A 72,089-nucleotide genomic window follows, 5' to 3' on the forward strand; every position below is an offset into this window, starting at 1 on the left:
CTCGGACAGCTCCATGTATTCGGACTTTGACGTATTTCATTGTACGTGTTGCAATTTATGGATGCGTCCGATTGGTTGGAGTTTCAGGTTAATGATGGCTGCTCGGCTCCTGCCAAAATAATCACGCATATGTGGGAGATATCTGGACACATACTATCTCATGGGATATAAATTAGAAAATAAATACAAGTATTGACTTAGCTTTGGACATCGCCCGTTAGCTGTTTGTACATGTATATGCACACACGCATGCAGGCTAATTTATCAGCACGTGCATGCTTTGTAGATCGTCCAGTCCTCGTTTGCTTGCATGCATGTAGATTTGCTTCCATGAAGATTTCTGCTGCACGTTGTGTCCGATTCGAATTGGAGTAGGACTCCCATGCGGATGCGGCCTGGAATATGAACGCCACATAGTAGCGTCGCCGAGGCCTCGGCGGGTCGGCGAAGTCGGAGAAGACACCGATGGCGAGGTTGTGTGCATGCGGCTGTAGGCCATGCGTCCTTCGATGGTTGCATGTATCATCTGATAGCACAGCGCTGCTTTGCATGCAGTCTTGTTGAAATCCATAGGCTTGCACGTGGTGCTGTTGGTCGCTGCACGGATGTAGTGTGTGTCGTGCTGGGATCATGTCGTGGTGGTGCAGTTGGATGCGCCGACGCTCGTAGATGATTGAAGAAGGACGCCGCGATCCGCCAAGTTCCGATGTCCGTTTATGTGAAGAAAATTCTCGTGCAAAAACCAAAGGTGAAGGTTGATTTCGCCGAGAACATTATGTCGAGGTTGAGATCCATCCAGTTCGCTATGGGATCAGCATGCACAGACCCCTAAAGGGGACCCCTACCTGGCACGCCACTATCGACGAAATATGGTCGGCAGTCCACCGAGGGGGGTGCCCGTGGTGGTAGATTGTCGGTAGACGGTGCGTGTAATCAGGAACCAGATGGTGACACAAGGCGCAGAGACAGCGATTTAGACAGGTTCAGGCCGTCTGGTCGACGTAATACCCTACATTCTATGTCTTTGGTGTATTGTATTGAGATGTATACAATTAACCTATCCTCTAGGAGACCCTTGTCTCTCCTTATATACTCCGAAGAGACAAGGTTACAAGTAAAGTATCCAATTTGGTACTATTACAATATCTAGTACAACTTGTAATCTTGATGTGTACGCCTTGATCTCACGGGCCGGGCCACCTCGGATGGTGCGGCCCATGTACCATCTTGTGGTACCCGGGGGTATATCCCCCATAGTAAGTAATAACTAATCATTGATCACTCAGAGTACTCCTTTCTATGGCATTAGCATGGCTAAGTAGAATATTAGAGGAATAATTCCTAAGTCATTCTTAATTATAAGTCAAAGCATACATTGATTAGTGCAATTACACTTAGTAATCATGGTTAAGATCAACTTCATATCTACACATAAGGGATATTAGCAAGGAAGATTAAGAACAGAGCTTGTCTTCCTTCGTAACTAGATCCTACTTGTCCTATATTCGGGGAGTGGACTACAAAGGACTCAACGGGAGTGTCACATCCGTGATCTACCATATGACCCAGAATATATGGTGTATCCATAGGTAAACAACTTATAAGCACCACGCTTACACAATGTCGACCACTCACCCCTGGACCAAAGAGTGAGCGTTATACTAACTTATTCATGAACATGACAATAATCTAACTATACTAAGCATATAATCAAAGTAGACAATGAACATGATAACTAGGAACATGATTAATACGAAGAACAATATCATAACAATTGTAGCAAACATATAAAAGTAATGAGAGATACAAAAGAGAGGGGGTACAAATGTTATACCAAGCCACTTTCTTGACACGATTAGGAATCCAGGTGAAGCTTGCCTCCCTCTAGACCTAGCCTAGCTAACTATACCCTAGAATATGGTGGAGCTCGGAGGATGATTAGGGTTTCTGTCTTCTCAACTGACTTGATCAGGATTTGATGACTTAGGGAGTGACAGGGGCTGGTATATATAGGCTAGAGCGTCAATCCTGAGCCCTCGGATCAAACTGACTTGAATGGATGGCGTAGATGCAACCTAGGAGGCGGTGGAGAACCGACATTCGAAGGACGGGCTAACAGGTCGGGCCCATAGGCCGGCCGCCCTATAGGTGGGGCCGGCCGACCCCGCCTGGCGGCGTCTCGCCCTCCGCTTCGGTGTGGTCTCCTCTTGAGTCTTCTAGAACCTTCTAGAATTATTTTCACCGTGAATAAGTGCGATTAATTCTGACATCTAGGTCCACCTTGATGGTTTTCTGGATAAACCATGCAAAAAATACAAATTCACCAAAACTCATTGAATTTGTTAGTTTAAACCCATAAACATTTGTTGGTGATTACTTTCATGCCCTTATACATGTTATATTGATAGTTTATAATGTTTGTTAACTACCGTCAACATCTATTTATTTATTTTATTGGGCAGTGCTTTGAAAAGGTTCACCGAGAAACACCATTATGGTCAATGGAAAGTGCCTCTGAATGTAGTCCAATACCCAGTAAGTACTAGCTAGGTCACCGCATCTTTATTTAGTTCAATTCATTATTACCATGCTTCATTGATTGATGATGAATCTTTTTCTCGTAAAGTGGTGTCTGCAGTAGGGATCGGGGAACAACTTATGTGGATACTATATCTGCGAGTTCCTCATGGAGTACTCAAGGAGAACAAGTTAAGAGATCCTCGAAGTACGTAAAAATATACATAATTTATTTATTACCATTGTGTTGATATATATAATCATATATATATTCATACTTTTTCTTTCATTCGAATTGAAGATTGAATGGAGGAAGCAGAAGGTTCTACGATATGACCAGATCAAAGCAATTCAAGAGGCATTGTCAAGATTTCTTATGGATGAGGTCAATACCTAGTAGCCATACGAATGAAGATTAGGGTTGAATGAAATCCAAATGACATGAGTACAAGGTTTTTGTGACTTTATTATGTACATATTCCATGCATGTATAACCTCTTGAAATATTTGTATATATGTAGTTTCATATATTTTAGTGTGTTATTTATGTATAATGGTCGAACAGAACCTTATACTTAGACGTATATTAGCAACGTAGAATTCGTGTGCCAAAATCTAATCGAAACCCAAAAAAAATTGAATTGAAAAGAAACCATAAAATGAAAAGGAATGAAATGGAAAAAAAAACTTTAGTACCGGTTGGAAACACCAATCAGGACTAAACGTGCCAGCCCCGGTGCAATGTCTAGGGAGCCATTTAGTCCCGGTTGGTAATAGCAACCGGGACTAAAGGAGGATGATCTTTAGTCCCGGATTCGCAATCCCGGTTGAAAAACCGGGACTAAAAGGGGTTTTCCAACTGGGACTGATGTTCAGTCCTGCACTAGTGTTAGATACCTAAATTAAACTTTAGTCGAACTAAACTCTAATTCTAGGTGGGTTTGGTTTGGACTACTTTGCTCTATCAACACCATCTTGGATTCACCAACTACGTCATGAAGCACCTTCACTCCAGAGTTGCCCTTCCACTACGTCATGAAACAACTTCACTCTAGAGTAGCCCTTACACTATGGAGCAGGTGCACATGTTTAGCTTGTAGCTCTTCTCTAGCTTCCGTGATTGAAGGTTTTTGTGAAAACGGTCATTTATGCCCTTATGATATTATATATGTTTAGTTGTTTTAATATGCTTAGCTTTTATATGAGTGATTCTTATTATTTTAAAAATCATTTGCAACGTTTTGGTACAACAGAAATGATCTCTTGGTCTGTATGCAAGACAAAAATGCCTTGTAAAATATGTCGTCACTTCAAAACTTTACAATCACCACTGTCAAATGGGCAGTTGTAATGCGGCACACCGATCATTATATAGAAAGAAAGATTGAAGAACCATAAGGTTGTTCTCAGTTCATACATTCATCTCCCATGTGGGATGCCTTTCTTCTTGTATTTCACCACTGTCATCAGCAACATTGATGGGCATGTTCTTGTTTCTTTTTTTTTTCCAATTGCCCAAAGCATATCTAGAGAAGTAACAAGGTAACTACATATATATAATCTGTATCTACACTTTTATCCTGAGAAGTAAGTGGGACGGAGCTAGAGTAAATTCGAAAGGAGTGCCCTCGGCTTATGGGTGCAAGGATTTTCAATATGTGGGTGTATATATGGTAAAATTTTGGTTCTAACTACCGTTTTTTATTTTTATGAGGGTGTGGCTGCACCCCCTAAAATGAATATGGAACCACCCTTGGAAGTAACAGCCATTAGTTTGAATGCCAAATTGAAGATGCCAAAATGAATATGGAACCACCCTTGGAAGTAACTACCGTTCGGCTTGTTGAAACTTGGCTGAAGCTGGCTGAAAAACACTGTTCTGGCTGAATTATTGTGAGAGAAAAACACTGGTTGAAAAAAAATAAGCTGAATAGTGCGGATTATAAGGTAAGCCGAACGAGGCGTAAAGGTTAACAAATGTACTGAAGCAACAAAGCAATGCAATTTAAAATTCAGAACTGATGGTGTAAAAGTTAACAAATTGACATACTTGTTTAAGTCGTGTTGTATAGGTTGACAAAAATATGGTCAGGTTCTTATTTTCGCAAAAATCAGAACAGAATGTCTGAAACATGGAATCACTGATTTGTCAACTCCATGTTTATTCCAAGTCTTTTTTTTTTTTGAACTTAAACTATCAATATCTATACAATACAATATTTTAAATATAGGAATATATTATGAAAGCATGTTGTAACCATACATATCTAGCAATTTCGACATGTGTTGTTAATGTACATAAAATTTAAGATGATGGTCAAAGTTAATTAAAAAGCATAAGATATAACAAATCTAGATGGTCTTCACAAATAGTATTTGGATATGATTTCATGGCATTTTGCAACTCCAAATAAGTCGCAGCTCACCATTTGTACGAGGTTTTATAGTTTTTTTTCTTTATCAAGAAATAAATGCATCTAATGAGGAGCTCACCAGTCAAGATTTGTGTCTAAATCCTTTCTTTTCTCTGTTTTTTCTCCTTTCACCCAGTACACAAACATCTGAGAACTCATCGTTTTGCCCCTGTATGCACATTTCAAATGGGTGTATACGCGCATTTCTCGAGATATTTTCTCCAAAAGAATACGCCAACCCATTCAAGGCATCGCAATTCACATGGCAACACATTACACATCAATTACCAAAACAGAACACCCTACCAAAGCACCCAATGACGGTCAGAATCTGCCTCAACGCATTGCAATCATTCCGTAACAATATCTGCAAAGCCTGCCTCCTTCCACATGCGGAACCAGAAGCATGACTAGTAGTAGTAAACAACGCGAATAATTTATACAAGCTTCCGCACGCTCATATAAATCAATTTCCAATATAAACCAAATAATGTGCCGTTTATACCACTAGAGAGCAGCTTTTGGAGAAGTTTTCCTTGGCCCAAGAGCCGCTTGGCCCAGACATAGTTAATCAGTCTTCCCTTCCTGTGCTCCAACCACCTGCAGGTAGTGCTCTGCATCCAAAGCAGCCATGCAACCTGAACCATCCAAGCGGTTACCATTAGAAAGTTTTCTTAATCGAGTTGCTCATGTTATAATATTACTACCAAGAAACACTGTCAATGGGGACTGCATCGCATTTTGAAACTGACACTGTTTCAGGATGGGATAACAGACTGGAACAATGCATGTAGCTCTTCGAAATTCCACGTAGCTTAAATTATAAATTAAATCTTGGAATGGATTTTTCATTAAGGAATAAATGATATTGATGCAAATTACTTCTCAGTTACTCAATTAATAAAGAGAAAAGGATAATCAAAACAGAGAACTCAATGATTCAGAACAAAAGAGACCATAGCAATCCTCTAACCATAAACATAGTTCCTTAAAAGTTGTTTCACAGTTACTCTACTCCCAGCATATGACAATTGACCTTTGGTGGGTATATCTGTCCTAATTGCCCAACTAGAACATTAGCATCAAGTAATTAAAAATATTGCAAGGAATAAGCTTATAGTATTTGACTACTAATTTACTGCTGGTGTGTCTATTGAATTTTGATTGCAAGACAATTAATTAACATGCTATTTCCATACGGAGATACTGAAAATCATCACTATAGTTTAATTGCAAAATTCAGTTATGTAATGGGGAAAGGGTATAATCCCAGTTCGAAAAAAAAGTAAATAAAAAAAGAAAAAAGGCAATGAAAACAGTGAACACAATGATTCAGAACAAAAGAGTAAGAGACCATATCAATCCAACCATAATCCCTTTAGTTGTTTCACAGTTATGCTGCTCATGGCATATGATAATTGCCATTGGTCCAAGATCTATCTGCCCTAATTGCCCAACTAGATCGTTTATATCAAGTTATTACTAATAAATAATGTTTCAAGGATTAAACTTAATAGTATGTAACTACTAGTTAACAGCTGGTACTCTTAAATCTTAATCGCAAGAAAATCATTTAGCATACTATTTCCACAAGGGGATACTGAAAAACATCACCATAGTGTAATTGCAAAATTATGTTATTCCACCAATATTGGATAATCTCAAATATCACAGAGAAGGGAACCTCAGTACTGGAATAAGGTGCAAGGATATGCTTTCAATGCCTACAACATTTATAAAGGTAGGTTTCGAATAAAACAATGAGAAAGTTTCACGCCTCTGAGAGAGAAATCTTGTGGAGACCTCCTAAAGAGTAAAGGTCAAACTTGAAAAAGAGGACTAATTATTATTCTTGTAAGTCATTTCAACTTGCAAGCAACCTAATGTTGCATGAACACACCACCCTTTCCTGACCTTTTTTGTATATGCCCTAAATTTGAGAGGCAAACAATTAAAAGATAAGATTCCACCACACAGTAGTTCAGAAATTCCATAAAATATGGCATAAACCACCTAAAGATCATGGGGATCAGAACCAACCACAACACCCTCTTCGACTGAGCATATTGGATGCAAATAGAAATCATAGTTTAAACTACTGTTGCCTAGTTACAATTGTAGTCACAAACACCATCTTATCAAGCATCACAAACGTAGTCACAAGTTGATGCTATTGTTTGTGTAGACAGCAAAAATATTGCATAATAACATAGACACTCTGTTTACTAATTGGATATTGGATATTTGTTTAGCTAGAGATGTACTTCACTATATAATGTCAATTAGCTCCCCACAAACTAACACGAGGCATGCTCCATTTCAGGATCCACCAATGCCATTTCCTAGCATACAACATGGATGCAACATAAAAAAAAAGAACACAACCCCATAATTGCGCAAATCACTATTGGGATCATGGAATACCAAAATAGCAGCATTAAAAAACCACAATGAAGCTTATACCTGATCCAGCGGCAGTAATGGCCTGGCGGTACTTCTTGTCCTGGACATCCCCAGCTGCGAAGACCCCCTTCACACTGGTGTGCGTGGAGCCGGGCTTGGTCACCACATACCCATCAGTGTCGAGCTCGAGCTGCCCTCCAAGAAATTTTGTCGCCGGTTCGTGACCGATGGCGAAGAAGAGACCGGCCACCTGGAGGTCGGAGACCTCGCCGGTGACGACGTTCTTGACCTTGACGCCAGCCAGCGGGCCTCCTTCCGCACCACCGTAGGCCTCGACGACCTCGGAGTCCCAGACGACCTTGATCTTGGGGTTGGAGAGCGCGCGCGCCTGCATGATCTTGGACGCCCGGAAGGCGTTGCGGCGGTGGATGATGTACACTTGCGAGCCGTACTTGGTGAGGAAGTTGGCCTCCTCCATGGCGGAGTCCCCGCCACCGACGACGGCGATGGGCTTGTTCCGGAAGATAGGTGCAGCCCCGTCGCAGACGGCGCAGGCAGAGATGCCCCTGTTCCAGAAGGCGTCGGAGCCGGCGAAGTGCAGCCTGCGCGCGACGGCGCCCGTGGCGACGACGACGGAGTCGGCGTGCACGACGGTGTCGTCGGAGGCGACGCGGAAGGGGCGGGCGGAGAAGTCGACGGAGGTGACGGTCTCGGTGAGGATCTTGGTCCCGAACCTGAGCGACTGCGCGCGGCAGCGGTCCATGAGGTCGGCGCCGAGGATGCCGTCGGGGAAGCCCGGGAAGTTCTCGACGTCGGTGGTGGTGGTGAGCTGTCCCCCCGCGGCGATGTCGTTGGCGAGCCAGCCCTCGAAGAGGACGGGCTTGAGCTCAGCGCGCGCGGCGTAGACGGCCGCCGTGTGCGCGGCTGGGCCGCTGCCGATGATGCAGACGCGCGTGCGCAGCGGGCCCGCCGCGGCGACAGCCTCCTCCATCCCGTTGGCCGACGCCGTCGCGGAGGCCGTCGCGGCGGCTGCGGCGGCAGTGCTGGTGGTGGTGAGGGCGCGGGACTTGCGGAGCAACGCGAAGAGCTTGGAGCTGAGGCTCATCAAGCCCGACGGAGCGGCGGCGGCGGGGGACGCCGAAGGCGGAGCCGCTCTGTTTGCTTGGTGACTGCAGGCCGGGCCGAAGAATGGGCTGGAGCGGGCCGGCGTGCGTGTGGTTGGTGTGGCTGGCCCTGACCGCCTCGGAGTCGGAGGATTTTATGCGCGGTGTGAACGTGTGTGGACACGCGACGCGACTAGCCGAGAGCAAATGTTGGACACTGTTGTGCTGTGCCTCGGTAATGTGAGGCTGCCTCGTTCCATACTCGTCTTGCCCAGGGTTGAACCGTTCAACTGTGAAGGTAACGATGAGGTGATGCAATGCAAGACAAGGTTGCGGCTCACCTTAGTTTCATGGAGTCGTGGCACACGCAGACACACTGATGCTCAGTTGCACACACCACGCTACGCACACAATGCATGTCGGCACGCATTACAATTATTTACAAATACATAGGTTTGACTGTTTATTTGAGCGAATTTTTCAGAATTTAACTGTGCTGTGATTTAATTGAAGGCGACGTTCCCGTCGACAACGAGGCGTCCAGTGGTGACTTCGTCAATCTCGAAGATTTGTCGGGCCAGTCTTCGAAGATGCTTATAGGGAAAGGGTTTGTGTACGTGCGTTCATAAGGGATTAGTGTACGTGCGTCGAGAGTGTATGTGTAATTTGCAAAAAAAAAACATGGGTAGCAGCTGAACTAGTTTAAGGGGTTGTTTGGATTAGGAAGCTAATAATTAGCCCATATTTTTTATACCAATTAAATAGCCTAAATGTGAGCTAATTCTATGGTAACAAGAGCTATGTTCAATTAACAAAACAGAGGGACCATTTTGTGTGGGCTATATCAGAATAGGTTATTTTCAGTCAAATCCATATACAGAGCCTTATTAGTAGCAGAAGCTATACCATATAACACATTAATCTGGAAACTGAAACTACATCTCAAAATCAAAGCCTTTATGTGGTACACTTAACAAAGGATGATTTAACACGGCGCCAGTGGCAAGGAGATAGGAAGTGTTGTTTCTATTCTTCAGATGAGTCTATGCAACACTTACTCTTTGACTGTCATTTTGCTAAATTCATATGGAGAATTGTTCAAGTTTCCTTTAATTTAATACCTCCAACTAGCATACATAGTTGTTTATAGGTTAGTTGGAAGGGATAAATAGAAAACTGAAATCTCAGATTCTTATGGGTGCAAGTGTAATTTGTTGGGCATTATGGCTAACTCGGAATGATATAGTGTTTGACAAGGTCCTATCCCCATCTTATTTGCAGGCTATGTTCAGGGGACCTACTGGACCAGGTCCTGGTCCCTATTACAGAAGGAGGAGGATCGTCAGGCGATGAAGATGGGATGTAGTAATATTGAGACAACCGTGATGGAGGTGTTTGTAAGACACGGTTAGAGATTTAGCAATAGAATTGCTTTATAGATATGGAATTTGAAAATAATATTTTTATTCTCTATGGCTCAAAACTTTGTGTTTGAGATTCCTTGGGATGCAGTGCTCATGTTTGTAATAAGGAACAGCTATATGCATTAGTCGATGCAGAAGCTAGGATATTAATATATTCCATTTTTTTTAAAAAAAAAGAGCTAATGAGGGTTAATTGATGGTTAGAGTCTATTAACCCCTATAATTAGCTCATGTTAAGTTAGTCTAATTTTTAGCCCTGCGATCTAAACAAGCCCTGAATATTGGCAACAGTCTAATTTGCTCCATCCCTTCTAAAGCAATTCGGATAATCCGCTAACCTATATATTCTTTTAATTTACACCCAAATATATTTAAGTTGGTTCATCAATCTACCCCTTGGAAGATTTTTCTTTGTTATTTCTCTACAAACTAGTTGAGTTTTAAGTTCAAATTTTTAGGGTGATAGATGACATCATAACCTATGTTACAAAAATACATTATTATTTTTTATAGGTTAGGCATTTAATAGTTAATTAACATTGTGAGCATAAAATTTATAAAAGATATGTTAAAAATTTTAATTAATTTTCTACCAGAAGTTATGACCTCTCCTATCACATTTTTTCATTTTAACTTAAGTTCAATTTGAATGCAAAGTAAAGATGGGAATGCGTTCTCATGGCCCGCCAAAAATCACCTTTACTCCCGGGCCATGGCTGCACCCAAGACTAAAGGTCAGACCTTTAGTCTCTGTTCTAACCATCACTCAGGACTAAAGGACCTTTAGTCTCTAGCCGTGGCTTCACCTGAGACTAAAGGTCTCCCCTATGTACCGCCTCCTCTCATCTCTCCCTCTATCATCTCATTCTTTGCCGAGAGCCACCTGTCGTCGCCGCTCCTCATCGCCTCCAGCATTGCCTCCACGCGCGCATACCTCTCTCGCCATCTCCGCTGGTGGCTTGGCTCGCCCCTCTCCTATCTGTGCACGATGCCCACATCCGATCCACCAACGTCGTCCTCGCCCTCTCCTAGATTTGATCTGGATCTGCTGCCATTATCATCGTGTCATCCTCGCCACCATCGTCGATCCTCATCCTCGTCATCACCAGCTCCATGCACCTACCTCCAGCACCTCATCATCACGTGCGCACTTCATCCCCGGCTCCACGCGCACGGGCGTGCCTCGTCTCTCCGGCCAGCTGATGGCTCCGTGGGCACGTCGCTCACTGCTCGTCCCTCGTCCTTGCCAAAGCACCTCGTCGTCATCATCACCTCCATCACCACCTCGTCACACATGCACTCTTCGTCTCTAGCTCCACGCACACACACGCCTTGCCACGTGCTCATCGCCCCCCTCGCCAGAGTGCGTTGTCCGCATCTGCATCATCTCCAACGATCCAGCACCACCTCATCTTTGTGCCATCCTCCGCCGGCCTCGCCACCATCGTCCACGCGCACCGTACGTCGGCATCCTCTCCTTCCTCATCCTCACCGGAGTGGGTGAGTATATAGTGTATATATGTGTGTGATATAATGATAATCATGTTGTACATGTGTGTGTGATGATTAGTAAACTGTGTGTGTGATGAGAGTAAGTGAGTGAGAGTGAGTTAGTGTGTGTGTGATGTGCATATTAATTTTTCGGCATAGAAAAAATAGATAGAAATATTGTAGTGTACTATAATATATATATAGAAAATTTGTAGAAAATTAAACAATATAGTTGTAGAAAATAATATTAAGAAATATATTTAAATCTTCATAGTTAAAAGGGTTGATTTTATGAGCTATCAATTTTTTGGTATATATGCATACATATCTGAATTTTGATATATTGACAAGTGTGACATGAATTTTCATATATTTATATACACCAATGTTGATATATATCCTAATATCCTGAGCTCTGCTCCAAACTCTAACCCGACCGAGCTCCGCTCCAAACCCTAACGAAGGTCTAAATAATAACCCTGAATTCTATAGTTATATATATTTGAATTTGGATCTTCATAATTAGTGTGACATGAATCCGCTCCAAACCCTAACCAAGGCGCAAACTCTAACTAGATCGACCTTGGCGTAAATAATAACCCCTGAAGTCTATATATAGTTATTTCGGTTTAAGCCACTGACTCGGTCCATTTGCATATGCATGACTAGTGTATGATTTTCATTTATATATAGTTGTGGTAATTAAGATGGCCGAGCCACAAGACGACTATGACCAGAATGAGACCATGATGAACATTAGTTGTGGTAATCAAAAGCGACGGCACAAAAAGATTTAGATAACTGGCAGAAAAGTTTAGAAGAATCAAGAGCAAGGAGGTTGGAACTTTAGAAAAAACCCACCAAAGCCGCACTACATAGTGTTGGTATTTATTAACTTGTCACTTGTTTTAGTAGCCACCTATTATAAACCTATATCTTCTAACATTACTTTACTAGGTTGTCATCCCTAGTGATGATGCCAGAGATACTTGTTGGTACTACCTAGCATTGCTATTAGAATAACTCTAAGTAATTCTTTCTTATTTCATGTGACTATAAAGAATGTATAGATATGAATGAAAAGGAATCTACAAGCGCACAGGTAATTATACCATTGTAGCACTTCACTCGAGAGTATTCCAGGTATCGTTATTTATATTTTACCATAGGGAAGGTCTATCATGGACATGTATTGATAACTTATACTATTAATGGAGAAGTAAACCATAACCAATATTCTACTCATAACAGGGATAAGTCATAGGATAAGATATGTATATGATAAGTATTGATCAATGATAATGATAAATCACTCAGAGTACTCCTTTCTATGGCATTAGCACGGTCAGGTAGAATATTAGAGGAATAATTCCTAAGTCATTCTTAATTATAAGTCAAAGTATACATTGATTAGTGCAATTACACCTAATAGTCATTGCTAAGATCATCTTCATATCTACACATAAGGGATATTACTAAGGGAGATTAAGAACAGAGCTTGTCTCCCTTCGTAATCAGATCCTACGTGCTACCTACATCATGGAGTGGACTACAAAGGACTCAATGGGAGTGTCACATCCGCGATCTACCACATGACCCAAAATATAGGGTGTATTCGTACATAAACAACGTATAAGCACCATGCTTACACAATGTCGACCACCCACCCATGGATCCTTAGGGTGAGTGCTTTATGAACATATGCATGAATATGATGATAATCCAACTATACGAGGTATATAATCAAAGTAGATGATGAACATTATAACGAAGAACATGAATAAGATGAATACTAATATTGTCATAACAATTGTAGCAAGCATATAAAAATAATGGAGATACAAAAGAGAGGGGGTACAAAGATTATACCGAACCACGCTCTTGACACGATCGGGATTCCAAGCGAAGCCTGCTTGCCTCCCTCTAGACCTAGCCAAACTAGATATGCCCTAGAATATGTTGGAGCTCTAAGGATGATTAGGGTTTTTGTCTTCTCAAATGACTTGATGCTTCAGGGGGTAGGGGCTAATTATATAGCTCGGAGCGTCCAACGTGAGTCCTTGGATCAAACCAACTTAAGGAATGGCGTTGATGCAACCTAGGAGGTGGTAGGAATCTAACTTGACGACACGGAGGCTGACAGGTGGGCCCTGGGGCAGGGTGGCCTATAGGTGGGGCCCACTAGCCCCACTTGGTAGCCCCTCAGGCTCTGCCTCGGTATGGAGTCCTCTTGAGTCTTCTGGTGTCCATTTTGCTATAGATAAGCACAATTAACTCTAACATCTGGGTCCACCTTGACAGTTTTCTGAATAAACCCTTCAGAAATCATAGATTCAACAAAACTCGTGGAATTTGTTAGTTTAAACCCCTAGACATTTGTTGGTGATCATATTTATGCCCTTATGCATGTTATATTGACGGTTTATAATGTTTGTTAACTACCATCAACAAACTTTCCTAAGCTTAACCTTTGCTAGTCCCTTAGCAAAACTAAACTCAGCAAAAATGGATCAGGAGTTGCATCAATGCTTTCACTCCTCAAAAGTACACATTCATTCAAATAAGAATTCTCCTTCAAATTAGAATGAGTTGATCTTACTTTCAAACTTACCCATAATACCTTCAACTATGGGGCTCCTTAGCCTTCACTTGGGTCTTGAGTAATTGAAAGATAGAACAATTAAGTCAAGCACTATGTCTCAAGTTCTTTGATGAACTATTATTCTAGAGTTTTTATAGGTTTTCAAAATAAAACCCAGACCTTCCTTTGTATGACACTCTCAAATCTTTTATTATAGGTGGTATTTGTGGATCCTCACCAAGGCAATGATGATGTTATTGTTGGGAGTATGCCCTAGAGATAATCATAGAGATGATTATATTGCCTTATATCCATGATATATTATGAGTTCATTGAATTTCCATTAAAGACAACCTGTATCGATTAGCAATTATGTGAATTGTTTGTGAAACTCTTTTACTTGTATGGATATTCTAATGTTGTCCCTGGTCAGAGTTTGTGTGAGAACACACATGAATAATGGATCAGCACATTATTAGTTGATGACTATGTTTCACAAGTCATAGACATGGAGATGTCAAACTAATAATGTGGGCACATGTATGACATGGGGCTGGACTGACCCAACATGAGATGGTGTTATTATCTCTATTCACATCATGTATGTTATGTCCTTAGACCTGAGATTGTTGTATGTATTCAAGATGTGAAACGACCTACTCAGGGACTATCAAACGCTACTCCGTAACATGGTAGTTATAAAGGTGGTTTTTTGGGTTTGTCGGGAAACATGCTATGAGACATAGACAATCAAGAAGGAATTTGCCCCTCTCTATATGAGAGAGATATCACTAGATCACTCTAATGATTAGATCAAGAAATGCATGGCCGTGCTTGGGTTAAGTGTTAACCTATGAGTTGGACCAAATATCGTGAGGCAAGGGAATAAGAAGTATGTGGTTTTGTGGTGGTTCATCTGATATGATCTTTGCGTACGCATAGGAGTTAACATGCCTTGCTAGAGGATGCTATCAACTAATGGCCGAGTAGGAGTACTCGGGCCATGTCTATGTGTGCGTGAACCCATAGGGTCGCACACTTAAGGGGCTAGAAGCCTAATTCGGATTGGATCTGAGTTAGACAAGGCTTAGGGTTACTAATGGGCCTCTAACTCGGGAGCTCATTAGGGACGCCTATAAATAAGTGGGGTGGGCAATGGGGCTAGGGATCCATGCCATTTTGGCAGCCGCCGCCGCCCATCCTACGCCCGTGCTTGCTACTCCTTGTGGACCTAGCAGTCCGGAGGCGCGATGCTTCCTCCCTGTACGTGTGGATACCTCAGAGGTGCTGCATCTAGAGCACAAGGATGAACTGCATGAAGGGGACGAACGTACGGACGACCTTGCAACTGCACGGCACTGCTATGACGCGTACAACTACATCGAGTCGCTTCCGATGCACCTGCACGTCTAGTGGTAATCCCATGATCTATAACTAGCAGTAGATCCTAGTTTATGAGGTCAAATTTTTGTTTTCTGGCTAGCGTAGCATCCTCATACCCCTACAGTGGTATCAGAGCGGTTACTGTATTGTTATAGGTTCGGATGAGTGCGTATGGAGATATGCGCGGTTGTAGATGAGTCTCTGATCATGGTTCATGATTTTACCGTGTTGGTCTTGTAACGATCTACTCGTACCGGTCGGAATTCCGCCATCCGAGTTAAGTGATACATGTAAATCCAGTCATGGCAAGATGGAGATAAATCAGATTGATCGAATCGAACCTAGGTCAAGTGCCGAGCTCATGTGATGCGCAACGGTGATAGATTGGATCTACTGCCGGGCGCCGGGGTGCAAGAAAAAGTGTTGTTTGATAAAACAGCCATAACTTTTGCATACGACCTCGGATTGAGATGAACTCCAAACGAAAATTGTAGAGAAAAAAAATTACATCCGATTCTCACCCCCTTTGGTGGTTTCGCTGAAATTAGATTGGCGAAAAACGGCCGGGAAGATGGTGTTTTCGGCGTTTTAAGATTAGATGTCGGAATCGGTTAACTCTATTTTGTAGGAATTTATGACTAGTATAGCCCTTATGTGTATGTGATGCATGTATGTAATTAATTCATGGCTTGCATGTCGTGAGTATGACAATATGGCTGGAGCCACAAAGATATTGTCAATTTGATGTAATGGCCTGCGTGCCAAACTGTGATGATCCTATCCGCGACTATGTAATTTTCTTCACTGCCTTGCGTTAGTGATAACTAGTCTCGGTGGACTCATCACTGAAGGATGGCATACATGGATCATGGAGATGGAGATCATCATGAGGAACAGTTCGATGGAGATGGAGATCCCCAAAGGAACAATGGGCTATACCATGTCATATCTGTGTTAATGCCGTTCCTACTATGTTCTACTTTCACGTACGATAATGTTTTTGTCTAACTGCAATGGTGAAGTAGAACGATCCCTCGGCAATGTTTAAGTTAAAATGCTTCCCCAAATCTTGCAATGTCATGTGTCTTGTACAATTGGTGGTGAGTCTATGAAATTAGGGTGCCACTGGTTTTCCTTGACTAGACATGTTCGTATCGGATACTTACAGCAGAAGGGTTGGTTACTTGGACAAGGTCATCCTAACGGTTAGGGACCTTGGAGCATGAGTAGTTGGGCACCAAAGCATAGAGATGCTACCCAACAACAAGAGTCATATGTGATATGATTAGCAAAGAGTTGCTTACTAATCTACCATGTCTTCTAGCGGTGATGCTAAAGCTCACTAGTAGACTTGTTAGTTGTGGGTCTTGAATCACTAAGTTTCAAGAGAGGGATATTGATCTTAGTGGGAGTAGATTCTATTAAAGGTTTAATATTGTTTACTCTGTCTTGGATACATTGTCTTAGTATTTTGCATTACTTTTGTTGTAGATAAATGGCGCCTAGCAATCAACCATTTACTTTGTGTTCAATTCTTAAGAAAGATAAGTTGAATGGAACAAACTATGCGGATTGGATCCGCAACCTGAGAATTGTTCTCAGGGCTGAGAAAAAGGAAGAAATTCTAGACACCCCATTACCAGAAGAGCCTGCTGATAATGCACCTACTACAGAGAAAAATGCTTACAAGAGAGCATGTGATGCTGATCTTGAAGTGAGTTGCCTTATGCTTGCTTGTATGGAACCAGATTTGCAGTGTAGTTTGACAATAACCATGCAGCGCACGATATGATCGTGGCGCTCAATGATATGTTCTAGACTCAAGCCAGGACTGAAAGGTTCAATGTCTTAAAGGCTTTTGCTAAAACCAAGCTAGCAAAGGGCACAACAGTTGGGCCACATGTGATCAAAATGGTTGGTTACACTCAGAGGTTGGAGAAGCTAGGCTTCCCAATTGGCCCTGAATTAGCTACTGATTTTATTCTCGTGTCTCTTCCACCCAGCTATGGAAATTTCATCGCGAACTACCATATGCATGGGGCGGAGAAGGGCTTGAATGAATTATGTGGCATGCTTAAAATAGCAGAGGCTGATATCAAGAAAGGTGCTGGCAGTAGCCATGTGATGGCGGTCCAAAACAAGCCTAAGTTTAAGAAGAAGGGCAATTCTTGGAAGAAGAAAAAGGGCAAGGCTAAAGATGAGATCTCTCAGCCAAACCCACCTGCGCCCAAGGCTGGACCAACTGCTGATGCTGAGTGCTTTCATTGTCATGGGAAAGGTCACTAGAAGAGGAACTGCAAGTTGTACCTGGAATCCATAAAGGATCACGACAGGTAAAGGTACTCCCGCAGCTTGTACACTTGTTGTTTATGTTACGGATATTTTCCTTGCTAATTCTTATATTAATTCTTGGGTATTTGATACCGGATCGGTTGCTCATATTTGCAATACGATGTAGGGAATGATAAGAAGTAGAAGCATGGAAAAGGGAGAAGTTGATTTCCACGTGGGCAATAAAGCAAGAGTTGCTGCATTGAACGTCGGGACGATGCAACTCCACCTCCTGTTAGGATTTATTATGGAGTTGAATAATTATTATTTTGTTCCTAGTTTAAGTCAAAACATTGTGTCACCTTCATGTTTGATGAAGGATGGTTATTCATTTGTGAGTAAAGACAATAGTTGTGTGATCTCTAAAAATGGCATGTTTGTGGCTTCTGCATCCATTGTGAATGGGTTATTTATTTTAAATCTTGAAGATGCTCCTGTCTATAATCTAAGTGCTAAAAAGCCTTGACTTAATGAGTTAAGTCCTACCTATATGTGGCATTGTCATTTAGGTCATATAAGTGAGAATCACATGGAGAGGCTCCATTCTGATGGGCTTTTAACTTCGTTTGATTTTGAATCATACGAGACATGTGAGGCTTGCCTACTGGGCAAGATGACAAGACGCCCTTCATAGGTTTTCCTGAGAGGGCGGCAGACTTGCTGGAACTCATACATACTGATGTTTGCGGACCAATGAGTACGACAGCAAGAGGCGGATTCCAATACTTCATAACCTTCACTGATGACTTTAGTAGATATGGCTATGTCTACTTAATGAGACATAAGTCTGAGACATTTGAAAAGTTCAAGGAGTTTCAGAGTGAAGTAGAGAGTCAACATGGCAAGAAAATTAAGGCTTTGTGATCTGATCGTGGAGGCGAATATTTGAGCCATGAGTTTAGCAATAATCTAAAGAGTTGCGGAATTGTTCCACAGCTTACGCCTCCTAGAACGCCTCAAAGAAATGGCGTGTTCGAGCGACATAATCAGACTTTGTTGGACATGGTTCGATCTATGAGGAGCTAGTCAGACCTACCATTATCATTTTGGGGATACGCTCTAGAAATAGCCGCTTTCACATTGAATAGGGTACCGTCTAAGTCCGTAGTTAAGACACCACATGAGATGTGGACTGGTAAGAGTCCTAGTTTGTCTTTTCTAAAAATTTGGGGTTGTGAAGTTTATGTCAAATGACTTATGATAGATAAACTGACACCCAAATCAGACAAACGCTTTTTCGTGGGATATCCGAAGGAAACTTTAGGGTATTACTTCTACAACCGATCAGAGGGCAAAGTGTTTGTTGCTCAGAATGGTGTTTTCTTAGAGAAAGAGTTTCTCAAAAGAGAGAAAAGTGGACAGAAGGTGTATCTTGAAGAAGTTCAAGATGAGCCAGTTGGGAAGGACTCTACGAGTGATGCTAATGTAGCAGAACAAGTTGAGATACCTGAGGCAATAGAAACACTGCCACAACCACGAAGGTCAGCAAGAATCCATGAGTTGCGTGGGGATTTGTTATTGTTAGACGATGACAAACCTGTGACTTATGCGGAAGCAATGATGGACCCAGATTCTGAGAAATGGCAAAGTGCCATGAGATCTGAGATAGATTCCATGGGAAACAATCAAGTTTCGAACTTGGTTGACCCGCCTGATGGGGTTAGACCCATAGAGTGCAAATGGATCTATAAAAAGAAAAAGGATATGGATGGAAACATTCACATCTATAAAGCTTGACTTGTTGCAAAGGGTTTTCGGCAAGTTCAAGGAATTGACTACGACGAGACTTTCTCGCCGGTAGCGATGCTTAAATCTATCTGGATCATTCTAGCAATAGTTGCTTATTTCGATTATGAGATATGGCAGATGGATGTTAAAACAGCCTTTCTAAATGGAAATTTGGATGAGGATGTGTATATGATACAGCCCAAAGGTTTTGTTGATCCAAACAATGCTAGAAAAATTTGCAAGCTTCAAAAATTCATTTATGGGTTAAAGCAAGCATCTTGGAGTTGGAACATTCGTTTTGATGAAGTGGTCAAAGGGTTTGGCTTCCGTCAGAATGAAGAAGAACCTTGTGTTTACAAGAAGGAAAGTGGGAGCGCTGTTGTATTTCTGATCTTGTATGTGGATGACATATTATTTATTGGGAATGATATTCCTATGTTGCAATCCGTAAAGACTTCACTGAATAATAATTTTTCTATGAAGGATTTAGGAGAAGCAGCATACATTTTGGGCATCAAGATCTATAGAGATAGATCGAAGAGGCTTATAGGATTAAGCCAAGATACGTACATTGACAAGGTGTTGAAACGATTCAACATGGAACAGTCCAAGAAAGGGTTCTTGCCTATGTCACATGGTATGCGCTTTAGCGATAAACAGTGTCCTTCGACAGCTGATGAGCGAAAGCACATGAGTAAGGTTCCATACGCCTTGGCAGTTGGTTCCATCATGTATGCCATGATATGTACTCACCCAGATGTCTCATATGCTTTAAGTGTTGCGAGCAGGTACCAAGCTAATCCAGGAGAGAGTCACTGGACACTTGTTAAAAACATTCTTAAGTACTTGAGAAGGACTAGAGATGTGTTCCTAATCTATGGAGGTGAGGAGGAGCTCATTGTAAATGGTTACACCGATGCTAGCTTCCAAACTGACATGGATGATTCACATTCTCAATTAGGTTTTGTGTTCACAATAAATGGTAGTGCTGTAAGTTGGAAAAGTTCCAAGCAGGAGACGGTGACCGATTCTACAGCAGAGGCCCAGTACATTGTAGCTTCTGGAGCTACAAAGGAAGGTGTTTGGATGAGGAGGTTCCTCATTGAACTTGGTGTGTTTCCGAATGCGTCCAGCCCATTGAATCTACATTGTGACAACAATGGGGTAATTCTGCAGGCTAAGGAGCCAAGCAATCACCAAAAGAACAAACATGTACTGGTTTGTTAGACGAGATGAGATCAAGATGTGCAAGATACACATGGATTTGAATGTTGTAGATCCTTTGACAAAGGCTCTTCCACAGCATAAGCATGAGGCATACATGAGAGCTATGGGTATTAGATATCTTCGAGATTAACTCTAGTGCAAGTGGGAGATTGTTGGGAGTATGCCCTAGAGATAATCATAGAGATGATTATATTACCTTGTATCCATGATATATTATGAGTTCATTGAATTTCCATTAAAGACAACCTGTATCGATTAGCAATTATGTGAATTGTTTGTGAAACTCTTTTACTTGTATGGCATACATTTAATATTTTTTTACAATGCAGAATAAAAAATATGCATGCTCAGTATTTTTATTTTTATGCCACCACAGCGAATACTTCTGTAGGTGTTTACACACCATAGATTTATTCACATGGGGCTTTATGATTTTCTATGTAGTAATGAAACTTTTTTTATTTTTTATTAGTGCAAGGCAAATATAGAAAAGTAAATATGCTAAAGTGAAAAAAAAATTATGCAATGCTAGAAAGTAAATAGGGATAACTACCGTTGTTACCTCACAGTGAGGGTTCGGATTTTTAAGTCCTCTAGATAGGACTTGACTAGAGAGAAGTCCTTCATTCCTTGGGTGCATCATCTGGTCTCAGTGGTGGAGACCCAGATGGCTGCACATCTTGTGATGGTTACTCTGATGATGATGTCACCTTTTCTTTCCACACCTGCCTGGACTGTGGACTTGTCTTAGGCGGAGTAGGTTCATCTTTTACAGGCGCCTCAGGTTCTTCATCTTCCAATTCATTCCATCGGGATTGGTGCCTTTGATGTTGGGATGATCGATGTCTCCTCCTGGAGCAGCTCTTCTTTGGCTGTTCATAAGTAGTATAACAATTAAAATAACAACGTACCTTTTCTCCAGGGAATTGGAAGTGGACTTGTCCAGATCCAACATAGATGATCGCGTTGGTGGTGTTGAGGAATGGTCTTCCCAGAATGATAGGTGTATCATCTTTTTCTTCTCCCATGTCTAGGACCATGAAATCGGTAGGGGCAAACTGATCATGTATTCTTACCATGAAATCTTTAGCTATCCCCTCTAGAAATTGGATTGATTGGTCCACCATCTGCAATTGCATGTACATAGGGAACAAAGGTTTGTTACTGAATAAATATTCATATGTTACCTTGGACATTATATTGAAACCCGATCCAATGTCGCAGAAGGTCTTGTGGAAGGTTCTTTGTCCAATGGTACACTCGATCGTTGCTATGCCTGGATCATCCTTCTTAGCAAGGAATGCTGAAGGAGGAGGTGGTCGTACTCTGATCAAAGTGTGTTGATCATGTTGACTGATTCTTCCTGTGGTTGTCTAGCTTTGTTCTTCCTCCTTCTCCTATTGTTCTTCTTCTTGGTCACTGTTGTTTCTTTAGACAGGTACGGCGTCTACGGATGTCTAGGAGATTGCAGGATACGATTCTTGAAAGAAAACTTCTCCTTTTTATCCTTGATTGTGAAACAGATCTTGGCACTATCCACGTAGATGATGGCTTTTGCAATGCTTAGGAAAGGTTGGCCCAAGATAATGGGTGCCCTTACATCTCCACCTGTTTCCAAAATCACAAAGTCTATGGGAACATATGATTGTCCCACTCGAATGCTGGCATCTTCAAGAACTCCCTTGGGGTAGCAGAGTGACTGATTTGCAAGCTACAAATGCATATTTGTGTACAACAAAGTATCTCCATTAATTTTATCATAAATTACCTTTGGCTTGATGTTGACACTTGCTCCGAAGTCACAGACAGCTTCTTTGAATATGTGTGGTCCAATGGTGATGTGGATGACAGGTCTCCCTAGACCGCTCTTCTTTTCTAGCAAGGTATAGTCTATCCACCTTCCCGTCGATGGCTCTGTGTAGTAGTAAACTGCATTGTGAATATCGACAAGATTTGTAGTTTCTAGCTCTTCTGGTTGCCCTAGAATCTTACCTTTATCTGATAGAGGAACAATAGCCACCAGCTGAGCTATTTGTGATTCTATCATTTTATTAAAGCTATGTTGGTTCTTAATGGCATAAGCAAAGCTATCCATTCTGTTATTCATATTCTCTAGAATTTTATCATTGGTAGCTACCTTTCTAGATAATCCTTCCATAAGTCTAGATTGGCCAGCAATTAACTTTCTCAAGGGTGGTTGATTGAAGTTATTATAATTATTACCTTGAGGGTTACCTTGGTAATTATCTTGGTAGTTTGACCTCTATTGCTAATTCCATCCTTGATTATGTTGAGGATGAAAGTAGCTGTTGTTAACAAAGTTCACATCCTCTTGGGTTTTAGGGCAATTGCTCCCTAAATGCCAAGTGTTGCCGCATACTTCACATGTCATGCGGGAATCATGAATGTGCATGACTTCTTTCTTCTCATTTGCTCGGTCTTTGAGCTTCTTCATTAGCAGGACTATTTTAGCAAACAACACGTCTACCTCCTTGAGTTGATGCATACCTCCACCCCTCTTATGGGTCTAAACATGGTCTTCATTCCAACCTTGGTTGGAGGCCATCTTCTCTACGAGAGCTGTTGTAGCTAGGAGTGTGAGTGATAGGAATGCACCTCTAGCAATAGCATCCATAGCCTCACGGGTATTGTTGGTCAACCCATGGTAGAAAGTCTACATGAGTAGCCAATTCTCCATCCCATGATGAGGACATTCTGATATATAGTCTTAAAAGCGTTCCCATGCCTCAGGGATAGATTCATCATGTTGTTACTAAAAACTTGAGATTCTCCCACACAGAGCATTGGTCTTCCCTATGGGAAAGAACTTGGCTAGGAAGCCGGTGGTGCAGTTATCCCATGTAGTGTTTCTATCTTTATTGGTGTAGAACCACTGCTTTGCCTTTCCTAAAAGCGAGAATGGGAAGAAGCAAAGTAGTATGTGTAGGGTCAAGATGGCAGACTAGAGGGAGGTGAATAGTCCTTTCTAAAATTAATCACGCCGGCTTACCAAAACAAATACAGAATTAAAACTATCGGTCTAGCCAAGACTATACCCCTCTATCTAAGTTCACAAGCACCTTACAAAGATTCTAATTAAGCAACTAAGGTGCCGGGCTAGCTAGAGCTCACCTAATCAATTCTAGAGCAAGGTCACACAAACCTATGCACTAGTACTTCACACAACCGGGGAAGCTCCTACACAACTAGTGATGCAAAAGTACAAGGCCACCTAAGCTCACTAGCAAAGCTCAATAACAAGGCTACACGAGCCAAATTATATAGCGCAAAATACTTAGCTACACAAACTGAGCATTGTGACTAATAAGGTTACTAAACCCAAATTAGTCACGCAAGGGAGCTACTTTTCTGCTATACAAGCAAGAAGGTAACTAGCCAACTACACAAGTCAACTAATTACAAGAGCAACTACACAAGCACATGTATATGAATGTAAATACAAGCTTGTGTAAGGGGGATGCAAACCAATGGGTAGACAAGGATGACATGATGATTTTATCCCGAGGTTCACTTGGTTGCCACCAAGCTAGTCCCCGTTGATACAAGATCCAAGGTTGTCGCTGGTCCTCTTGCTAGTGGTGACCCGCAAGTCACACTCTCCCATGTGGAGTGCTTACCACAAGGTCTAGCACTTGACCCGGACGGACCACTTGTCACCCTTCGCGTCTCGCTCTACTAGAGTTGGTCTTCGCGGCTCCCACGTGGTGAGCACAATACCCCTCACAATCTCTTCTCTAGAGCAACGCACAAGCTTCTTGCATGCTTTGATGGAGACCACCACCAAACCATCTAGGAGGTGGCAACCTCCAAGAGTAACAAGCACCACTGTCTTGCAAGACGACCGCCTAGTGCCACACGATCCAACCTCATGATGCAATCGCACTACAATTGCTCACTCACTCAATCAGATGAGCACTATCAAGCAAGAGTGAGATATAGGGCTCCCAAGCACCACCACATAAGCCACCAAGGCTCTAGTGTGCTTAGCTACCGACCAATGGCTGGCCAACACTTCTATTTATAGCCCCACGGGCTAAACTAGCCGTTACCCCTTCACTAGGTAGAATTCACAGCGACCGGACACGCCGGTTGTGAGGACCGAACGCGCCAAGCCCTGTGTCCAGTCACTCCTAGCCATCCACGTGGTGCTTGCATCCAACATCCACCATGCGATCCCAATGGCTACTTCGTGAGCCAACGGTCAAGTGATGACCAGACACGCCAAAGAACGACCTGACGTGCGCCTCCCGTATCCGCTCAAGCGCTGCCGCCCACCACCAAACTAGCAACCTAAACTGTTGAAGAAATGACCTAACTCACCACAAACCAATGTTCGGCCATTTCCAGAGAGCTCCCCAAGCCTCTATTCTGAAATCGGACACGTCCAGTCCCTAGTGACCAAACTCGCCTCTACGTCCGATCCCCTCTAGATCAACTCAGCACGCTACATTAGTGTATGTCACCACTGAGCAGACGTAGGCCCTGTGTGTCCGGTCACTTATTGGTTCATACCATCATGTGACCTTATTGGTTCATCGATCTTGATCTCACTTGCTCTTCACCATTGCATCGGTCCATCGATGCCAAGTCTTTGCTCAAGCATCCCGCCACATGGTCCAACACATCAAAGCCTTAGACTTGCCCTTCACTCTTGCAACCGGTCCATCAAGCCAAGCCTCATCTTGATCTTCTCCACCTTAGTCACATGACTCAATGTCATATCTCATTTGCAATGAGCTCCTTCATCATCACATGTGTGAGCTTTGCAACATCTCTGAGCCATCTTCACCATCATGGCATATGTTGCTCACACACATGTACCTATAGACTAATCACCTGTGTATCTTACATTAAACACGTATTAGTCCACCTAAGTTGTCACTCAATTACCAAAACCAAACAAGGACGTTTTAATCTCCCCCTTTTTGGTAATTGATGACAACTCTACAAAGATATGGAAATTAAGCTCAAATAGATTCATGTTGCTTGTCCAAGCAATTTTACCATATGTAAATGATTTTGGACAAGTACCACAAACCCAAATTGGTAGTATTATCTCCCCCTACATATGTGCTAGAGTGTTTGGTTTGAAGCTCACACTTATGCATAGATTGGAACTGTGGGAGAGTAATTACTACCAATGATGCTAAGGTGTAAAGAATTAACTTTTGATGCTTGATACCAATCAGAGTTGCACTGTTGACACCATCCTTAGCACCACGAGTAGCTAGACAACAAAAATACTAGAAACCCCGTGAGATCAACATTATAAGCAAGGTTCTAGTACCACGTGTAGAAAAACAAGTCTAGCTACCATCCTATGCATGCTATTTATCAAATCATCATTCAAGTTCTATAACTAGCATACACCACACAAAGCATGCATATATATCAAAATTTTAAAACCTTATGCAATGCAAGCAAGCACATAAATATGCACAAATCAAATGCAATCAATCAAAAGTTCATGAGCTTGCTCCCCCTACTTGTGTGCTTCTCTTGTCCAAGAATTTTGATCCTTCTCCATTCCTCAATGTTGCTCCCCCTTTGTCCATATCCATGTCCATATCCAACTTGTCCCTAATGCCTCTTGCATATTTCATATCTTTGTACCAATCTCTCCCCTTTTGTCATCAATTTCCATAAAAGGTGTGCATCACTTGATACAAAGGGTTGCATTGGGGTAGATGGTTGAGGCTTGAATCTTCATTTTTGATGGGCACCACTTGTATAGCTCTTTAGACACCATGTGTAGGATCTTGTGACCATGATACTAATTGTTGAATATTAGTATTAGGGATACCCAAAGAAGGGATCTGAGGACCACAGATGACAACTCACCTAGATAATCAAGAACATATTTTAGTCTTGATCGACCCTGAAGGGATGGTTTCTGCCTCACCAGACCCCTTGGAATAGGCCCCATGTCACCCGACCATGAGCGTATGGGAGCTGTATCGCTCGACCCTAAGGGCACAGGCTCTGTCTCGCCCGACCCCTCAGGCATGGGCACCGCCTCGCCCGACGAGGTCCATACCAACCCCAACCACTATGGGTACAAGCGTATGGGCCTGGGTCAAGCCTCTAACACCAGAAGGGGCATGGGCATGCCTTGACATGACCCATGGCTATGACAAGCCATGCTCAGGGGTTTGCATCACCAACAGTGATGGGTGCATGGGCGCTCTACTGCCTAATCCCCATACAACTGCTAACAAGCACATCGATTCACCACATCGTCCGCTAGGATAGGATAGAATGCTAGGACCAGCTGATGACGTTGAGGCATAGCACCAGGGGTGAACAAGAGCCAACGTGGAGCCATACCTGTCACCATCTACAGTGTTGATGGGACCCGTATGAAGGAGAAGGACACGGTGGTCCCAGAGGGCTTCTTCTCCTTGATTTTCTCCCTCTTTCTCTCTCTCTTCTCTTTTTCTGATGTAACCTGCATCTTCTCCTTCTTCTATAAAAGGGGGAACACAACACAACATGAGGCACGAGCACACAACTGAGCAGCTGAACAAACTCTCAGCACTTTTCAATCCTTCCACTAGAGACTTGGGATCCGCTCCCTCTCTCACCCATCTGTAACCCCTACTATAGATAGTGCCAGTAACATGAGCAGTAGCATGTTGGACGTAGGGATGTTCTGCTCGAACCAGTATAATCCTTGTGTCCTCTAAGCACACCATCTGGGCCAGACACGCAAACTAGAAATTTACTAGCCGGTGATCCAAAACACCGACAATTGGCGCGCCAAGTAGGGGGTTTTTGCACGTCTCAACGTCCACATCAGGCCTCGGATGGCTAGTCACGGCGTCAACTGGGTCCTGGGAGCATAAGTGCACTTCAGGAGCCTAGACTTCATCGTCATGATGGAGGGAGAGTTGGCATAGGCTCCCACCGTCGTCCAGCCTCTCCACTCTGCTTCCTCAATGCAATTGTTGAGGCGCTTGAGGAGCTATAGCTACACATGCTAGAGGCCCATGTCCCCGAGAGTGATCGGCTCCACGACTTCGACTATGGGAGGCTAGAGCGCCAACTCGATGCCTTCCTAGGACCCCGACCGTCCTAAGAGGAGTTGCGCTGCCTTACTTTCTCCTTCGCCAAAGCCATGATGCAACTCACTGGAGGGGAACTGCTCTCTTTGGAACACCTCACCCAGGGCACCCCGGCAGCATTCCTGTTCGGTCTGTGCAATGCTATGGGGACCGTTGGCCAACTCATGGCGCAGCGCATCCACCCATCCCTTATGAACGACGAGTTCATGTGGATGATTGAATATGTCATGGAATCATTCCACGACCTTCTCGTGAGAGATTTAGAGTTGCTCTATGACTCTGACTCTAGCAAGGGGAGCCATCACCCCTCGCGAGAATGTTTTATGGTAGGTACCCCCAAGGGATATGTTGATAGCGTCCATGAGGGAGGGACTACCCCACCAAACGACCACGATAATGAGGTCGAGGAAGATGCAGGGGCCCTTCCTTGCATGCGGGTGGAACAGCTAAGGACGCGACACTAGGAGCTCGAGGATGCATGACTCCAACTCGAGTAGGAGCACGTAGAGCTCAAGCGAGAGATCGAAGCCGCGGAAATGGTGGGCATGTCCACACCATGGCCCACGATGTAAACCAGAGGATCATCAAAGATGATGGATCCCTCCCACACTTTGCCCCGGCAAGCCAAAACATCGCTGCCATGGTGGCCTTGCTCCAAGGGCTCCTAGAGCCTACAACACCCAAGGATCATCGGGCTCATCATGAGATCCACACGTTGCTCGAGAACACGGTGGTGCATTAGGCGGAGAGCTCGCTGTCTCAACGATGCAAGCTCGATGCCAGTTAGTGCATGCCCTTGGGATGACATGTGAGGGATGTGTCTATCCACTAGGCATCGTTCGATGGTGGGGGCCCCTCCACGACCCCAGTGCATGAGCATCTCGGCCTCCACTGTGATGCATGTAACACCCTAGATGCCCGTAGGCATGGACGAAGCGACGAGAGAGTGGAAGCTAGCCGTGGCTACCACCCTCATCATGGTGGATGCTATGATAGTAGGGAGGACCGAAGCCTGAGCCCCAACCTACTGAGACCTTAGGCCTTTGGCCGACACATCCTCAACGCCGCCTTCCCACCGCGGTACCTACTATCGACCAATATCCCAAAATACTTCTGGGAAATGAACCCCGGACTGTGGCTCAAGGATTACCATCTTGCTTGCCAAGCCAGTGGAGCAGATAGTGATAGTTTCATTATCTGCTACCTCCCATTGTTTCTAGCTAATTCGACGTGAACATGATTGGAGCACCTTCCGCCCAATTGGATTCAAAGATGGGCGGACCTAAAGGAGATTTTCATGGGAAACTTCTAGGGCACCTTCATGCATCCTAGGAACCCATGAGATCTCAAAAACTACTGACAGAAGTCTAGGGAAACTCTTCATGAGTACATCCAACGCTTCTCCTAGTAGTACAATGAGTAGCCCGACATCGCCGATGTCGACGTCATAGGAGCCTTCCTGTCCAAGACTACCTATGAGTCTTTGGTTCACAAGCTAGAACGCAAGGGCCCAAGAACCACCAAGGGGCTCCTCGACATCACCACCAGCCATGCCTCGGGCAAGGAGGCAGTCAGAGCGATTTTTGACCGTCCCAAAGGCTAGGCAAAGCGGGACGAGGACACTGGTGAAGGCGCCTCCAACCGCCACAACAAGAAGAACAAGCAGCAGCGCGAGGGCTCGCTCATTGCTGCTGCTAGGTCAAAAGCCCACCAAGGGTACCCAGACCACTTTGAAAAGCTGCTCAAAGGGCCATGCCCAAACCATGCCTTCCTCCTCAAGCACCTATACAAAGACTACGCCCTCATGAAGCAGTTCATGTCCGGTGGCTCCAATAAGGGGAGCATAGGAAGGAGCCCAAGCCAGTGGTAGATGATGCTGAGGGAAAGGATGATGTCTTTTTGATGCTGGATGGCTGCCTCATGATCTTTGGGGGGTTGGCGGCCTATGGCTTCAAGCACCGCTAGAAGCTTGCGTGTCGTGAACCAGCCATGCCTTCCTTCCTCCGATGGTCGAAGTCCACCATCACCTTTGATTGGATCGACCACCCGGAAAGCATCATATAGCCGAGAAGATACCCGCTCGTGGTTGACTCGATCGTCGGCATGAAGCGGCTCACCATGGTGCTGATGGATGGAGGTAGTGGCATCAACATCATGTATGTTGAGATGCTCGATGCCTTAGGCATCGACCGATCGCGCATCTAGCCAATCGAGGCACCTTTCCACGGCATCATGCCTAGAAGCAGGTTGTGCCGCTTGGGTAGATTGATCTGCCTATTACCTTTGGGAATCTAACCAATTACAGGATGGAGACCCTTACCTTTGAGGTGGTCGGGTTCCATGGGACCTATCATGATATCCTAGGACGTCTATGCTACACGAAGTTCATGGTCATCCCCAACTACACCTATCTGAAGTTGAAGATGCCAGGTTCGTGTGGGGTCATCACCGTCGGCACCTCCTTCTAGCATGCCTATGAGTGCGAGGTCGAGTGTTGCGAACACGCCATGGCGATTGTCGCCTCTAAAGAGCTCGTGGCCATTAGGGAAGAGATCATCGAAGAAGCACCCAACCCTAAGTGGTTGGCTAGGCCTTTCGAGCCCATGGAGGGTGCCAAGGAGGTCCTCGTAGCCCCTAGTAGCTTAGAGGGCAAAGTGGTGCACAACGGCACCATGCTTTCCTCCAAATAGGAAAGCGTGCTCGTTGACTTCCTCCACGCCAATAGAGACATCTTTGTGTGGAGACCTTCGGACATGCCAGGCATTCTGAGAGAAGTTGCCAAGCACGCCTTGAAGATCAAGCTAGGCTCCAAGCCAGTGAAGCAGCGCCTATGTCGCTTTGATGAGGAGAAGTGCAGGGCCATTGGTGAGGACATTGCGAAGCTTTTGGTGGCTAGATTCATCAAGGAAGTGTATTACCCTGAGTAATTAGCCAATCCCATTCTTGCAAGAAAAAAGAGTGGGAAATAGAGAATGTGTGTTGATTACACGGGTCTCAACAAAGCGTGTCCAAAGGATCCATTTCCTTTGTCATGCATAGATCAAGTGGTTGACTTGACCTCAAGGTGCAAAACCCTTTTCTTCCTTGATGCATACTCCAGATACCATCAAATCGCGATGAAAGAGTCTGACCAGCTCATGACGTCTTTCATCACCCCATTCGGATCATTTTGCTACTTCACAATGCCATTCGGTCTGAAAAATGTAGGGGCTATGTATCAGCATTGTATGCTCAAGTGTTTCAGGGACCTCATCAGGCGAACCATTGAGGCCTACATAGACAACATCATGGTCAAGTCCAAACGGGCTGACCAGCTCATAGCCAACCTAAAGCAGACCTTCACGAAACTCTAAGCAAATGGCATCAAACTCAACCCTGAGAAATGCATTTTTGTGGTTTGAGGGGTATGCTGCTAGGTTTTATCATCTCCGAGTGTGGCATCAAAGACAACCCGAAGAAGATCTCGATCATCATGAGGATGGGCCTGATTCAGAACATAAAGAGGGTACAATGAGTTATAGGATGCCTCGCTGCACTCAGCCATTTTATCTCGTGCCTCGGTGAATGAGGTCTCCCCCTCTATTGGCTTCTAAAGAAAGCCGACCATTTCGAATGGATGCCCGAGACCCAGGAGGCACTTGACAAGGTCAAACAACTCCTGATCCTAGACCCCCTAACTGAAGGGAACAACTCCTGCTCTACATTGTGGCCACCACACAAGTGGTCAGTGCTGCCCTGGTGGTAGAGTGGTAAGAGGAGGGACATGCCCTCAAAGTACAGTGTCCCATGTACTTCATTGGCGAGATCTTGCCCGATTCCAAGACTCGCTACCCCCAAATCTAGAAACTCCTATACATCGTCCTTATCGCTAAGAGGAAGTTACGTTATTACTTCGAGTCACATCCGATGATGGTCATGATGTCCTTCCCCCTCAACGAGGTTGTCCAAAATCAGGATGCCACAGGAAGGATTGCGAAGTGGGCACTCGAGTTGATGGTTAGGGTATTTCATACACCCCTCGGATGACCATCAAGTCCCAAGTCCTGTCTGACTTCATGGTAGAATGGACCGAGATCCAAATACCACCAGCGGCCGTCAACCAGGAGTACTAGACGATGTACTTCGATGGGTCGTTGATGAAGAAGGGGGCCGGCATGGGGCTGGTCTTTGTTTCACCCCTCGAAGTGCGCATGAAGTACATGGTCTGCATCCACTTCTCTGCTTCCAACAATGTGGCCAAATATGAGGAACTCATTAATGTCCTAGCATCGCTGTTGAGCTGGGCATCCAATGGCTCAACATTCGGGGTGACTCCTAGCTAGACATCGACCAAGTAATGAAGGAGTCAAGCTGCCACAACGCCAAGATGGTTGCGTATTGCCAAGAGGTCCACCAGCTGGAGGACAAGTTCGATGGTCTCGAGCTCAGTCACATCCCGAGGTAGATCAACAAAGCTGCCGATGCGCTGGCAAAGATGGCATCCGGCCGATAGCTGGTGCCAATGGGCATTTTCGCCAGCGACCAGTACAAGAGCTTGGTCCACTATGAGGAGCTAGAACAAACTAGTGATAGGTTGTTGATCCCGAGCTAAGGGGCTGACCAACACTCAGCTTCCCCTGACCTCAAGGTCATGGAGCTTGATGCAGACCTAGTGGTAGAGCCTGATCCTCTTGCTAACTGGAGGATGCCTTACCTCGATTACCTCCTCCATGTGGTGCTATCGATGGACAAAATGGAGGCTCAACGGCTCACGCATCGCACCAAGTCCTTGATTGTTATTGAGGAGGAGCTCTACAAGTGAAGCCACACTGGAATCCTACAGCGCTGTAACCCCATCGAACAAGGGAAGCAGTTGCTGAGAGATATCCACGGTGGGGTCTATGGGCACCATGCCGCACCTAGGACCCTGGTCAGAAATGTGTTTCGACAGGGCTTCTACTGGCCGACCATAGTAGCTGACGCTAAACAGATTGTGCGCACCTACAAAGGGTGTCAATACTATGCTTGGTAGACCCACCTACTGGACCAAGCACTCCAAATGATCCCCATCACATGGACATTCATAGTCTGGGGGCTCGATATGGTTGGACCTCTCAAGAGAGAGCTCGAGGGCTATACGCACTTGCTTGTCGTCGTAGACAAGTTTACAAAGTGGATAGAGGCTCGGTCGATCTCTGTGATCAAGTCCGAGCAAGCCATGTTGTTCTTCCTTGACATCATCCATCGCTTTGGAGTCCTAAAATCCATTATCATAGACAATGGCATCCACATCCGCATTCTATGATGAATACCACATCCACATCGATTGGGCCGTCGTGGCGCACCCCCGCACAAATAGGCTAGTTGATCATGCGAACAGCATGGTCCTACAAGGCCTCAAGCCTAGGATCTTCAACTAGTTGAACAAGTTTGGCGGATGATGGGTCTCAGAGCCCCCCACGGTGCTCTAGAGCCTTAGGATGACCCCCAGCTAGGCCACTAGCTACACACCCTTCTTCATGGTCTATGGTTCCAAGGCTATCCTCCCGACCATCCTCGACTATGGAGCGCCGAGTGTCAAGGTGTACAATGAGCAGGGAGCCGAGGCGTCCCTCGAGGATGCCATGGATTAGCTCGATGAGGCGCATGACATTGCCCTCCTCCGCTTAGCTAAGTACCAGCAGGTGTTGTGCTAGTACCATAGCCATTAGGTGCGGGGTCAGGCCTTCAACATCAAGGACTTGGTACTTTGCCTCATCTAGAGCAACAAAAACCATCACAAGCTATCTCTGCCATGGGAGGGACCATACGTCATCGTAGAAGTGCTCCGACCTAGCACCGATAAGCTCAAGACCATCGATAGCAAGGTCTTCATCAACGCATGGAACATCGAGCAGCTATGTCCTTCTTACGCTTAGCATATGCATGTACCCATGAAAATTAAGAACAATGTTTCTGAAATACAAAAATGCTTTCTTTTTCGCTATCTCGTCCTCGATCCTTAGTGACACCCGACCCTAGTAATGGCACAGGGCCTGGCCTCACTTGGGGGCTAATAAGAGCATACCTATTCAGAAATAATCACTGTGCCTGACCCCTTCTCACATTAAGATCTAAAAGCGAGAGCTATGGAAATGAACACTGAGTAAAGTTGGTCGGACTACAAGGAACCTATGCCCCAGCGGCTACAATGTTCTTGCTCACCAGCATGATCAGGGTTCTTTCGCCCGTGTCTTATGCTTTGTATCCTTAACAACAGAAAAGGGTTAGAATGTCATAACTTTTTTATAACACAAAAAGAAAAAGGTACCCAAAAGTTTGTTTGACCAAAACAAAAGAACTAAAACTTGTTCATTTATTACAAGACCACCACTTTGTTTATCTAACTAACTAATTTTTTAGGGCGATGATCTCATCCTCTATCTTGGTAGATAAGTCATGTGCCAGAGGGGCACCTCCTTCTCGATGTCCTCTAGCTTGACATCGAAGTAGCTAAGCGTGAAGCCTTAGCTCATCGTCGCTAGATCGATGTTCTCATATTGAGAGCGAGTGATAGCGAACGACCGATTGACACCAAAGCAGAGCGCGCCCCTCACAATGTCATGCACCCGATCGGTGATCTGGATGGCGTGAACTGTGAGTGAGTTCGTCTCCTGCATCAGGGCCAGCTCAAGGTCGCTGTAGACCAGCTAGACGGTGACTTGCAGGGCATCATGCTCTCTGCTCTCCTTTAGGAGGGTGGCCTTCACCTTGCTGAGCTCCTTCTCTAGGCTATGGCTGTTCGTCACCTTCACCGTGAGCCTACCATCAAGTCCTGTCCAAGTCACATGACAACCATGTCAAAGGACTCACCATAGGTTCTAGGGAAAAGGACAACAAGGCAAACCAGAGGATTATCGTCCATGTTTGCCTAGAGCTTGCGCGCCTTGTCATGCCATTGGGTCACCTCGGCCTCTAGGTTTTGGATCTGCTCCCGACACTGATTGACCTTCGTGGCGAGTCTGGAGGTCACTGCTTCTGCCACAGCATTTAGGTCCTTTTCTTATCAGGGCTCGCCCTCCAGGAGGTAGATTCATTACTGGGCGTTGACACACTCCTGACGAGCCAGGTCGTGCTCCATGAGGAACCCCTCTACGGTTTGGAGTAGGTCATCCCACCCCTTCCATAGCCGCTCGACCTCTGCCTTGTCCACATGTGTCCTCTCAAGCAGGGACACAAGCTTCTCCCTAGCCTCTTGGGCATCAACGCGAGCCTCCGCTTCCTTGATCTGAAGATCAGCCAACTCCTAGCGGATGGGGGCAAGCTCAGCCACCTCCTGAAGGGCAGTAGTGAGCTATGCTTCTAGTTCCTCATGCCACCACTTGTCCTGGATGTGGTCCATGAGAGATTGCGAAGAGGACATGAGTTAAGAGGCACAAAGGAGAGACACAAAGGTCGAAGACACGGACATGACATACCTGGCTGACCAAAGTGACAACGTTCTATAGTGAGTTTAGCATGGAGGACAGGGCATTGACCATGATCCCAACCCCTGAGTCAATGCACCCCCACTCCCTCTCCTATGCGGTGTTGTCGAGGGCAAAGAGCATCGCGCTCGGGTTCCAACGGTCAGCCCATCGGATCTGGGGTCCTCCCTAGGCATGTGGGTCACCACTGACCCAGACCAGAGGCTAGGACGCCTTAGCGCTGACCCCAGGAAGCCTCGATCCCTCTCGTGGTGACAACTCCTTCGAGATGGGCCCCCAACAATAGAGGGGACAGGTGACACAGACGAAGAAGCCTGTCCCGCCATCGCGCCCGACAAGGATGCCCCAAGCGTGGCCTTCTCTGTCCACCCCACCATGGGTGCGGCCGTCTGCATGGACGACGACCCCGGCTACACCATCTCCACTAATGACATCATGGCTGCGCCCAGCCATGCCACATCCTCCAAGGACACCTTGGATGCGGCTGTAACACCCTAGGTGTTAGCCTTGCATAAATTGACTTGCATGCATGAGCATGAGCATCAAGCATTCATATTAAGCTTTTACAATTGAAACATGTGATTGAAACACATGAAACATGCTTGTTATTTTATGTTTCCTTGTATATATGCATATGATCATGAGTGAATACATATAAATGGTTGATGTTAGTCACTAAAACATATTAGCTACACTTATGATGACTAGTGGACAATGTTCATGAAGATCATTTTGTCTAATCAAGCACTTAAGCGATGCTATGTGTGTTGAACTAGGAAGCTTTATGTGTAACCAATGTATGAAATGATTGTGTGACCTTATAAATAGCTTAAACATGTTTAGAGTGTCATTATGAACAATTTTAGTATTCATGGCTAGGGCTAAATTGGTCACTAAGTCATAGTTCAAGTACAAGTCATCATTTGAATGTAATAGGTTTGACCAAGTTTGAACTATGTCATAGAGACTTTGCATGTATGTGGTCACTAAAGCAAAGTTGTAGTATTTGATGAGAGGAACAACTCTTATTTTTGGGTCATAGGCTAGTTTAGCTCCTAACATAGTTGTAGTATTTGATGAGAGGAACAACTCTTATTTTTGGGTCATAGTCTAGTTTAGCTCCTAACATACTTAAAAATTGCTCACAAGAATTGGCATTTCATTGAATTCGGCACTTAGGAAATTTTCTCTAAGTCTTGCGTACTTGCAGTTTGATGGTCACTACTTTGAGTTGATTTTACTCTCTATCCATTGCAAATTAGACCTTGATTTCTAAAGGAGTTTTGTAGCTGGTACTTAGGGCTACGAGTTCTATTTAGATTATTTGCACTATGGAGCTACGTATTAGGAGTTTTATCGCTGTCAGGTCGCGTCATTAGGCTTGGTTCAGGGCTCTAATGGCCAACTTGTTCGGTCTTCAGTGGCCGACCGGCAATAGAGCATGGCCGCCGTGTGGTGGAAGTGAAGCCACGCGCACCGCTGGTCTGAGCAGCCAAGCCACGTTGAGCCACAGCGCGCCTTCATCATCCCCAGCACTCACCCACTCCACCCCCGCACTCTCATTTCGCTCTCTGCCTCTTCCTTCGCCCACCCGCAGCAGCCGCAGCAGCGGACAGTGCCGCCATCACCATTGCCGGCCACCCCGCTCGCCTTGCGCCGCGTCACGTCGCTTCTCCACTACCACAGCATCACAGTGCCACCTCCACCGCATCACCGCACCACCACTACAGCAGCACCACGCCACCTCCGCCGAGCACCGCGCCACCTTTGCCGAGCACCGCGCCACCTCTGTCGAGCACTGCACCACCTCCGCCGAGTACCATGCCACCTCTGCCGAGCACCGCAGCCACTCCACCGTCATCCCAGAGTCTCACCACGCCCATAATTGCTTACTAACCGTGCCCGGTAAGTCATCGTGGCTGCATCGCCTTCGACCGCCTTTCGCCGTAGCTGTTGGTGCTCTAGAACCACCGTTGTGTGTAACAGCTCGTAGAATCATTAGATCGAGTCGTCGCGGTCACCGTAGGTGTAGCGCCGTCGTCCTGCTCTGCCGTGCCGCCATTGACGCCGCCGCCATGCTTAGCTCCGGTAATAGGTTCAGCTTGTCAGCTCAATAGGTGCGGAAGGTCATGGGGATCATGGTTGGGTCAGCGCCGTCACCGGAGAGGGTCACCATCGGCGAACTTTGGTTGTCCCACGCCGCGCTCTGTATTGCCATCTCTGCCGTATGGGATCGACTGAACCGAGGGCTCCAGCTGTCAGTGACTCGATGGAGAAAGCTAGTTCATTTGTTTTCAGATTTGATGCAAACTTTGAAAAATGATAAGTAGAGTTGTAGAGATCCAAATCTTGTGAACCAAATTTTGTAGTGATCCTTAGGAAGTGTAGTATGTTATGAAAATATGAAATGTGCTTTTTCTGGTATTTTTTATGGTGATTTAAATATAGTTAAATGAGTGCTTTTTGTATGTTTACCATTTGGTAAATTAGATATCTTGAGCTAGAAAAATGATAAAAATGTGATTCCAATTTTGTGGGTTTTGTATTGACATACTCTAGTTAGGAAAAATATATAACCTATTGCTTGACACCTTTTTATAGGGTTTTCCATTTCCACTAAAATAACCCTTGCTAGCTTGTCATTTTTGCATAGGATGTTATACATGTGCAAATGGTATGAAACTTTTATAGTAGTCTATTGGTAACATTAGTAAGCCACTATAAATTTCTAAGAATTTATGATGTACATTTGGTAGATGTTTATTATTTAACCTAAGTATCTTAGTAAATTGATAAAGGCATTTAAATAAATAGTTTGGGTGTGGCCATTATGTTTATTGAGTGTATTTGATGTCCTTGTACTGCGGTATGATTGGTGAGGTCAAATTTAGAATGTTTATATGCAATAGAAATATCGTTGCTTTATAATTCGGGTGAGAAGAGTTTTCGGACAGATTCTGTGATTTGGTATGTTGCATAGTGAGAATGATGTTTGCTGTAAAAATGGTTAATAACAAAGTTGTAGGAAACTTCCTCATATATCTTGTGTCAAAATTTCAGGACAATAGGACAAAGGGTTTAGAAGTTATAGCTGTTTAAAGTTAGTATTCCGAAATGCTTGCTCTCTGGAAATTCTAGACAGCACTGGATTCTTTGTCTGTTTTGGCTAAGATAGATTGTGAATTAGCTTTTGGTGATTAAATAAGAGTTGTAGAAAATTTTATAAGCTTTCCAGAAAGTCCAAGATCACAGCATTTGGATAAGTATAACTTCAGTTATGAGTAAGACAAGTCGCTGCTGTTTTGTGGTATAGTAAATGAATTGTTGAAGTAGTTGATTGAATAATCAAGAAGAGATATGCACATACTCAGTAAAATGTGATGCACTTGTTATTACTTTAACACCACGCTGTTAAGAATGCTTACAAGAATCCATTCATCATGTATCATTATACTATACTTGTCAGCATGTAAACATTCGCAATATCTTATACCATATTCATGCATATAGGATCGACAAAGGAGATAACATTGCTGGAATTCAACAAAGGAGAGGAAGGGGACCAGCAGGAGATTCCTCAAGACGCAGCTCCCGAAGATGAGGAGCAGACCCTAGAAGAGCTTCCGGAGTGCCCTGACCACCGCCCCACTTCCTTTTTGAAAGGCAAGCCCCGGAGCATCCTAAGTCTCCCAGTATTTTACTAAATATTACTTGAGTCCTTTATGATTGATGCATTAGGTTATAAGAGTTGATTGGAAGCACTTGATGCATATAAATTCCTTGTCCAGAAATATACCTTTAACCCTGTATAGGTCCAGGATCGAATATATGCTTAGCCATGCTTAGACCGGTAGAAGTCGGGTGATTTCCTGTCACCTGCGAGATATAGGTGAATACCTAAGCATGGTTGGCTATATTTGCTATCGTGAAAAAGAACCATGGGGTAAAAGTAAATCAAGGCCGAATGGAGTCTATGTGTAGGTTGACTCATGTGATTCCGTCTGTATCGATTAAGGACCGTACCGTTGTTGGCGCTTCTGACAAGATTAAACGCATGCCTATCACTTAGCTGGCCGGATAACTCGTTCCGACCGTGATGCCGAGTAGCTCAACTCAAGTCAGGCCCTGCTCTGTATGAGTGCGCACTCTGGATGGTAGTAAGGATGTGCGGGGAGCCAGACTAAGCCCAAGGGCAGGCTGGGCCTGAACGTCCTGGCATTTGGTTGTCCCTGATTGTGCGGCGCTGGGCGAACCCGCGAAATGTGTACTTGAGTTGTACCAAATGTGACCTAAGGCTACCGTGGCTGGTAGACCCAGGTTTGTGTTAGGAATAAATTTCCAACTGGTTGAAATCGATTCGAATCGCCGTCTCTTCCGGATAGTGAGAAACTAGGCTATTCCCAACATCGTAGTAATTGTACTATGGAATATGACGGTTCGGATAAACATGGAATTACAATACCTGCTATGGTTACTATTGTATGCTCTTAAAATGATATACCACATGTTTGGCACAGGATAGTTGCTAATTTAGAGATGGATAGTCATAATTAACTTGATAACAGAATTATAATTGTATAACTAAGTTAATCGCTTTTTATGCAAAATTTTGTCGAGCTACCTCCACTTATACAGCCCTGCATAATCCTTGGAGTCATTTTATTTTTGGTTTATGATGGGTAAGTCTAGCTAAGTACCTTCTCGTACTCAGGGTTTTATTTCCCATTGTTGCAGATGGCACTGTGTATCATGGTTGTTGCAAGAGTTGCTTCTATCCCGCTGTGGATGAGGAGTAAGCCTTGGGCAAGCTTCTTTATTAATCCCTCTACATGCTTTTGTGGACTGTGATCATATGTTGGCACTGTATTAAACTATGTTGGCAAATGCTACTTTCAAACTTAATTTGCTTCCGCTTTTTCTATCAAACTTGGTTTGTAATAACTTTGTTTCATACTCTGATGATGGAAATGTATCTGTGAACTTTATGTAATATGTGACATGTATGTTGAATCATGTACGATCTTGGTTGTTGTGAATCGTTTATCGAGACCCGTTGTGGTACTCGATGGACTACCAGATTTATATGGGTTCAAGTATGACAGTGCGACCGCTTACGGGCTGCCATTGTACTTGTACTCTTATAAATTGGTCGGTTCTGCGACAGCTAGCATCAGAGCAAGGTTCAATGTTAATTGTCACATGTGTATTTAAAACAAAAAGTTTTTGTTTTCCAAAACCCTTTCTAGCAACTAATAGCTATATAAATAGGTATTTGAAATCTAAAGTGTGCCGGTGATCACTTTCCGTATGCCTAAATTAAGGACTATTAGGTGGCTATTTAAGTACTAACATGGGGGTTGTTACTTTTGTCGTCCATATGGCGTGCTATAGTATGGATGCCATTCATTTGAATGGTAATGTATGGATCAAAATGCCTCTACGCCAAGGTAAGTTGATGAGTGGCATGACCACAAGATGTGAGCGTGCGGTCGGGGAAAGTTAGCTTTGGTACGACTATGTATGTGTGCTTGCATGTGTATGTGGTGCGTATTTAATTGTGGGTATAAACTGATGTCGGGTAGCTTTGATACGGAAGTATATGTATGGGTATACATATATGGAAGTATTTAGATTTACATTTTGCATATTTAATCATGAGATGGGCTGAAATGAAACTCTTATGCAGATACACTAACAACGAAACATGTAGCTCGACTAGTTACGCTATATATGAGAGAACGTATGTATGCCACTGTATATGTTGTTAGAATAATTTTTCCTAAGTTTGTGAGGACATACGGAACGAGCATGCATCATGATAATTATCATTCAAATAAGTACATTGTTCCTCCCCTTATAAATTTCTTACTCGGTTATGTAACTCTTATCCATTATGGCCTTATCTCACAAAAAGTTGTACATGTTGATGGTACAGATGACAGCACCAGTTGGATGTGAGAATTTCCTGATGGTTTTCGGAACGCCTACTCTACTGTGGAGAGTTTTGCACTTTGCGGGGTACCATGAACCGCCCCTTTATCATTGGAATGAAGAGTACTTGGAGGGACAGCCATGGTATGAGGTGCGGCTAACTATACTAGCCCGCACACAGGCACCCTTCTGGCAGGAGTGGAAGGCAGAATCGGAAGGGAAAACTCCTTGGGAGGCTACCCAAGTAGTGGCCTTTGAGGTTTTGAGTCGGATCTGTCTGCAGCATGGGGATGCACTTACCAGTAGTGTCATGGGTATGTTTCCTTGGGTGGATCCGTCCACAGCAATATGGGAACAACGCAACCAAAATGCATTGATCCGAGATCGGGATGAGCGGGCAAATAGCTCTAGTCCTGCTATGAGTGCCATGTTTGTGGTGATGAAGATGTTTTGTACACGCCAGGACACCAGGGATTTCTGGCAGGAATCATACACCACTTGCATGGATAAGCTCATGAGAGCTGAAGCCGCACAACATAAGCTCAAGAAGTGTGTGCGCAACATAAGAAAGCAGCAAGTAAAGCCCAACGGGAATCTGACCAAGCCTATGCAGCTTTGGGCACTCTCCATGCCCAAATGGAGCAAGTGGATCAACAGAGAGCAGTAGCCCAAGAAGCAAGAGCTGATGATCAAGCATTGCTTGCAGGACTGTGGGAGCAGTTGGAGGCCGCCCGTGCTGAGGTGTCCACCGCTAGACGCCAGCAAGATGCAGCAGAAAATCATGCTGCTACAGTAAGGATTGAATGAGATAGGCACCGTGCCATGAGTAACGCATAGGACCATGCTAAAAGGGGCTTACGTCAGTAGCTTGCACAAGCTCAGCTTTGAGTAATGGACCTTCAGCATGAGGTGCATTATTTGAACAACCAGCTGAACCCAATCCTTGATGGGGAAGAAGATGGTCCTAATATGGAGGAAGATGAAGATGAGGACGAGGAAGAAGTGGATCCTGAGGAAGGAGATGATCCTATCTCTGACCTCGATAGTGATCATGATGAGGATTAGATTGCCTAGTACTTAGTAGAAATGCTTGATGTATCATCGCTAGTTACGGAATGGACATGTAGTTTGAAATTGGCGTTGGTGATTGGACTATCATGTAATATTGGTATTCGCATGTTATCGCACGTTTGGTTAAACACTAATGCAATTCCAGTTCATTTATCAGTGATCATGATTTGAACGTTAACGTGTTATGAGTCCGATAAGTGATCAAATTGGTGGTGTCATGTTGCGAGAATGAATTATTATGCCTCTGTTTTTATTGTATGAATTTGAGATTGTTTCCAGTAATTTTAGTTTGGCATGATTATAAATTCATCTGCAATCTCTTGACATCAACCAATAATCGCTTATTGTTGCAACCTCACAGATGACTCGCACCCATGTAGGAGCTAGTAGCAACCACGATGGCAACGATGGTGACTTACCACCACCGCCACCGCCGTCTGCTCAGGAGTTCTTTGCCCAATTCTTAGGGAGCCAAAGGACAATGGAGGAAGCTCTATGCCTCATTGCGCAGAACACAGCTCGTGGCCACCCACAGCAACAAGGGCCCGAGCCTAATCAGCACAGTACCTTCAAGGAATTTCTAGATACAAAGCGTCCTATCTTTAAGGTGGCAGAGGAACCGCTATAGGCAGACGAGTGGCTCAACACCATTGAGCAGAAGTTTTGTCTACTAAGAGTCACCGAGCACCTAAAGGCGGAGTATGTGTCCCATTAGTTGTAGGGACCAGCAGGGATCTGGTGGACACATTTCTTGTCCTCTCTACCTGCTAATGCGCAAGTAACATGGGAGCAGTTCAAATTGGCCTTTTGGGGACATCACATTCCCCTAGGCCTAATGCGCATGAAGGTGGCTGAATTTATGAGGCTCACCCAAGGGACAAAGACCCTGACAAAATATATGCATGCGTTCAATAACCTGTCCAGGTATGCTCCAGGTTTTGTTGATACCGAGGATTTGTTGATACCGAGGAGAAGAAGATAGAGAGCTTCAAGCGGGGTCTTGGCACAGAACTAATGAAGACCATGGCCAATTCCAAGTGCACCACCTATAATGAGTTTATTAGTGATGCTTTAACTCAAGAAAACCATAACAACATGCATGCGATAGCTAAGGGTCGTAAGAGGGCATTTGAGGTAGGTGCCTCTGGATCTTCACAGTCCAGAGCTCCTATCACAGCTAGGCCACCATTCTACCCACCTACACCTAAGTTTAGGCCTCCACCCCCTAAAGCTCAGAACGGCAGGCCTCAGAAAGTGTTCCGTAAGGCATTCACTATTGCCTTACCTAAAGAAAATGGCGGTCAGGGAAACTCCACCGGACCTAGGAGTAATCAACCTTGCTACAACTGCAATCAAGTGGGTCATTGGGCCAAGGAATGCCCCCAATCTAAAAAGAATGGCAATCAGAATTAGAACAATCAGAGGTAGGCGAACTCAAGGGCACGTCCGGGGTACGTGCACTATACCGCTGTTGAGGAAGTGCCCGCTGGAGAAGTTGTCACGGCTAGTATGTTTCTTGTCAACAAGCATCCCACTATTATTTTATTTGATTTGGGAGCTTCTCGTTCATTTATGAGTCAAGCATTTGCATCTAGACATGATCAAAAAATCATTGAAGTAAGCAAGGGTGGTTATAATATAAGCTTAGCTGGGGCTACTATTTCTACAAATAAGATAGTCAGAAACGTGCTCATCTCTATATTAGAGAGGGAGTATACAACGGATTTGATAATATTGCCTGGGTTATCCATAAGTGTAATCTTAGGCATGAATTGGATGAAGGATCATGGTGTTCTCATTGACACTAGCACTCATACTATTATGTTGAGAGAACCCAAGGGAGGAAATGCTTTTCTAGTATCACTCTCCCGAAATTTTGAACTCCAACACTTAGCTTGTGCTATCCAAACCACTACCCTTTGTGATATCCCCGTGGTTTGTGAGTTTCCAGATGTATTTCTAGAGGAGTTACCAGGTTTACCACCTGATAGGGATGTAGAATTTAAGATTGAGTTAGTGCCAGGTACGACACCTATCTTAAGAAGACCTTATAGGATGCCACCAAATGAGTTAGCAGAACTTAAAATTCAGTTACAAGATCTGTTGGACAAGGGTCTCATTCAACCTAGTTCATCTCCGTGGGGATGTCCAGTATTGTTTGTAAATAAGAAGAACAAGTCCTTGAGAATATGTGTGGATTACAGACCACTCAATGTTGTGACCATCAAGAACAAGTACCCGTTGCCTCGCATCGACATCTTGTTCGATCAGTTGGCAAAGGCAAAGGTATTCTCCAAGATTGACTTGAGATCAGGCTATCATCAGATAAAGATTAGGCCAGAGGATATACCTAAAACTGCTTTCTCCACTTGGTACGGCTTATATGAGTATTTGGTTATGTCTTTCGGACTAACGAATGCTCCTACCTACTTCATGTACCTGATGAATTCAGTATTCATGCCCGAGCTTGACAAGTTTGTGGTCGTGTTTATCGATGATATATTGATTTATTCAGAAAATGAGGCAGATCATGAAGAGCATCTGAGGATTGTTCTATCCAGATTGAGGGAGCATAAGCTATATGCAAAATTTAGCAAGTGTGAATTTTGGTTGAGCAAAGTACCTTTCTTAGGTCATATTTTATCAAGAGATGGAATCTCTGTAGACCCATTGAAAGTACAAGAGGTCATGGATTGGAAGGCCCCGACTTCGGTTCATGAAGTTCAGAGTTTTCTAGGGTTAGCAGGATATTATCGTCGTTTCATCCTAGATTTCTCAAAGATAGCTAAGCCCATGACTAGGCTACTTCAAAAAGATGAAAAGTTCAATTGGACACCAGAATGTGAAGCAGCTTTTCACACTCTCAGGACTCTGTTAACTATAGCTCCTATTTTAGCACAATCCGACATTGAGAAGCCTTTCGATGTATTTTGTGATGCATCAGGTATAGGTTTGGGGTGTGTGCTCATGCAAGAAGGAAGAGTTATTGCATATGCTTCTCGGTAGTTGAGAAAACATAAAGTCAACTACCCCACACATGATTTAGAACTTGCAGCGGTTGTTCATGCATTAATGATATGGAGACATTATTTGTTGGGCAATATATGTCATATATATACTGACCACAAAAGTCTCAAGTATATCTTTACCCAACTAGAGCTGAATATGAGACAGCGAAGATGGCTAGAGCTAATTAAGGACTACAATTTGGAAGTGCACTACCATCCGGGGAAAGCCAATGTTGTAGCCAATGCACTTAGCTGGAAAGCTCATTGTAACACTATGGAAGCATTATTGGAAGATGGATTCAATTTGTTACATCCTGTTGTACTGCACAATATCACTATCAGTTGTTCACTTGAGAGTAAAATCATAGAGCTGCAGCAGACAGATGTAGGTATAAGTCACATCAAGAGAAAGATGCAAGGGCAAGAAACCAAGCATTTCAGATTGGACGAAAGGGGTGTGCTATGCTTTGAGGACCGACTTGTGGTACCGAAAGACCGTGAACTTATAAACCAAATTCTAGAGGAAGCTCATTCGTCCAAATTGTCTATCCATCTAGGTAGTAGTAAGATGTATCAAGATTTGAAAACCCATTTTTGGTGGACTAAGATGAAGAAGGAGATCGCAGCCTATGTCGCTAGGTGCGATAACTGTAGTAGAGTAAAAGCTATTCATATGAAATCTACTGGGTTACTTCAGCCATTGTCTATTCCAGGTTGGAAATGGGAAGAAATCAGTATGGACTTTATCATAGGCCTTCCAATGACACAGCAAGGTCATGATTCCATATGGGCCATTGTAGATCGTCTCACAAAGTCAGCACATTTTATACCCGTGAACACAAGGTATATAGTTGGGAAATACGCTGAGCTATATGTTTCTTAGATTATGAGGCTACATGGAGTACCCAGGACCATAATCTCAGACAGAGGACCACAGTTCATAGCTCATTTCTAGGAACACTTACACCAGGCTTTGGGAACTAAATTGATCAGAAGTTCGGCGTACCATCCACAAACTTCAGGACAGACTGAGCGAGTGAACCAGATCTTAGAAGATTTGCTGAGAGCTTATGTTATATCTTCCAAGGGTTCATGGGAGAAATGGTTACCTTTAGCTGAGTTCTCCTACAACAACAGTTATCAAGCAAGCATCAAGATGGCTCCGTTTGAAGCCTTGTACGGCAGAAAATGTAGAACTCCGTTGAATTGGATTGAGCCCGGTGAAAGGAGATACTTTGGTATTGACTTTGTAACTGAATTTGAAGAGCAAGTGCATATTATCCAACAGCATATGAAGGCAGCTCAATCAAGACAAAAGAGTTATGCTGATAGAAGAAGAAGACCACTGACTTTTGAAGTGGGTGACTATGTATACTTGAAAGTATCACCCATGAAAGGGGTGAAGAGATTTGGAATGAACAAGAAGCTTGCGCCTAGATATGTAGGGCCATATAAGATTATGGGACGGAAAGGGAATGTTGCTTATAAGTTACAACTTCCACTAGAGATGAGTGCAATATTTGATGTCTTCCATGTTTCTCAGTTGAAGAAATGTCTTCGTATACCTGAAGAAGCTATTGCACCCACCAACATAAAGCTTCAATCGGATTTGACCTATGAAGAAAAGCCAATTCGAGTGTTAGAAGAGATGGAAAGAGTAACATGGAGTAAGATCATTAAGTTCTATAAGGTGGTGTGGAACAATCATAGTGAACAAGATGCTATGTGGGAACGAGAGGATTATTTATGAGAGGTTTATCCCGCCTTTTTCCAAGAATGGTAGGTCTTCCAAATCTCGGGATGAGATTTTTATAAGGGGGAGGGGCTGTAACACCCTAGGTGTTAGCCTTGCATAAATTGACTTGCATTGCATGAGCATGAGCATCAAGCATTCATATTAAGCTTTTACAATTGAAACATGTGATTGAAACACATGAAACATGATTGTTATTTTATGTTTCCTTGTATATATACATATGATCATGAGTGAATACATATAAATGGTTGATGTTAGTCACTAAAACATATTAGCTACACTTATGATGACTAGTGGAACAATGTTCATGAAGATCATTTTGTCTAATCAAGTACTTAAGCGATGCTATGTGTGTTGAACTAGGAAGCTTTATGTGTAACCAATGTATGAAATGATTGTGTGACCTTATAAATAGCTTAAACATGTTTAGAGTGTCATTATGAACAACTTTAGTATTCATGGCTAGGGCTAAATTGGTCACTAAGTCATAGTTCAAGTACAAGTCATCATTTGAATGTAATAGGTTTGACCAAGTTTGAACTATGTCATATAGACTTTGCATGTATGTGGTCACTAAAGCAAAGTTGTAGTATTTGATGAGAGGAACAACTCTTATTTTTGGGTCATAGGCTAGTTTAGCTCCTAACATACTTAAAAATTGCTCACAAGAATCAGCATTTCATTGAATTCAGCACTTAGGAAATTTTCTCTAAGTCTTGCGTACTTGCAGTTTGATGGTCACTACTTTGAGTTGATTTTACTCTCTGTCCATTGCAAATTATACCTTGATTTCTAAAGGAGTTTTGTAGCTGGTACTTAGGGCTATGAGTTCTGTTTAGATTATTTGCACTATGGAGCTACGGATTAGGAGTTTTCTCGCTGTTAGATCGCGTCGTCAGGCTCGGTTTGGGGCTCTGATGGCCAACTCGTTCGGTCTCCAGTGGCCGACCGGCAACAGAGCATGGCCGTTGCATGGTGGAAGTGAAGCCGCGCGTCACCACTGGTCTAAGCAGCCAGGCCACGTTGAGCCATAGTGCACCTTCATCATCCCCAGCACTCGCCCACTCCACCCCAGCGCTCTCATTTCGCTCTCTGCCTCTTCCTTTGCCCACCCGCAGCAGCCGTAGCAGCGGACAGCACCGCCGTCACCATTACCGGCCACCCCGCTCGCCTTGCGCCGCATCACATCGCTTCTCCACTACCACAGCAGCACAGTGCCACCTCCACCGCACCACCATCGCAGCAGCACCGCGCCACCTCCGCCGAGCACTGCGCCACCTCCGCCGAGCACTGCGCCACCTCCGCCGAGCACCGCGCCACCTCCGCCGAGCACCGCAGCCACTCCACCGTCATCCTAGAGTCTCACCGTGCCCATAATTGCTTACTAACCGCGCCCGGTAAGTCGTCGTGGCCGCACCGCCTCCAACCGCCTTTCGTCATAGCGGTTGGTGCTCTAGAACCGTCGTCATGTGTAGCAGCTCATAGACTCATTAGATCGAGTCATCGCAGTCACTACAGGTGTAGCGCCGTCATCCTGCTCTATCGTGCCGCCATTGACGCTGCCGCCGTGCTTAGCTGCGGTAATAGGTTCAGCTTGTCAGCTCAGTAGGTGCGGAAGGCCATGGGGATCATGGTTGGGTCGGCGCTGTCACCGGAGAGGGTCACCGTCGGCGAACTTCGGTTGTCCCATGTCGCACTCTGTTTTGCCATCGCTGACGTATGGGATTGACTGAACCGAGGGCTCTAGCTGTCAGTGACTCGATGGAGAAAGCTAGTTCATTTGTTTCCAGATTTGATGCAAACTTTGAAAAATGATAAGTAGAGTTGTAGAGATCCAAATCTTGTGAACCAAATTTTGTAGTGTTCCTTAGGAAGTGTAGTATTTTATGAAAATATGAAATGTGCTTTTTCTGGTATTTTTATGGTGATTTAAATATAGTTAAATGAGTGCTTTTTGTATGTTTACCATTTGGTAAATTAGATATCTTGAGCTAGAAAAATGATAAAAATATGATTCCAATTTTGTGGGTTTTGTATTGACATACTCTAGTTAGGAAAAAAATATAACCTGTTGCTTGACACCTTTTTATAGGGTTTTTCATTTCCACTAAAATAACCCTTGCTAGCTTGTCATTTTTGCATAGGATGTTATACATATGCAAATGGTATGAAACTTTTACAGTAGTCTATTGGTAGCATTAGTAAGCCACTGTAAATTTCTAAGAATTTATGATGTACATTTGGTAGATGTTTATTATTTAACCTAAGTATCTTAGTAAATTGATAAAGGCATTTAAATAAATAGTTTGGGTGTGGCCATTATGTTTCTTGAGTGTATTTGATGTCCTTGTACTGTGGTATGATTGGTGAGGTCAAATTTGGAATGTTTATATGCAATAGAAATATCATTGCTTTATAATTCGGGTGAGAAGAGTTTTCGGACAGATTCTGTGATTTGGTATGTTGCATAGTGAGAATGATGTTTGCTGTAAAAATGGTTCATAACAAAGTTGTAGGTAACTTCTTCATATATCTTGTGTCAAAATTTCAGGACAATAGGCTAAAGGGTTTAGAAGTTATAGCTGTTTAAAGTTAGTATTCCGAAATGCTTGCTCTCTGGAAATTCTGGATAGTACTAGATTGTTTGTCTATTTTGGCTAAGATAGATTGCGAATTAGCTTTTTGTGATTAAATAAGAGTTGTAGACAATTTTATAAGCTTTCCAGAAAGTCCAAGATCACAGCAGTTGGATAAGTAGAACTTTAGTTATGAGTAAAATAAGTCATTGCTGTTTTGTGGTATAGTAAATTAATTGTTGAAGTAGTTGATTGAGTAATCAAGAAGAGATATGCACATACTCAGTAAAATGTGATGCACTTGTTATTACTTTAACACCATGCTATTAAGAATGTTTACAAGAATCCATTCATCATGTATCATCATACTATACTTGTCAGCATGTAAACATTCGCAATATGTTATGCCATATTCATGCATATAGGATCGACAGAGGAGATAACGTTGCTGGAATTCAACAAAGGAGAGGAAGGGGACCAGTAGGAGATTCCTCAAGCTGCAGCTCCCGAAGGCGAGGAGCAAACCCCAGAAGAGCTTCTAGAGTGCCCTGACCACCGCCCCACTTCGTTTCTAAAAGGCAAGCCCCGGAGCATCCTAAGTCTCCCAGTATTTTACTAAATATTACTTGAGTCCTTTATGGTTGATGCATTAGGTTATAAGAGTTGATTGGAACCACTTGATGCATATAAATTCCTTGTCTAGAAATATACCTTTAACCCTGTATAGGTCCAGGATCGAATATATGCTTAGCCATACTTAGACCGGTAGAAGTCGGGTGATTTCCTGTCACCTGCGTGATATAGGTGGATACCGAAGCACGGTTGGCTATATTTGCTATCGTGGAAAAGAACCATGGGGCAAAAGTAAATCAAGGCCAGACGGAGTCTATGTGTAGGTTGACTCATGTGATTCTGTCTGTATCGATTAAGGACCGTACCGTTGTTGGCCCTTCTGATAAGATTGAACGCATGCCTATCACTTAGCTGGTCGGATAACTTGTTCTGACCGCGAAGCTGGGTAGCTCAACTCAAGCCGAGCCCCACTCTATAAGAGTGCGCACTCTGGATGGTAGTAAGGATGTGCGGGGAGCCAGACTAAGCCCAAGGGCCGGCTGGGCCTGAACGTCCTGGCATTTGGTTGTCCCTGATTGTGCGGCTCTGGGCAAACCCGCGAAATGTGTACTTGAGTTGTACCAAAGGTGACCTAAGGCTACCGTGGCTAGTAGACCCAGGTTTGTGTTAGGAATAAATTCCCAACTGGTTGAAATCGATTCGAATTGCCGTCTCTCCCAGATAATGAGAAACTAGGCTAGTCCCAACATCGTAGTAATTGTACTATGGAATATGACGGTTCGGATAAACATGGAATTACAATACCTGCTATGGTTACTATTGTATGCTCTTAAAATGATATACCACATGTTTGGCACAGGATAGTTGCTAATTTTGAGATGGATAGTCATAATTAACTTGATAACAAAATTATAATTGTATAACTAAGTTAATCGCTTTTTATGCAAAATGTTGTCGAGCTACCTCCACTTATACAGCCCTGCATAATCCTTGGAGTCATTTTATTTTTGGCTTATGATGGGTAAGTCTAGCTGAGTACCTTCTCGTACTCAGGGTTTTATTTCTCATTGTTGCAGATGGCACTGTGTATCATGGTTATTGCAAGAGTTGCTTCTATCCCGCTGTGGATGAGGAGTAAGCCTTGGGCAGGCTTCTTTATTAATCCCTCTACATGCTTTTGTGGACTATGATCGTATGTTGGCACTATATTAAACTATGTTGGCAAATGCTACTTTCAAACTTAATTTGCTTCCACTTTTATCTATCAAACTTGGTTTGTAATAACTTTGTTTCATACTCTGATGATGGAAATGTATCTATGAACTTTATGTAATATGTGACATGTATGTTGAATCATGTACGATCTTGGTTGTTGTGAATCGTTTATCGAGACCCGTCGTGGTACTCGATGAACTACCGGGTTTATATGGGTTCAAGTATGACAGTGCGACCGCTTGCGGGCTGTCATTATACTTGTACTCTTATAAATTGGTCGGTTCTACGACAGCGGCCTCCCCCGTCTGCCCCACCGTAGACGTGCCTGACTGCGCAAATGAAGGCTCTGATCGTGCCATCTCCACTTGTGATGTCGCGGCCGCACCTGGCCGAGCCACGCCTACCGTGGGCGCCCTAGACATGCCCTCCACCACCTACCCCCATAGACGCGGCCATCGACTGTGCCTCTCTAGTGGACCCCGCAGTCGCCCTGGTGATGCTCCTGCCGGCCTCCAGCGTGGCACCAAACGAGTCCTGGCATGCTCGCTGAAGGGCGAGAGTCATTTTTGGCGCTAGCTTTAGGAGGGTCCCGTGTCCTCCAACATTGCGGAAGGCGTTGCGGTCAGATCACGGCGAAAAAATCGTTAGAAACAAAAGGACAACAAATTCTCAGCATACCTTGACGCCACCAGGCGTTGATGTTTCGTGGTCAGCCTGCCCGACCCTGGTTGTGACTCCTCGACACGTTGCTGCTTCGAGCCCTCCCTTTTCTCGGGAGGATTGGATGAGCTAGAGCTGCTAGCTCCCCTCGACTCCGAGGGCGCCATTGAAGGCCCAGACCGAGCAGGATGGGTCACTCCTGCCATCTCTGGGGGTGTGTCCTCCCCCTCTTGCTCCAAGAGATGCCACGATAAGGACCCTGTAACAGAACCATCCAATTTATAAGAGCACAAGTACAATAGCAACCACCGAGGTAGTCAAACCATCACACTTGAGCCCATATAACTCTGGTAGTCCATCGAGTATCACAAAGGATCTCGAATCAAACAACATACAATCCAAGATCATACATGATTCAACATACAAGCCACATGTTACAACAAGTTCACAAATAGTTTGTCATACATCGGAGTTCCAACATATTTATTACAACATTAGTTTAATAGTAGCAGAAGCAACATTATTCTGAATGACATCAACAGTAGTCGTGAGATGATATATAGAATGGCCATGCCCATGGTCCTATTCCCCATCCACTACAGGAGCAAAGCAGTGCTTACAGTAGCCATGGTACATCACGTTATCGGCAACAATAGGGAAATAAACCCTGAGTATAAGAAGGTACTCAGCTAGACTTACCCATCATAAACTAAAAATAAGAGACACAATGGATCATGCAAGGCTTATAAGTGGAGCTGGTTGACATCCTTTGCCTACAAGCCAATATTTATCTAGTATCTTTTAACTTTGAAATAACAAGTTTATTATTCCTGTCCCATTCTAGATTAGCATCTGTCTTATGCCAAACATGTTGTGTATCATTAAATCATCACAATAGTAACTATATCAAGTTGAGCATTTCCATAATCCACATAACCATTACTTTCATCAATTACTACGATGAAGGGGGCCCATGTTAAGTTCTCACTACTAGAAGAGACGGCGATTTGAATTGATTCCTACCCAGCTGGGGAATTATTCCTAACACACACCCATACTTCCCCCGTTAGGGTTGCATCGAGTCACCTTTGGTACAACTCAGGTCCAAAATCATGGGTAAGACCAGTGCCGCCCCCTCAAAGATACTACTAATCTGCTAGGAGGCTCGGGACTCAAACCTATGGTAGAACCGCCTAATCTAATGCCTCCCAGGAGTGCTTGTCTTCCATTAGACACTAAGCACTCAAGGGAGAACACCAAATTACACAGTTCCATCGGGCACACCCCAAGGGAGAACCCAAAAATCCACATTTTTCCATCAGGATCACAATTGAGAGAATAAAGCTAACATCATTCTTAACCACTTCTTACATCACTTTTATTACAACATCTGAGTATACTATTTATCATTATCACAGCGGAATGTAATCATATTATCAGAGTTATGAACAATTTAATTGAACAGCAGAATATAAACATGTGAACATAGCTATAGCGGAATTAAACATCTATTTATGACATGATGAAGTATTGATATATAAATCATCTCTGAGCCCACCAGGAGGAATCCACACACAAAGGTCAGCTCTAGCCTCCAACTGTCACCTACAACAGGGGGAAATAAAACCCTGAGTACTCAATTGTACTTAGCAAGACTTACCCGACAGGAGGAAAGAAAAGACTCCAAGGATATGCAAGGCTACCTGGCTTGTGGGTTATTGCATCTGTAGGAGCATTACTAAAAGTGCGTCCTTATATTTGATTTTTATTAGCAATGCATTAGTTCATTAACTATCCACTCTATGTAAGCACCTATACTACTTTCAAGCAGTTGGTAAGCAATCAGAGTTCCTTTTCCCATCTTTCAACTTTCAGTTCTTACTACGGTGCTAGAGTTAAGATAAGTTGTACCGGATTTCCAGGTGATTCGTGAATTAATGCCCCCAGCTGGGCACCCCGAAAACACACGCCCCTCTTGTACCTCAGGCACAAGTAGGACCAACCCACTACCCTCCTGTCACGGGGTCTAGGTCCCGTCCAAACTAGGACTCTAAGCCCCCGCCACTGAGTCCCAGAATCAGTGCAGTGCAAGGACCTCCTAACCCAAAAACCACCATGACAGTTGGCCCGGAAAGAGTTGGAACCCATAACAAGAGAGTAACAAGTCTTCCAAGTGCCTATACCCAAGTATGTGCTTGGGATAATAAGTCTGTGACTTGCCTAGCATCTTATGCAATGACTGGTCCTTAACCGATACAAATAGGGAAAGCAGTGTAACCAAGCTATGTCCCATTGGCCATGGGACACAACCTCTTACACCCACCAATACCCAAACCATATCCCTACCCAGTCACCATTTTTCCTTTCTGCCATTTATATTTTCCAAGTGATAATAATACAGTAATATAATTTCCTATCTCTCGCGAGTGACACACAATCACTCGACTTCTACCGGAGTCCTATAGCATAGCAATCTACATGATCCTATCATACTAGTAAGACTCATAGGATAAAGATATATATGCAAGTGGGTTTCATTCAACTCCTGAAAACTTAATGCACAAATATAATTTAAAGTGTAGCAAAGTAGGGGTTATGCACTAGGGCTTGCCTGGGTAAGATATATACTAAAAAGTTAGTATCTGCATCTTCAGATCATCCACCATCAACTAAATAGAAACCCATCGCATCATCTCTTGGAGAGAATACCATTACACCATCTTTGGATTCCCAATCATCCTTCAATTGATCCATTGATCCATCATCGTACCTATATGATATGCATTGATGCAAATGCATAGATGTAAATAATCAACGACAGCCGAAATGCTTAGAAATCCGATCACGCCTCACAAGCTAACGAGATAGATCTAACACTGGTCTACGTATTCCCATCAAGTAAGACTTGTTCCCGGAACTGTTTTCATTCTACAAACCCCCAAGTGTTTTTGACATTTGATTGATAAAATATATTTTTACGCACTAGGGCTCATTTAGTTACCTTAACAACTAATCCCTAAGGGTCTACAAAAATTATAGTGAATACCTAATATTGCTAGGAACCTACTGTAAAATTTTAGATCCAACACTATTACCAATTTATCACAACAATTCCTACAAGTTTATATTTTAACAATATTAAGTATCTCAAATTAATTATACGGCTTCCAAGAATATTACCAAACTATGTGAACAAAATATACTAGCCGATAGATCATGATTTTAGGAGACTAACAAAATTGGTTTCCCCGTTTTTGGATAACTACACAATTTTATATTGATATTACAAGCTTGCTTCGGCATTCAATTAGAAAATACCTCAAAAATGAAAAAGGGTCGGCAGTAACTAACTGGCCCAGCAGCCCAGCATGGACGGACGCGCGGCGGCCTAGAGCACAGCACGCGCACACGGCCCAGCACAGGCGGCCCCAGACCGGCCCAAGCGGGTGTGGCAGGCCGGCCTAACTGGGGAAGCCCAGGGCGTCGTGACCATTTTGCAAAAACGTCCTCAGGCTTCTACCTATTTGGTACACTACTGTTCATATGAGTCACTGACTTTGCATCGAGAACCCTAAAACATTCTCTAATTCAATTTTCTCACCTACTCTCTCTCCCCAAAAGAAGAGCACGGGGCGGAGGCACCGACCGGTGGTGGCAATAGTGGTGCTGTGGGGTCGGGGGAAGGCACGACGGCGGCGGACAACCCACAGTCAAGCTACATGAAGACCCATGCAGCCCCGAGCTGACCGCAGCAAGGCCCGAGGTGGCCCCCAGCAGCCTGCCCGCGTGAGCCGATGTGGCGACAATGGCGCTGCGACGCCGGGGAAAGAGTGCAGAAGGGCATAGACCATGGTGGGCTTGACGGTCAAGGCACGGAGGTGGAGCGACGCGAGTCCACGTAGCCCGGGCCCACAGCACGCAAGGCCAGGCGCGACGACGGGAGGTGCTGCGACACGGGCGCACCCGCGAGAGGGGAAGAAAACTGGTGACGGCGCTCTCGGGCATGGTAGCTATTGCACTGGGAGGGGCAGTGCCGAGGGGCATGGTCCAACGTGGACCAGGGCTGGCGAGATAGGGAAGACGGGGAGGGGCACCGGTGCAAGGAGGAGCGAGGCAAGGCAGAGCCACGCGTGGACCAAGGCGGGCACTACACGCCATGTGCCACGGTGGCTGGCGAGGTGGCTCAAGCGTGCTGTGGAGATTTGGAGGAGCAGGGAGGGCAGCACAGTGGGTTGCGCATGGTGTGCGCCGTGAAGAGGAAAAAGGAGAGTCGTGGGCCAGGACGGTGGCATCCATGGCCAGGCGATGGCCAGGGCGGCATCGGTGACGCCCAGCCAAGGATGCGCCGGCGGGAGAGCATGGCGGGACTCTAGCCATGGTAGGCCTGGCGAAGAGGTGAGGGGGAAATGGTGGCTAGTGGAGATGCTGTCCTGGCGCGCGGTGGATGCGAGCAGCGGAACATCGGTGACAACTGCTCGCAAGGGAAGACGGTGACGAGTGGCTGGGTGGCATGACATGATGACGGCAGGAACGCTGTAGGGAAGGGAGGGGCTACGCTGAGAGCTATGGCCTAGCGCAGGACCATGGGCTCAGATGTACCTCTGTAGGAAGGGGGAGGGCTAACGTTGACGGCGTAGCCGTGGCTGATGCTCGGTAGAGAGGGGGAGCGAACAGAGGCAAGGAAAAATAGTGAGGGAGGCAAGAAGCGACTTGGCAGTCTTCGTGTAGGTCGTTCCCAAGCAAGGCCATGAGAAAAGCAAGCCCACGTGGCCTATTGCGTGTCTAGTACAACACCAGTGCCCAGCAGAGAAGAGACATGCAAGCAGAGAAACAAAGGAAGGAGAAAAACAACGCGAGAATTCGGCCAACTTCATTAACGCAGGGACAGCGCGGCGTGCTTCAGTAGCTTTGTAGAGCGACGGGATGATGCGAGCAGCAGGTGGCAGGGACACGCCAACATGTTGCAACAAATTAGACAACCGATTCAGAGAATGGGGGACGCACCACCATTGTCACACTAGCGCATAGACAGGACGACTCGAACCTAGCGGGATGCGAAGGTAGCCAGCCCTGCAAATCATTCAATAACGCGTGCGTTGTACTAGTGAGGTAGGCGAGCTGAATGGCTAGTGGTACTCTCATCATTATTTTTAAACCAACAACTTCACATTGACACTTAAACAAGCATTCCAACATATTTGCGATGTCCATATCCTGCTGATGATATGATTTTTCCTGTTTATATTTTATATTATTTTAACTTCTGAAAATTCATTTTCTAAAACAACTTTATGCATGTACAAGCATAACTAAAGCTCTAAGGTTTTATTATTTAGCAAATTTACTTTCAACAAATTTTTGTTTGTAGAAATTATTTTTCATGCCTAATCAAATAAACAAGCCATTCGCTATCTATTTGCTAGGATTGTTGTTCGACATTCCTAAATATCTTTACGCACTGAGTAATTTAACTTGGACATTTATTTGAGTCCGCAAAAGTGAGTCACACAGGATTCACTTATCACTTCAAGTTTTTTATAAATCAAAATCCGAGAAACTCGCTTTGAAAATTTTTCTTAGGCCTAAATTTTGGTGCTAAACGAGCTCGTAACACCAGAGGTGTTACAGAACCCACCGTTGGACTCACGCCATTGGCTCTCCACACATCCTTATTGCCTCCAGTGTGTGCACTTTAACTGCTCGTGTCCCTGGCCTGAGTTGAGCTACTCGGTTTCACGATCGGAATGACTTATCCGACCAACTATGTGAGAGGCATGCGTTCAACATGACAAGAGGGCCTCCAACGGCCGGTCCTTAAATGACACAGATGGAATCACTATACATCACCACACCTAACATATAAGATTCCATCCGGTCTCCAATTGTCCCACATCACCAGGTTATGTTCCACGATAGCACCATATAACAAACCATGATCAAGTCACCACCTATAGCTTGTAGGTGACAGTAAATCACCCGATTTCTACCGGTCTAAGCATGGCTAAGCATGAAGTTCAATCCTGAACCTACATAGGATTCAAGATAGATATTTCTAGACAAGAAAAGTATATGCAATAAGTGGTTCCAATCAACTCTTATAACGTAATGCATCAAACATAAAGGACTCAAGTAATATCTTGTAAAACATGGGAGACTTAGAATGCTCCGGGGCTTGCCTTTCACAAACATGGTCGGCTGGTGGTCAGGGCATTCTTGGAGATGATCAACTTCAGGCTTGCCTTCACCTAGAGCTTCTTGGTGTTGAGCTTCCTGGTTCTCCTCTTGTGGATCGTCTTCGAGTTCCACCAACGTGATTTCTTCCGCTGCACTATTGCGTGCATATGCATAAAGTAAGTATCATGGATGCATAAGAAAAATTGTGAATGATATGACATGAGAATGTGCATGATTCTATGCTGATGATTATATCAAGTTACTTAGATGATAACTAAGTTGAATTCTTATTTACAGAGTAGGTGCATATCTCTTCTCTAGAAATTTCAAGAATGCACATAAAGTCCATTTTTGAACTATAACATAGCAGCTACAGGTTTATATCATAACTAGAGTTTTACTCAACCAAATGTCGTGATCTAGGACTTTCTAGAAAGATTACAAAATTTCCTACAACGTTGATTCAATCACCAAAAGCTGATTCAACCTCTATTCTAGTCAAAACAGGTAAACTTTATAGGTCTGTCCAGAAATTCTAGAGAGTAAGCATTTCGGGAGACCAACTTCTAACAGCCATAACTCCTAAACCATTTGACCTATTTTCCTAAAATTTTGATACAAGCTAGATAAAGAAGTTCTCTACAACTTTTTATTAACTATTTTTACAACAAATCTCATCTTCCCAATTCAATTCACCAAGTGACAAAATCTGTCTAAAACAACATGTATGATGGAATTATAGAGCAATAATATTTTCACTGCATATAAGCATTCAAAATTGGACATCATCAATGGTACCAACAGTTCGTAGATCTCAAATACACTCTAGAAAACATACTGGTCATGTCCAATTTATTTATTTAAATGTCTTTATTAATTTAATTAGATAATTAGGTGAAATAACAAACATATAACAAATGTGCACAGTAAATTCTCAAAAAATTACAGTAGCTTCCAAGTGCTCCCAATAGTCTACTATATAAATTTTATATAATTGGAACATGTATAACATCCTCTACCAAAATGACAAGCTATCAAGGTTTATTTTAGTGAAAATAGTTACCCCTATTGAAAAGTGTCAAGCAATAGATTTAATATTTTTCTTAGCTTCACCATAACACATGAACATTGTACAAAAATTTGCATGAGCCCAAGTTTTGTATTTTTGCCTTATTTATTTTCACTAGAAACTAGCATTTATTTAGGATTAAACAAGAAGACCATATCCAAAGTATGACCACTACAAATTTAGTATTTTTCCTAACTAGAGCATATCAACACAAACCCAACAAAATTGGAATCACAATTTTTGCACATATCAAACTCAAGTTATGCATTTTTCAAGATAGGAACCATTTAAAAAGCATTTATCTAGCTCCATTTTGTTCTCCTAGAAAAATACAAGAAATAGTGCATTACATATTTTTATAAAATACTGTACTTCATGAAGAATCCAACAAAATTTGGTTCACCAAAATTGGACACTCCTAGCTTGAGATATGAATTTTTGAAACATGTATTCAAATCTAGAAAATAAATTAGAAAATCAAAGCCTACATAGGCTGACAGCTGGGGCCCACGGTCAATGGGAACCCGCACGTCAAACACACAAAACTAGAGCACGGTGGTTGACTGGTGAGAGTTCGCCGTGGGTGAGGTTTTCGATGGTAGCATCTATACACCATTGCACTCTACACGTCGAGTCGCATCGGTAGGTGTGCTCGGTTTGCCTGGAAGCTCACCGGAAGTAGCTCGCCGGTGGTAATGGCGGATGGCGGAGGTCACGCAGCGGTATGCTGGCGTCCTCTAGCCACCATACGCTCTGGTGAGGTGCTCTATAGCTTCGCGGTAACCTATCGGAGCTAACCTAGGTGGCTAGGGTTCTGGTGATGTGACGACGAGCTTGGTCCATGTGCGTGGCCATGGGGCGGCGCTCGGTGCACAGCGGTGCTCTCACTGTTCTAGCAAGATGGCGGTGAGAGAGAGGTCTCCATCATGCCGTTAACTAGACCTAGGGTTACCCTATCAAAGATGCGAGAGGAAGGAGGGATATGGTTGACTAGCTCGACGGCGACGAGCTCGAGTGCCACGACGGCAATGGCGGTCGCGCGCGGAGCGGTGACCCATTCCGGCACCAACACGTCATGGTGTCATCCCTAGATTTGACCTAAGCTTCTACACTATAGTAGGGTGCTAGACCAAAGGAGATAGAGGCCTGTGGGGCAGTGGAATGGCTGAACCACGGTGAGCCACGAGCGCGGCGGCACTCTGGTGATGACACGGTGGAGGCGAGGTGAAATGGGCCTTACCAAGGCGCGATGTGAGGTAGTAATGGTTCGAGGAGGTAAAGGTGGAGGTGGTGGAGCTATTGGCATGAGGAATTGAGCAGTGGAGCTACAATGGTAGCGAGCGAGCACGGCGGAGCAACGGTGAAGGCACTACGGTGTTGTGCTTCGCTTTGCTCTAGCGCGGGTGAGAGAGAGCGGGGTGCAAGGGTGAAATGGAGCAGTAGAGGCGCGCGCCTTGTACCTCTATGCTAGCCTGACTACCTGAGCTGGCGCTGGCATATGGCCTCCACGCAGCATGCCTGGACTGCCCCCGGTCGGCCACTGCCACTGCCCTCAGCCGATTTAGTCTGGTGACGAAGATGACTGATAGAGCAACCTTGATCCCCAATATCTCCCAAACCAGTTAGAGTTAGCAAAAATTCCTTGAATAGAAATTGTAGAGCTACATGTAATTTACAAACTTTCTTTAAGAAGCATCCCCAAATTCTCAATGGTTAGCCAGTTACAATGCTCCCAAGTGGGGTACATTGAAACTATAAACAACATTAAGACTTAGAAAAATTTTAGCAAGTCCAAAATAGCATATCTTGCTACTTGTGGACTATTTTTTAGCATGCAATGCATCGAATTAGGTCTTGACCCAAAAATAAAAGTTGTTACTCTAGTCAAGTACTACAACTTTGCTTAAGGGTGCATTGCCATGCAAACACTATGCTACAGTTCAACTTAGGTCAATCATACAACTTTAAAATGAAAGCCTACACTATAACCATGACTTAGAAGCCAAATGGGTCCAAGTCATGAATACCGAAGTTGTTCCATGTGACATTCTAAACATGTTTAAGGTACTACTAAGGTCCCACAAACATTTTATACATTGGTCACATGTAAATCCTAGCATATGTAAAGCATTTAGTAACAAACACATGTGATATAAGCAATCATAGAGATAAAATTTGAGATGCTCATGCTCATGAATGATCAATGATGCTTGTGCTCATGCAATGTCAATGCCAAATGCATGCTTAACACCTAGGGTGTTACAGGCCCTACCTGCGGCAAAGGTGGCTCCTTGTCCCTACCGGCTAGATTGTCCCATGGGATGGGCGACCCATAGAGTGCGGATAGTCCGACGGTGCCATCGGTGCCCGGTATAGAAAAGATAGGGTTTCACAGAGTGCATCGGACATTGGTCATGCAGTGACTGGACATTGCGGTCCTATGTCTAGTTAGTGGCATCAGTGAAGGTGTAGGTGTCAGTCTTTGACCGGACGTTGGATCACTTCATGACCGGACGCTGGGTGTGTGCGTCCGGTCCCGCTGACATGGCAGCATAGAGAAGGGGAGAAAGGACCAGATGCTGATGCTACATCTGATCATAACTGACCAGATGCGTCCGATCATGGTTGAGCAGCTCTAGGAGCTTACTAGAAGTGATCGAATGCTGGAGTCCTACGTCCGATCGTGATCAAACTGACACGTCCGATCATGAATGGAACCTCTCTAGAAATGACTGGACTCGACAGAGGTGCGTCTAGTCTTGGCACTATGCTGTGTCCGGTCATCACTTGACCATTGAGATCAAGCGACTGAGGTTGAATGGAGGTGACACCTGGCGTGCATCCATTGACTGGACGCTGGCAGGGTGTGTCTGGTCGATCTGACCGGGGTGTCCGATCACCCTAAGCTGTACCCAATGAAGGGGTACAATGGCTCTATTTTCATTGGGGCTATAAATAGAAGGGGGTCTCAGCCTTGGGCTATTAGCTGAGCACACTAGAGCCTTGGTGGCTTATGTGGTAGTGCTTGGGAGCCCTCCATCTCATATATGCTTGATAGTGATCATCCGATTGTGTGAGAGAGCGATTCTAGTGTGATTGCATCATGAGATTGCATCGAGTGGCACAAGGTCATCGAGTTGCAAGCCAGTGGTGCTTGTTACTCTTGGAGGTTGCCACCTCCTAGATAGCTTGGTGGTGGTCTCCATTAAAGCCTGCAAGAAGCTTGTGCGGTGCTCTAGAGAAGAGCTTTGTGAGGGGCATTGTGCTTGCCCCATGGGAGCTATGAAGAACAACTCTAGTTGAGCATGTCATTGAGCTACCCTCACTTTTAGGGTAGGTTCTTGCAGTGCTCCACGTGCGGGCTTGGTGGGTGATGCCAATTAGCCGTTGAACCACCAAGTGAGCGATCGACACAATAGGGATGTAGCATGTTGGCAAGCACGTGAACCTCAGGAGAAAATCACCGTGTCAACCTTATTCTTCCCATTGGTTTGCAATCCCCCTACACAAGCTTATGGTTACTTTCATATACATTGTGCTTATATAGTTGCTCTTGTAATTAGTTAGCTTGTATAGCTCACTAATTACCTTTCTTGCTTGTGTGGCATAGAAGTAGCTCCCTTGCGTGGCTAATTTAGTATGGGTAACCTTGTTAGTCATATTGCTTAGTTTGTGTAGCTAAGTATTTGCGCTCTCTAATTTGGCATTGGTTGCCTTGTTATTGAACATTGCTAGTGAGCTTAGGAGATTAGTGCTTTTGCTTACTAGAATTATGTAGAAGCTCCCCGTTGCTCAAAAGTACTAGTGGCATAGGTTTATGTGACCTTGCTTCTAGAATTGATTAGGTGAGCAATAGCTAGCCTGGCACCTTAGTTGCTTAATTAGGATATTTATAAGGTGCTTGTGAACTTTGATAGAGGGGTGTAGTCTTGGTTTGACCGATTGTTTTAATTCTACAATTGTTTTGGTTAGCCAGCGCGATTAAGTTTTGGTAACGACTATTCACCCTCCCCTCTAGTCGCCATCTCGACCTTACACTCCTCCTCCTCCTCTTTTTCCTTCTCTTCCTCCTCCGATGAGCCTTGGTGCTGCTTCCCTCACTGCAGCTTCGCCCGCTCCTTAGCTCGCCATTTCTTCTCCTTGTCGTACTTATCCTTCTTTCTTCGCTCATCTGTGGCACGGTTCACTACCCTCACGCCCACGTGCTTCGGTAGCAGCGCGACAGAGGCCCAAAAGCCCAAATTCATTGGCTGCTCAATAAAGCCTGGCTCCGGCCACATCCCAAGATTGGGAACATGGCGTCAGACTCATCCGTCGCCTCCTTGATGCACTGCGTAATCTCGTTGTTGTGAAGTGGCCCCTGGGCGAGCACCATCCCGCTGAGTTCCACAACCGACATCATCCTAAACAACGGGAGGGCACGCACCATCAACGGTGCCACCCTCCTCGCATGGTATGCTCGAATGACACTGGCCCCATAAAGGCCATGGCTCCTCAGGGATGCAATGGGCTCATGGATGTTGTGCATCCTCTTTTTTCCTTGTCGGGTGGCCCCTATGGCCACGTCGGCGGTGCCTCTTCGATCAAGCGCCCGGTGAAGTCCAGCAAGGGGCCAGCGGGGTCATTCTTTAAGTAGAACCACTGCATGTGCCACCCTTTGTTGGATCTAGACAGCTGGCAGGGCATGTACTCAGTCGCCCGCTGCCCCCGAAGGTGGATGCATGTGCATCCCATCGGCATCAAGATCTCCCTGCCTCTGTCCTTCTTCCTATGCAGGGAGATGGCAAAGAAGTACCTCCACAACTCAAAGTGCAGCTCGATCCCTATGTACTCCTCACACATCGCAATGAAGGCCACAATGTGCTGGATCCTGTTCGGGATGAGGTGTTGTAGCTTGATCCGGTAGTGGTGCAGCAGCCCCCGAAAGAACAGATGAGGGGGGATCACGAGCCCACACTCATGGAATAATTGAAGAACATGGCATAACTAATAAATCATCACAAGAGGTGGATACATGCTTCTTCCCTACATCACAAAAGTTAGTCACATGTTGCAATTGATCACTTGACTCATGTGATGAGCTCTCATTATTTTTAAGTTTCTTTGAAAATGCTTTAATGAGATAAGCATGTTGTTCTAATAATTCTTCATGAGATGCAAGTAGTGTCTCATGAGTCAATTTTAGCTCACCATGTGAAGATTTAAGAACATCAAGTAAGTGCTTATGTTCTTCACATGATTTTTTTAAAAATGAGTTTTCATTTTCCAATTTTAATGTTTTAGATTTCTCATATTCTAAAGACATGGTCATGCTAGCAAGTCTATTAACAAGCTCATCATATGAATCAACATGATCAACCACATTAGCACTAGATAACTTAGTGTCACCTTGTGACATGAAGCAATGTGGTGATGTTGTTGGAGAGCTTGTAGTAGCAAAGTCATCCGGGCATGATCCATCATCATCACCATCAAGTGTGCATGAGGTAGCATCATTTGCATCACTTGTGGCATCATCATCAACCTTGTCAAGTAAACTTATGGTAGTATCATCATTATCATCACTTGACCATGAGGTGGAGCAATCTTCCACAATCACCAAATTGTGGTCAAGCTCAACACACTCATGCACCTCCTCCTTGGGCTCCTCCTTCTTGAACTTGCCATCATCCCATGTGGAGGAATCACTGAAGTTGTGCTTAATTGATTCCCATATTTCACTAGCAGTTCCCACATAGTTTATCTTTTTCATCAAATCAAAGGTCAAAGCATCCATTAGATAACAACAAGCATGTGCATCAAGTTCAAAGAGAACCTTTTGAGCTTCGGTTAGACTTCTATGGTCTAAGACATTAGTGAGACCACTAGTGACAATCCACCAAAACTTAGGTCCCTTTGCACGAAAATGATCAAGCATGTGATTTTTCCAAAGTGCAAAGTTTGTGTCATAAAAAAATGTATGTCTCACAATCATCTAGCCCACTAGACGCCATCCTCTTAGGTCGGTGAAGACCACAAATGAGAGACCTAGCTCTGATATCACGTGTAGGGTCCAGATGGCGGACTAGAGGGGGGTGAATAGTCCTTTCTAAAATTAATTGCGTCGGCTTACCAAAATAAATGTGGAATTAAAACTATCGGTCTAGCCAAGACTACACCCCTCTATCTAAGTTCACAAGCACCTTACAAGATTCTAATTAAGCAACTAAGGTGTCGGGCTAGCTAGAACTCACCTAATCAATTCTAGAGCAAGGTCACACAAACCTATGCACTAGTACTTCACACAACCGGGGGAGCTCCTACACAACTAGTGATGCAAAAGCACAAAGCCACCTAAGCTCACTAGCAAAGCTCAATAACAAGGCTACACAAGCCAAATTATAGAGTGCAAAATACTTAGCTACACAAACTAAACAATATGACTAACAAGGTTACTAAAACCAAATTAGCCACTCAAGGGAGGTACTTCTATGCTATACAAGCAAGAAGGTAACTAGCCAACTACACAAGTCAACTAATTACAAGAGCAACTACACAAGCACAATGTATATGAATGTAAATACAAGCTTGTGTAAAGGGGATGCAAACCAACGGGAAGACAAGGATGACACGATGATTTTATCCTGAGGTTCACTTGGTTGCCACCAAGCTAGTCCTTGTTGAGACAAGCTCCAAGGTTGCCGCCGGTCCTCTTGCTAGTGGTGACCCACAAGTCACACTCTTCCACATGGAGTGCTTACCACAAGCTCTAGCACTTGACCCAGACGGACCACTTGTCGCCCTTCGTCTCGCTCTACTAGAGTTGCTCTTCACGGCTCCCGCGGGGTGAGCACAATACCCCTTATAATCTCTTTTCTGGAGCAATGCACAAGCTTCTTGCATGCTTCGACAGAAACCACCACCAAGCTATCTAGGAGGTGGCAACCTCCAAGAGTAACAAGCACCACCAACATGCAAGACATCCACCTAGTGCCACACGATGCAACCTCACAATGCAATAGCACTAGAATCGCTCACTCACTCAATCAGATGAACACTATCAAGCAAGAGTGAGATAGAGGGCTCCCAAGTACCACCACACAAGCCACTAAGGCTATAGTGTGCTCAGCTACTGGCCAAAGGTTGGCCAACACTTCTATTTATAGCCCCATGGGCTAAACTAGCCATTACCCCTTCACTGGGCAGAATTCACAATGACCGGACCGTTGGTCATGATGACCGAATGCTCCAGGCCCTGCGCCTAGTCACTCTTGGCTATCCATGTGGTGCATGTGATCAACGTCCACCGTGCGATCCCAATGGCTACTTCATGCGCCAACGGTTAAGTGGTGATCAGACGCATCGAAGAATGACCTGACGCGCACCACCCGTGTCCGCTCAAGCGCTGCCGCGTGCCACCGAACCAGCGACCTAACACGCTGAAGAAACAACCTAACTCACCACAAGCCAGCATTCAGTCATTTCCAGAGAGCACCCCGAGCCTCTATTCTAAAACCAGACGCGTCCGGTCCCTAGTGACCAGACTCGCCTCTACGTCTGATCCCCTCTGGATCAACTCAGCGCGCTACGTCAGCGTACATCACCACTAACCAGACGCAGGCCCTGTGTGTCTGGTCACTTTTACTGTGCAGCGTCCGATCAACTCAGCCACTCTGCCCGTGCCTGGCTAGAATTTCCAGCAACTTTGCTCACCACCGATTTTAGCCAGCGAACAGCCCGCCACCTAGGCACGTACAGTCCGTCGTTCACTTGTCAGACCATGAATAGCGCAAGCATCACATCCAATCCCTCCCAAACGTCAGTGTCTGAGGACCATGGACAGTCCACCACCAAAGGGCAAACAGTCCTCCAATGTCTAGAAAGCAACCCAAGCTCTCTACCACCTCATCCTCGCTTCCAACTTCTTCTCCTTTGCAAATGTGCCAACACCACCAAGTGATCCATTATCTCTGACATTGTTTGTCGGTCCAATATGGATGTTAGTCATAGTTGGAGCAGAGAATTCACGGAGAGTCTTGTCAGCCATAGCTTCAAAAACTAGTGTTAAGCTCCGCCTTGTCTGGTTGTCTTCTGATTCTAAAGCTAAGACTTTCTTGAGTTTGGCTCTAGTTCTCCTAATTAATGCTTTTGGATCTTCAACGTAGTTTGTCAGAAGGTCAAAACCGATCATGCATTATCCTGCATAAGATATAAAAGTAGACAAAACAAAGGTAATCCTGCTTGAGTAGGGGTAAATGGTTATCTCGATCACATCAATAAGTATAAGTTTATCAATACTTCCTTCTTGCCTAGCTATCTTCCCCGGCAACGGCGCTAAAAATGCTTGTTGGTATTTATTAACTTGTCACTTATTTAGTAGCCACCTATTATAAACCTATATCTCCTAACACTACTTTACTAGGTTGTCATCCCTAGTGATGATGCCAGAGATACTTGTTGGTACTACCTAGCATTACTATTAGAATAACTCTAAGTAGTTCTTTATTATTTCATGTGACTAGAAAGAATATATAGATATGAATGAAAAGGAATCTACAAGCGCACAGATAATTATACCATTGTAGCACTTCACCCGAGAGTATTCTAGGTATCGTTATTTATATTTTACCACAGGGAAAGTCTAGCATGGACATGTATTGATAACTTTACTATTGATGGAGAAGTAAACCATAACCAATATTCTACTCATAACAGGGGTAAGTCATAGGATAAGATATGTATATGATAAGTATTGATCAATGATAATGATAAATAACTCAGAATACTCCTTTCTATGGCATTAGCATGGTTAGGTAGAATATTAGAGGAATAATTCCTAAGTCATTCTTAATTATAAGTCAAAGCATATATTGATTAGTGCAATTACACCTAATAGTCATTGCTAAGATCATCTTCATAGCTACACATAAGGGATATTACTAAGGGAGATTAAGAACAGAGCTTGTCCCCCTTCGTAACAAGATCCTACGTGCTACCTACATCGGGGAGTGGACTACAAAGGACTTAACGGGAGTGTCACGTCTGCGATCTATCACATGACCCGGAATATAGGGTGTATCCACTGGTAAACAATGTATAAGCACCACGCTAACACAATATTGACCACCCATCCATGGATCCTTAGGGTGAGCGCTATACGAACATATGCGTGAATATGATGATAATCCAACTATACTAGGTATATAATCAAAGTAGACGATGAATATTATAACGAAGAACATGAATAAGATGAATACTAATATTATCATAACAATTGTAGCAAGCATATAAAAATAATGGAGATACAAAAGAGAGAGGGGGTACAAAGATTCTACCGAACCTCGCTCTTGACACGATTGGGAATCCAAGCGAAGCCTGCTTTCCTCCCTATAGACCTAGCCTAACTAGCTATGCCCTAGAATATGCTGGAGCTCTGAGGATGATTAGGGTTTTTGTCTTCTCAAATGACTTGATGCCTTCAGGGGGGCAGAGGCTGATTATATAGCTCGGAGCGTCCAACATGAGCCCTTGGATCAAACCGACTTAAGGAACAGTGTAGATGCAACCTAGGAGGCGGTGGGAAACCGACTTCATGACGCGGAGGCTGATAGGTGGGCCTTAGGGCTAAGCAGCCTACAGCTGGGTCTGGCCAGTCCCACCTGGTAGCCCCTCGGGCTCCACCTCAGTGCAAAGTCCTCTCGAGTCTTCTAGAGTCTTCTAGTGTCCGTTTTGCTGCGGATAAGCGCGATTAACTCTGACATCTAGGTCCACCTTGATGGTTTTCTGAATAAACCCTGCAAAAATCATAGATTCACCAAAACTCATGGAATTTATTAGTTTAAACCCCTAGACCTTTGTTGGTGATCATATTTTATGCCCTTATGCATGTTATATTGACTGTTTATAATGTTTGTTAACTAACGTCAATACATAGCTCAACGAGAACTAAGGAAAAAAGTCACTAAAGTAGAGAAAAAGCATCATGAGGCACATAAGCCCCTGCCATTATCAGACTATGAACGCTCTCTCGACAAGTCATATAAGGCATCGCTGAAAGCAAAGAGAGCAAGGAAAGATGTTGCACAGCTCAGACAACAATCTAAGCAATCTATCTACCCACTAGTTGTTGAGGATGATTGTACAAATGCACAAGACTGTCCAATCGATAGGGAGTCACTCCAAGACTTCATGGACACAATAGGTCTCACACCTCAACAACTCATTGGGGGAGGATCAAAACCAACAGCCAACTTTGATATTTATCGGACCTATGACTATGGCAGGAGTCTTGTTAACCCTAAGTCCTAGTCATCACTGGGTACGCAAATGTTCTTGTTAAACAAGTGGTACTTAAGAGCATGTGACAACAAAGAGGCATGGCTTATTGTTAGAATTAGAATAGAGCATTACTTCAATGGCTATGATATTTTACATATTGAGTTCAATGAATTACACCAACTATTAAATCAGGATGCTCTCGACAAATCTCTCCTCAGCTACTGGTGTTTGTAAGTGATTCTTTCTACAATTGAAGTAACTTGCATATTAGTTTGTTGTCTATATATAGTTATCCTCACACTATATATATTCTTTTGTACTATATAAATGCAGATATGGGATGCTAAAACTAAAGAAAAAAAGGGTTAACTGATGTTGGTTCCATGGATCCAAATCACACATTCAAGGACACGCTTACTCGATATGATAGATGGCGACCTCAAGTGGAGAATAATCTGTTTAGGTTCTTAGATAACCAACATAATAAGACACGAATACTCTTCCCTTACAACTTCAAGTGAGTGTTAATGTCTTGTGCCCATTTTATTTTGTTACTCCATGTTGACTTTAGTTAATGAGTTATGCCTGCGTATAAACATGTAGCTATCACTAGATACTGCTGGTCATCGATATGCCCAAGAGTACTGTAAACATCTTTGACTCAGCAACAAAACCCCGAGAAGATTACCAAGAAATGATAGATATTCTACAGTGATAATTTTTGTTTCGCACACTTTACACTCTCTTATTCCATTTTATTGATATAACTCCATTGTTGGTATTTATTAACTTGTCACTTGTTTAAGTAGTCACCTAATGATTGTTGACATTTCTTAGCATCACTTTTACTAAGTTGTCACCCCAAATGATGGTGCCAGAAATGCTTATTGGTACTACCTAGTGCCACCTCTAGAATGACACTAAGAAGTATGTTAGAATTTCATGTGACTAGATAGAATATATATATGATTGAAAGGAATTGCAAGCGCACAGATAATATACCATTTTAGCACTTCACCTGGGAGTATTCTAGGTATCGTTATTTATATTTTTACCATAGGGAAGGACGGGCAGTGGAAATATATTGATAACTTATACACATGATGGAGAAATAAACCATAACCAAACTTCTACACACAACAGGGGTAAGTCAAGAGATAAATGTATAGGAATGGTAAGTAATAACTAATCATTGATCACTTAGAGTACTCCTTTCTATGGCATTAGCATGGCTAAGTAGAATATTAGAGAAATAATTCCTAAGTCATTCTTAATTACAAGTCAAAGGATACGTTGATTAGTACAATTACACTTAGTAATCATGGTTAAGATCAACTTCATATCTACACATAAGGGATATTACTAAGAAAGATTAAGAACAGAGCTTGTCTTCCTTTGTAACTAGATCCTACTTGTCCTATATTCGGGGAGTGGACTACAAAGGACTCAATGGGAGTGTCACATCCGCAATCTACCATATGACCTGGAATATAGGGTGTATCCACAGCTAAACAACGTATAAGCACCACACTTACACAATGTCAACCACTCACCCCTGGATCCAAAGAGTGAGCGCTATACGAACTTATGCATGAGCATGACTATAATCTAACTATACTAAGCATATAATCAAATTAGACGATGAACATGTTAACTAGGAACATGATTAATATGAAGAACAATGTCATAACAATTGTAGCAAACATATAAAAGTAATGAGAGATACAAAAGAGAGGGGTAAAAATGTTATACCAAGCCATGCTCTTGACACGATCAGGAATCCAAACAAAGCTTGCCTCCCTCTAGACCTAGCCTAGCAAGTTATGCCCTAGAATATGGTGGAGCTCTAAGGATGATTAGGGTTTCATCTTTTCAACTAACTTGATCAGGGTTTGATGCCTTAGGAGGGGTGGCAGGGGCTGGTATATATAGGCCGAAGCATCAATCCTGAGCTCTTGGATCAAACCGACTTAAATGGATGCTGTAGATGCAACCTAGGAGGCGGTGGAGAACCGACATTCGAAGGAGGGGCTGACAGTTGGGGCCCATAGGATGGTCGGCCTATAGGTGGGGCCGGTCGGCCCCACCTAGTTGCGTTTCGCCCTCCACTTTGGTGTAGTGTCCTCTCGAGTCTTCTAGAACCTTCTAGAGTTGTTTTCGCTATGAATAAGCGTGATTAATTTTGACATCTAGGTCCACCATGATGGTTTTCTGGATAAACCCTGCAGAAAATATAGATTCACCAAAACTCATGGAATTTGTTAGTTTAAACCCCTAAACCTTTGTTGGTGATTACTTTCATGCCCTTATACATGTTATATTGATAGTTTATAATGTTTGTTAACTACCGTCAACAAACTCCTCCAAGCTTAACCTTTGCTCATCCCTGAGTAATGCTAAACTCAGCAACATAATCAGGAGTTGCCTCAATGTTTTCACTCCTCAAAAGTACACATGCGTTCAAACAAGAATTCTCCTCCGAATTAGAATAAATCGATTCAACTTTCAAACTTACCCATATTACCTTCAACCATGGGGCTTCTTAGCCTTCACTTGGGTCTTGAGCAATTGAAAGATAGAACGATCAAGTCAAGCACTATGACTCAAGTTCTTTGCTCAACCATTATTCTAGAGTTTTTATAGATTTTCAAAATAAAACTTAGAGCT

General features: G+C 44.0%; 1 protein-coding gene and 1 non-coding gene across 2 annotated transcripts; one reads left to right on the top strand and one right to left on the bottom strand.

The window, feature by feature from the left end:
• Positions 1-5,253: 5,253 nt before the first annotated feature.
• On the bottom strand, positions 5,254-8,573 carry LOC136521995 (thioredoxin reductase NTRA-like). The gene is made up of 2 exons (XM_066515779.1): positions 7,395-8,573; positions 5,254-5,569 (listed from the first exon to the last, which is right to left on the bottom strand). The coding sequence occupies exons 1-2, from the start codon at positions 8,437-8,439 to the stop codon at positions 5,499-5,501; spliced, it is 1,116 nt and encodes a 371-aa protein (XP_066371876.1). The 5' UTR covers positions 8,440-8,573; the 3' UTR covers positions 5,254-5,498.
• Positions 8,574-23,298: 14,725 nt separating this feature from the next.
• LOC136524896 (small nucleolar RNA R71) lies at positions 23,299-23,407 on the top strand. Its single transcript, XR_010776245.1, has one exon. It is a non-coding gene; the product is annotated as a small nucleolar RNA R71 (small nucleolar RNA).
• Positions 23,408-72,089: the final 48,682 nt, after the last annotated feature.

The sequence above is a fragment of the Miscanthus floridulus genome, chromosome 18 (assembly GCF_019320115.1).
Source record: "Miscanthus floridulus cultivar M001 chromosome 18, ASM1932011v1, whole genome shotgun sequence".
Classification (NCBI taxonomy): Eukaryota; Viridiplantae; Streptophyta; class Magnoliopsida; order Poales; family Poaceae; genus Miscanthus; species Miscanthus floridulus.

Excerpts from the sequence above, each read along its gene's own strand:
- LOC136521995 (XM_066515779.1), bottom strand. The coding sequence starts at position 8,439 with ATGAGCCTCAGCTCCAAGCTCTTCGCGTTGCTCCGCAAGTCCCGCGCC. Across the intron at positions 5,570-7,394 it reads CATTACTGCCGCTGGATCAG|GTTGCATGGCTGCTTTGGAT; the intron begins GTATAAGCTTCA and ends TGGATGGTTCAG.